At 44.1% G+C, this 60,550-nt stretch overlaps 2 protein-coding genes across 2 annotated transcripts; both read right to left on the bottom strand.

Annotated features, from left to right (window-relative positions):
- Window positions 1–23,853: 23,853 nt before the first annotated feature.
- Window positions 23,854–41,457, bottom strand: LOC132591803 (uncharacterized). Its single transcript, XM_088664277.1, has 8 exons — window positions 41,065–41,457; window positions 36,270–36,390; window positions 29,894–31,597; window positions 28,513–28,639; window positions 28,113–28,216; window positions 27,881–28,007; window positions 26,241–26,330; window positions 23,854–25,672 (listed from the first exon to the last, which is right to left on the bottom strand). Exons 3-8 carry the CDS (start codon window positions 31,556–31,558, stop codon window positions 25,074–25,076), a joined length of 2,712 nt encoding a protein of 903 aa, XP_088520403.1. The 5' UTR covers window positions 31,559–31,597; window positions 36,270–36,390; window positions 41,065–41,457; the 3' UTR covers window positions 23,854–25,073.
- Window positions 41,458–42,312: 855 nt separating this feature from the next.
- On the bottom strand, window positions 42,313–55,708 carry LOC148687183 (uncharacterized). Its single transcript, XM_088664274.1, has 7 exons — window positions 54,803–55,708; window positions 54,050–54,772; window positions 53,089–53,215; window positions 52,691–52,794; window positions 52,459–52,585; window positions 50,808–50,897; window positions 42,313–49,812 (listed from the first exon to the last, which is right to left on the bottom strand). The coding sequence occupies exons 1-7, from the start codon at window positions 55,706–55,708 to the stop codon at window positions 49,214–49,216; spliced, it is 2,676 nt and encodes an 891-aa protein (XP_088520400.1). The 3' UTR covers window positions 42,313–49,213.
- Between the last annotated feature and the right edge of the window lie 4,842 nt (window positions 55,709–60,550).

The following is a 60,550-nucleotide window of genomic DNA, read 5'->3' as shown; positions in this document are numbered from 1 at the left end:
CAGGACTCCCCACCCCCCACCCCACAGCAGACATCTTTATCTCATTGTGCATTCATGACGATTTGTGCTTGTGATGGTGTCAGAGCAGTTATACGCGATACGGTTTCTGTAGTCATCATCACTAATATTTATAAACTATTATTATTTATTAAATTTATTACCTGCTTTTTCTTGCTCAACTCATGGTGACGTACAAGCAAGCAAGGAAGGAAGCAAACCAACAAACCAACAAAAACCCCACATAGATAGAGTAAAACAATATAGATTATGGCACTGTGGGTAATTTTGGTTTAAAATAGTAAGGGCTGCCTTTAGGGGTTTTCTAAATGTCAGGTAGTTGTTTATCTCCTTGGCCTCTGATGGAAGGGCGTTCCACAGGGCGGGCGCCACTACCGAGAAGCTTATGACTTCAGAAGGGGCTTTCTGGATTAAAACAAGCAGTTAGAGCAGGCTTGGCCCTCCAGATGTTTTGGGACTACAACTCCCATGATCCCTAGCTAACAGAACCAGTGGTCAAGGATGATGGGAATTGTAGTCCCAAAAGATCTGGAGGGCAGAGTTTGCCCATGCCTGAGTTAGAGCATGGAGTGGAAAGCTACACAACCTGCTCACACAACTGGGGTACACACAAAATCATGCAGACAAGTCCTTGCACACCAAGTGCAAGAACCGAACCATTTTCTTATGTTTTGGCATTTGCAGATGATTTGATTGTTGCACCTGAAAATGACCAAGGCTACACAGAGGTTGTGGAATGCCTAAGCAAAGCAGTAGGGGTAAAGCAACAGTCCAGTTCTTCTCAGCAAGAAAGCTAACTTTCCTGTTTAGGATTCACATGGTGGAAGAGGGAATAAAGAGCTTTGGCAGCCCTTCCTTTCAAGGTGAGGGGGCATGACCTAGTTAAGCCTGCAAAGCTGTGGGCTTAAACCCTTCATTCAATAACTAGAGCTAAGCAAAATAAAAAAATTCCTTCAGTAGCACCTTAAAGACCAACTAAGTTTATATTTTGGTATGAGCTTTCGTGTGCATGCACACTTCTTCAGATACACTAGAAACAGAAGTGTCAGACCCTATATATATACAGAGGGTGGTGGGGGTGGTTGGAATGGGAGATGGGCTGATGGGAGTGGTAAACCTGTAGATGGGTGTTAATGGCTGCTGATGGCTGCAATTAGTCCTGGGCTGAGGTGCTAAAGAAAGCTTGATCATGCATAATGAGATAAGAATCCGATATCTCTATTCATCCCAGGTGCTTTCATGGTTTTAAGCTTGGTAATGATTTCCAATTCAGCAACTTCCCTTTCCAGTCTGTTCCTGAAATTTCTCTGTAATAAAACAGCTGCTTTGAGATCTTGTATAGAATGTCCTGGGAGATTGAAGTGTTCTCCTACTGGTTTTTCAGTCTTATGGTTCCTGATGTCTAAGCATTTTGGATACAGGAGGCCAATATTTACCCTGTAGGCACCAGGTGAACCTTCCTGAAGAAAGCACTTCACAACAGGCGAGCCACTACAGAAAAGGCTCATTCTCAAGCTGCCACCCTCTGGACCTCCCATGCATATTAAAGGTAAAGGTAAAGGGACCCCTGACCATTAGGTCCAGTCATGACCGACTCTGGGGTTGCGCGCTCATCTCGCATTATTGGCCGAGGGAGCCGGCGTATAGCTTCCAGGTCATGTGGTCAGCATGACAAAGCCGCTTCTGGCAAACCAGAGCAGCGCACGGAAACGCCGTTTACCTTCCCACTGTAGTGGTACCTATTTATCTACTTAACATGCTTTCAAACTGCTAGGTTGGCAGGAGCTGGGACCAAGCAACGGGAGCTCACCCCGGTTGTGGGGATTCGAACCGCTCACCTTCTGATCGGCAAGCCCTAGGCTCTGTGGTTTAACCACAGCGCCACCTGGGTCCCGTCCCATGCATATTATTTACCTCTTAATATGAAAAACCCCAAAATGGTTTGCCGAAATCGCAGCAAGCTACTTGGGAAAACAAAATGCAACACTCAAATCCAAAAAAATACAAAGGAATACATAAGTAAAAACTTAGAGGCCAATAAAACATTTAATAAATATCAATAAATAATGAAACGGAGCAATGTGATGAATATTGTGAGCTTGGAGACACCTGCCTAAATAGATTGGTCTTTAAGGAGGTGTTTACATCACTTGGGAAGACAGATGAACTAATGCCAGTGTACTGGAAGAAGAAAAGATCACCAGTGTTGAAGTGATGATTCTTCAACATCAACTTCGTTGGACTGGTCATGTTGTGCGGATGCCTGATGATCGTCTTCCAAAGCAATTACTCTATTCCGAACTTGAAAGTGGAAAGTGTAATGCAACAAAAGAGGTGTAAAGACTCTTTCTCAGCAAATCTAAAAAAATGTAGTATAAACACTGACAACTGGGAAGCACTGGCCTTTGAGCGCTCCAATTGGAGAACAGCCTTTACCTGGACTTTGAAGATGCTCAAATTCAGGACAAAAGGGAGAAATGTGCTAAGAGGAAGGTACACTTGGTAAACCCTCAGCATGATCAACTCCCGCCCAGAAACCTATGTCCCCACTGTGGAAGGACGTGTAGATCCAGAATTGGCCTCCACAGTCACTTACAGACCCACTGTTAAAACTGTGTTTATGGAAAACAATCCAACTTGGCTATGAGTGATCACCAAAGAAGAAGAAGACAGCTTCTGCCGGAGTGGAGGGAACGGGGGGAGGGGGGACTCAGCTGGAAAAAGACCATCCCCTGCTTGTCTTTTGCACCCTGGAAGCTCTCAGTGGCAGGGAGAGTTCTGAGGTGCGGGGGGAAGGAGGGAATGGAAGGAGATATATAAATATAAAAAGTAAACAATAGATGATTTAAGTAAATAGCTAAATAGATAAGTATAAGTTTAAATGAGATTATATGGTTTGCAAAAAATGAAAACTGTAAAAGTTGATTTGGCAAATGAAAAATCAATAAAGGGGGGGGGGGTCTGGGGAAGCCCAAAGGAGAATGGTTAGGAAAAAAGATAAGGTATAAAAAAAAGTTTTTTTGTTTTTTTGATGTGTGTTTTGTTTTTATTTTTATTTTTATTGTTCTTTTTTTATGTATAATTGGATAGATAGGGGGGGGGACACCCGCCTCCCTCTCTCCTTGTCATCCTGGAGCTTCTTGGTGGCAGGGGGAGGCTCTGGGGGAGGGGAGGGAGGGGGGAGGGAAACCCAACTATAAAATGGACCACCCTTGATTGCCCACTCATCAGGGGATTCTCTTGTGGGAGGAGGGGGCTCTTGGAGGGGGGTGGGAGAGGGTGGAAAATATGCTTTGTATGTTTATGTTTTTTGTTTGTTTCATTATTATGCAAAACCAATAAAAAATTATTTTTTTTAAAAAAAAGAAGAAGACAGCTTGTCGCTGTTTTTGCCTCATTGCAGCTTACAGAAGGCGGTTCGACCATTGGCCATGTTGCCTGGGGCAAAGGTGAGTCCAATAATAGCTGGAGTGCCATAGCAACCAGTTTTTTGGGGGAAGGGGACTCTCAAATAAGGGGACTCTGTGCAACCCCTCAGCCTAGATGAAGGGTGCATGTGATTCTCTCCCACTGTCTGAGTTCTCTATGCAAAGTAATTCAAAGTGTTGGTGCTGACCTGTAAAGCCCTAAACGGCCTCGGTCCAGTATACCTGAAGGAGCGTCTCCACCCGCATCATTTTGCCTGGACACTGAGGTCCAGCGCCGAGGGCCTTCTGGTGGTTCCCTCACTACGAGAAGCCAAGTTGCAGGGAACCAGGCAGAGGGCCTTCTCGGTAGTGGCACCTGCCCTGTGGAACGCCCTCCCACCAGATGTCAAAGAGAAAAACAACTATCAGACTTTTAGAATACATCCGAAGGCAGCCCTGTTTAGGGAAGCTTTTAATGCTTAATGGATTTTTGTGCACAGAGTCTAGGGCTTGCTAATCAGAAGGTTGGTGGTTCGAATCCCTGCAACGAGGTGAGCTCCCGTTGCTCGGTCAAAACTCCTGCCAACCTAGCAGTTCAAAAGCACATCAAAGTGCCAAGTTCCAAAATGGCTGCAGTGCGACTTCTGGCGCGGTGGCCATTTTGAAACTGGGCAAAGCAGCATCAAAAGTCACTTCTGAGCATGCTCCGCCCAGTTCCAAAATGGCGGCAGCGCTATTTCCGGTCTGCTACTTCCACCCGGTCCATTATTTCTCCAACAGCAACTTGGCAGGTATGACTTTCATGTGCATGCACACTTCCTCAGATACCCTGAAACGCAAGTCACCAGATGCTTATATATAGTGAGAGGGTGGGGAGGGGTATTATAAATATAATATAAATCAATGACCCCTCCCCACCCTCTCACTATATATAAGGGTCTGGTGACTTCCGTTTCAGTGTATCTGAAGAAGTGTGCATGCACACAAAAGCTCATACCAATAACAAACTTAGTTGGTCTCTAAGGTGCTGCTGGAAGGAATTTTTTTATAAGGAGGTTCAAGGTGTTTCTAAATAAGTTGTTAAATGAACGAAACATCTTATCAAAGAAATCTGTCATCTGTCTTTCCTAGTGCACCTGAGAGAAGAATGCAAACATTTGAACATGTCCATCAAAAGAGAACATTTCCTCATTCCCGCAAAGGATGGACTGTTTGGGGGGGAAATGGCAAGTACCAGGTATTCTTCCAATTTGGATGCCTCTGCGGGGTTTGTCCAGGTGCTGTTTGCCAAACAAAGCATCAGGCTGTGTAGCTTTAACACACCCTTTGGAGCTTAAGGGACTTTCATTTGCATTGTGATCCATTTGTGAAGTACATCTCATGAAGGTTCAGCAAACATCTCAGCACCCGAAGGGACATTGATCTGTGTGCAGTGAGGTGGCCAGGTTTGCGGATGAGGGCCATTAAAACAAAACAAGATTGTGAAGGACCTCTCCAAGCTGCAGTAAAATGGCCAGTGCAATTGAGTATAAGCAAGTGTAAAGAGATGCATGCCAGTGCAAAAATAATAATTTAATTTCACATATACATTCATGGGGCTTGAACTGGCTGTGACTGACCAGGAACAAGAGCTTGGAGTCGTAGTTGATACATCAATGAAGATGTCGACCCGGTGTGTGGCAGCTGTGAAAAAGGCAAATCCCATGCTAGGGACCTTTAATGAATTAAAACTGCTGATATCATAATGCCGCTATGCAAATCTATGGCACATTCTGACAGCCACCAGCATCCATGCCAAGAAAATGGCCAAAAACTGGATGTGCGTCTTCCATGATGCGGTCCCAGGTGAGTTGAGAGCGCAGAGCCCCAAAACGGGACATCCCCATTTAATCGGGACAGTCGAGGGATATGAAACAAGATATTTTCGGTTTCGGGTTATTTCTTGGCAAACCGGTGTCCAGAATTTAAATACCTATGGTCGGTCCCACCATATGTGGGGAAAGGAGCAATTTTCATCTGACAAATCCTGGAGGGGAAATGAATGAGGCAATAAAAAGTAGCTGAACGTGCTACAGAGCCCTCCCTTGCAACAGAGCCAAATCCAAAATGACTGGACTTTGTGACCATCTTGTGCTTCCAAAACTGTGAAAGTTGCGAAATTGTCTTAGCAAACTTGTGTGGGCTGGTATTTACTGTACATCCACTGGACATTCTGTAGCCTTGAACCCTGGCAGTCCTTGAGAGTGATAAAGGAAAAAACATACAAATGGATCAATGGGAACAATTGTGGGCTAAAACATGGAAATTTTCAGCCTCAGAGGGAGTTAGGGAGAATATGATTAAAATGTTCTTTAGGTGGCACTTAACCCCGGTTAAGATTCATAAGATGTATAAAACAAAAGATAATTTGTGTTGGAGATGTAGGGGGGAAGTGGGGACATATATACACGCGTAGTGGCATTGTGGGGGAATAAAAACTTTTTGGAATCAAGTCTTTGAAGAGATTTAAAAAATACTCAAGTATAATATAAAGAAAACCCCTGAATCCTTTTTCCTGGGAATAATAGATAATACAATAAAAAAACAGGATGCGACACTGTTCCTATACGCGACAACAGCGGCAAGAACCTTAATCGCATCCTACTGGAAAAAGAACGAAGTACCCAGCATTAGGGAATGGCAGGAGAAACTATTTAGTTATTTAGACCTGGACAAACTGACGAATTCAATCAGAGGACGTACTAACAAAAAATTCATCAAAATTGGGAAAAATTCGGGGAGTACATGAAGGGACAATGCCCCATGGTAAAGTCTTGGGTTTATTTCTAGCACCTCGTATTGAGTTATAATGAATTAAGATATACGGAGACAACGGAAAAATGGTAATTTACTATATTATTTTAGGATATCTTATTTTGCAATGTGGATGTTATATGTGTTTATTTTGTTGGATGACACTGGAGAGGTCTAGTTAACTATACAGAACTGGGAATGCAGTATTTAGAGAACAATATTTAAAGAAATCTGAGGTAGAGGTAAGTGGAAGTCTTTAGTGGGAGGATTATAGATATGGGACCGGGATAATTGATTAATTAATAGGATATTGATATTAGATTTTGGGGTATGAACGATGGAACGAATGTACGTTTTTCTTGTTTTTCTTTTTTCCTTCTTTTCTCCTTCTCTTATTTTCCTTTCTTTTCTGTTTCCTTTTTCCTTTTTATTGCGTATGTACTTTTGAGAAGATTTATGGTTTTGTTTATTATTATTTATATTACCAGATGATTGTTCCTATGATTAGATTATTTCATTATTATTTTTACATATGATTTTGTATATTATTATTTATACATTAGTGTTTGTTTGGTATGTTTGTGTTCTTTTGAGTATGTGCTGAATGTATTTTAAACTAAATCTAAATAAAGCTTATTATTTTAAAAGACAAAGAGAGAGGGGGGGGGAGAGAGAGAGATAAAGGGACTTGGAGTACTGGTCTGTCCCTCTGAATTTCTTTCTCATTCTCTCTCTATCTCTCCCCACCCCATCCCACACCCACAACCTGTCTCACACACACCCGTGCTCTTTCTGGGCCTGCATCAAACTTTATCATGGCCTCTCAACCCGTATCAGCCAGTTGGTTGAAGTTCTAAGCCCAACCCTCCGTTCAAGGTGAAGGGCTCGGTGGCAGGGTATCTGCTTGTGGTTCGAGGACCCCCCCCCCCGGTGAGAAATAAATAAATAAATAATAATAATAATAATAATAATAATAATAATAATAATAATAATATATTTATACTTCGCCCATCTGGCTGGGTTTCCCCAGCCACTCTGGGCGGCTTCCAACAGAAATATTAGAATACACTAATTTCTTAAAGATTAAAAGCTTCCCTAAACAGGGCTGCCTTCAGATGTCCTCTAAAAGTCTGGTAGTTATTTTTCTTTTTGACATCTGGTGGGAGGGCGTTCCACAGGGCGGGTGCCACCACCAAGAAGGTCCTCTGCCTGGTTCCCTGTAACTTGGCTTCTCGCAGCGAGGGAACCACCAGAAGGCCCTCGACGCTGGACCTCAGTGTCCGGGCAGAACGATGGAGGTGGAGACGCTCCTTCAGGTATTCTTGACCGAGGCCGTTTAGGGCTTTAAAGGTCAGCACCAACACTTTGAATTGTGCTCGGACACGTACTGGGAGCCAATGCAGGTCTTTCAATACCGGTGTTATGTGGTCTTGGCGGCCGCTCCCAGTCACCAGTCTAGTTGCCGCATTCTGGATTAGTTGTAGTTTCCAGGTCACCTTCAAAGGTAGCCCCATGTAAAGCGTATTGCAGTAGTCCAAGCGAGAGTTAACCACAGCATGCACCACTCCTGTGACACAGTGACACATGAATTTAAGTTAATGGGTAAAATAAGGCCACAACTTTATTGGTTAGAACAAGTGAGAGGTATTGGCTTAGGCATTGGACACACAAGCAAGCATGACTCCACCCCACTCAGCGGGGAGTCCTATAAGGTTAACAGCCAGTGGGAGGGGCCTGTTGAGGTAAATACAACTGGAAGCTTCCCCTGATGTCACCGGGGGTCGTGCCATGGCCCTAGCCACCAGCAGGGCATCGGACGGGATCCACAACCGCCAGATCCCTTTAACAGGATACCCCTAAAAGAGGAGGGTTGGATGATGGCCACAACCAGTCCTCAAACACACCAGACAACTCCATATTCCAATACCTAACCGCCTATACCAAACGAAGTTGTGACGAATTGCTATGAGGTAGGCGACAGCAGTCACGAAATTAAAAGACGCCTGCTTCTTGGGAAAAAGCAATGACAAACCTAGACAGCATCTTAAAAAGCACAGATTGTGAAGCTGAGGCTCCAATACTTTGGCCACCTCATGAGAAGAGAAGAATCCTTGGAAAAGACCCTGATGTTGGGAAAGATTGAGGGCACTAGGAGAAGGGGACGACAGAGGACGAGATGGTTGGACAGTGTTCTCGAAGCTACGAACATGAGTTTGACCAAACTGCGGGAGGCAGTGCAAGACAGGAGTGCCCTGCGTGCTCTGGTCCATGGGGTCACGAAGAGTCGGACACGACTAAACAACAACAAAGGCGAAAAAAACCAAGAGGCCGGTGCCAATTAGCCAAATGGATTAAAAAAATCTCCTACCAGGCCCCTTGGGCAACCAAGGCAACCAACCAAAGTCCATAGCAAGGTCAAAGCAAACACACAAAGGAAGACCTAAAGGGAGGGTGGGCGGGAGATCCGACGGGATGCAGCAGCAGAAAGAGGATTTGAATGCTTGCCGCGCCGCCTTAAATGATGGTAAACCCCGCCCCACAGCCGGCCCTATTGTCCAGCCAGAGGCTGGGCGCTGCAGCAGGGATAGGTTGTAGCAGGGGGCCGAAACACGCCCCCCCCCCCTGCTTAGCGCGGGAAGCGGATCCCGTCTGCAAAGTCTCCCCTCTCGCAAAGAGGAGAGATCTTTCCACACAGAAGGTCCCAGGTTCAATTGTGAGGGGGACCTGGGAATAGAGCACAGCCACGTCTTACAGGGGGTTTGGTTTCCATGGGTTCTGTGTATCATGTACTGTATAAATGAAAATTCCATATACCCAAATTTTTGGAATTGGTCCATGTCTAAGCGGGAATGCGTTGGGAGCATAACACCACCCCAGAGCCTGCGCACTGGGTCTTACCCAGTAACTAAGGCAGAGAATAGCTGTATTTATTATTATTATTATTATTATTATTATTATTATTATTATTATTATAATATTTATATGCCACCCACCTGACTGGATTGCCACAGCCCCTCTGGGTGACTTCCAACAAATTAAAACATCAAACACAATAAAACATTAAAAACTTCCTTGTACTGGGATCCCTTCAGATGTCTTCTAAAAGTAAATTAAAAAAAAATCCTTCCAGTAGCACCTTAGAGAACTATTGTCATTTTTATTTTGTTTTGACTTTTTTGGGGGGGGGGGGAAGCATGCATGCGACTTTTAGGGGGGGAAGCATGCACATGAAAGCTCATACCAATGACAAACTTAGTTGGTCTCTAAGGTGCTACTAGAAAGAATTTTTTTATTTTGTTTTGACTACGGCAGACCAACACGGCTACCTACCTGTTCTAAAAGTCAGATAGCTTTTTGTTTCCTTGACATCTGACAGGAGGATGTTCCACCGGGCAGGAACCTGCTTTCCTGTAACCTGGCTTCTCGCAGCGAGGGAACCAGCAGAAGACCCTCAGAGCTGGATCTCAGTGTCCGGGCTGAACAATGGGAGGAGAGGTGCTTCTTCAGGTATACAGGACCAAGGCCATTTAGGGCTTTAAAGGTCAGTACCAACATTTCAAATTGTGCTTGGAAATGTACAGGGAACCGCAGTAGATCTTTAGGGACCTGTGCTATACAATATAGTTGTGCCTATTTTCATCCGAGAAATGTTGGAGGGTATGAGATTGCCCCACGATGTCTCACGAAAGCATTTCAGAGTTAGTGTGCTGAGTGGACCTTGCCCGCCTAGGAAAGTGGAGAGCCTAAAAGCTCTTTACATACCTGACGGATCTGGTGCAGAAAGCGCTTTTTAGCTGTCCATCTTGCTTGCTTGCATTTAACTTGTGCAATTCCAGCTAGCTAAACCTACAATTGCAAAACCACGCCTTTGTTTCCATGGGAGAAAAAATCCATTCGCAAATAATGTGGAGGTGAACATGCACATTTAATTTGTTTCCCATGGAAACAAAGAACATAGATTTGAGCACTGAACTTGTGCTATATTCCACTGTATTTCCAGAAGCGGTTTTTTTACTTCATGAGGAGGTTCAGATATAGTATGGAAATTAACTGTGAGCAAAACTTTGAGAAAACAGAATTAGCTGCTGTGTGAATGCAAGCCTGAGTGCTGAAACCAACGAGCTTGAGATCGTGGAACTTCACTTTGCCAGAGAAATATCCCTGTTTATCAGCTCCATCTGGTACGCAGGCTGAGACCCTACCTGCCTGCAGACTGTCTCGCCAGAGTAGTGCATGCTCTAGTTATCTCCCACTTGGACTACTGCAATGCGCTCTATGTGGGGCTACCTTTGAAGGTGACCCAGAAACTACAACTAATCCAGAATGCGGCAGCTAGACTGGTGACTGGGAGCGGCCACCGAGACCACATAACACCAGTCTTGAAAGACCTGCATTGGCTCCCAGTACGTTTCCGAGCACAGTTCAAAGTGTTGGTGCTGACCTTTAAAGCCCTAAATGGTATACCTGAAGGAGCGTCTCCACCCCCATCGTTCTGCCCGGACACTGAGATCCAGCTACAAGGGTCTTCTGGTGGTTCCCTCATTGCGAGAAGCCAAGTTGCAGGGAACCAGGCAGAGGGCCTTCTCGGTGGTGGCGCCCGCCCTGTGGAATGCCCTCCCACCAGATGTCAAAGAGAAAAACAACTACCAGATTTTTAGAGGACATATGAAGGCAGCCCTGTTTAGGGAGGCTTTTTAATGTTTAATAGATTGTTTTATTTCATTTTTCTGTTGGAAGCCGCCCAGAGTGGCTGGGGAAACCCAGCCAGATGGGCGGGGTATAAATAATAAATTATTTATTTATTTATTTATTTATTATTATTATTATTCCTTTGACCACAAGGTTTTGCAAATGCTCTGAATGGACACCCCCACCATTATTTCCTGGCAATGGCCACCTCTTGTTGCGGATGCTTGTGTGAGCAATATACTAAATTTGACGAGGCTAAATAATTTCCGCAGCATTAATTCAATAGAAGTAGCCATTGTATGTGCCCCTGCTTTGTTCAATTAATTACCCAATTAATCAATCAAATCTATATCCTGCCCTTACGTTTTATAAAAACAATCAAGCACCAGAAATGAAATTTAAGAGCAGCCGTTGTTGGATAAATTAAAAGGGGGCTCCTAGACTGGGGGTATCCTTCCCAGAAACCCAAAAGAAAAGTATGCAGGCTCCAAGTGAAAAGTTAGGCCTTTATTGAAATACAAATGCGCATAGGGACAGCCTCAAAAATAAGGAGGAGGTTGTAAAGAATCCCATCCAAAGCAATGTTTTTATACACTTCCAGATTACACATGTGATTACTATTCACCAAAGGATCACAGGATTCTTAATAGATGCAACCCAATCTCATCACCTTGAACCAACAAAAATCATTTGGCTCTTTAGATCAGCCCTTATCACAATATCATGTGATGACATATACCAGTAACCATTTATTCTTTCTTTCTTTAGACTTTGACTAATTTTCCTATTCATTAAATGCCTCCCAATACATATCCTCTTTCATCTGTCTACAAAACAATTCAAGATGAATCGCAATTGCCATGCCTAGCCGATTCTCCTTCCATGCTTACAGCGGTCACCATAGATCCCAACAGATTGGTTTTTTCAGTGTTCTGGAACGGACATTCACTATGCCCAGTACCCAAAAGCAGCCAGTTCTGAAAGCGGGGAGGAAAGCACTTTTCAGTTTAGCTTGGCCATAGACTAAAAAATAATAATGGTATAATCAAAATGGCACAGTTTGTGAAATTCTTATTTTCTCCATCAGGGTAACCAAATCAAGTGTCTGGACAGACCTGCCAAAGGGGAAATGCTTTCAGGAGACGTCTAAGTGACAGGGTGAGCTCCCGTTGCTCTGTCCCAGCTCCTGCCCGCCTAGCAGTTCGAAAGCATGTCAAAGTGCGCTGCTCTGGTTCGCCAAAAGCGGCTTTGTCATGCTGGCCACATGACTCAGAAGCTGTCTGCGGACAAACGCCGGCTCCCTCAGCCTATAGAGCGAGATGAGCACCGCAACCCCAGAATCGTTCGCGACTGGACCTAACGGTCAGGGGTACCTTTACCTTTACACTTAAAGGTATGGCTCCTTTCGTAGACTCATAGAATTGTAGAGTTGGAAGGGACCCCAAGGGTCCTCTAGTCCAACCCCCTTCAAACACATAATGGAGATAAGGCAGGCAATTATAGAGGTGAAAGTTCTGCAGACTGAAGTGATCTCTTAAGTAAATAAGTAAGTAAGTAAATAAACTCCAGCCGGATTGTAGCCTGATGAAGCTTGCATACTCTTTAGTAACACTTTGGTCGTTCTGAAAAAGTGTATATATATATATATATATATATATATATATATATATATATATATATCAAAGTATTCATTTAAACAACCTTAAATCAATGACTTCCCTTCTTCTCTTTCCGTGGTTCATTTTGCATACCAATACACCCCTGCATATTTTACATGAACTAAATAAACCATTCGGTAGTCCATTCTTACAGCCATCAAAACTTATTTACACTGTTGAATTTATCTTAATGCTACCAGTGTTTTTAAATAAACACAATTTTTCAACCATATCTTCAGTAAACATTTTCCAGTCTTCTTTTTGTTACGAGTTCTTTTTGTTAGGGATAATTCAGAGGGAAATTCCCATGTGTCAAAAGAGACTATTTATGTATGCGACTACTGTGGCCCATGTTCTGTTAGCCCAAAAATGGGAAACGAGTGAGGTCGCATCTAAAGAAGAATGGTAACTTAAACTGATGGGATACATGCAGCTCAAAGATTTTATAGCTTCATGATCTGTCCTTCCAGTGAGCACTCAGGGATTGTATTATTAATTACATCTTAAACTGGTTTATGTGTTCTTAAATAGAAAAATATATATAAATTATATTTGTTGGCCTTTCCTATTGGCGTTTCTACACTACATCTTCTCCATTATTATTTGTCTCTCCCCCCCTTCCTTTCTGTGTGTTTATAGTTGGCACAGATCGTGAAGCTGAGGCTCCAATACTTTGGCCACCTCATGAGAAGAGAATAATCATTGGAAAAGACCCTGATGTTGGGAAAGATTGAGGGCACTAGGAGAAGGGGACGACAGAGGACGAGATGGTTGGACAGTGTTCTCGAAGCTACGAACATGAGTTTGACCAAACAGCGGGAGGCAGTGCAAGACAGTAGTGCCTGGCGTGCTATGGTCCATGGGGTCACGAAGAGTCGGACATGACTAAACGACTAAACAACAACATAGTTGGCACTGGGGTTAAGTTTATGGTCAGGTTTCGTTATCTGTGTCTTGTTTGTTATCATGTATTCTTTTGTTTATGTGAAAATTTCAATTAAATTTAAAAAAATAAAAAATAAAGTGGAAACACTAGAGCAGGCATCCTCAAACTGCGGCCCTCCAGATGTTTTGGCCTACAACTCCCATAATTCCCAGCTAACAGGACCAGTGGTTGGGGAAGATGGGAATTGTAGTCCAAAACATCTGGAGGGCCGAAGTTTGGGGATGCCTGCACTAGACGTTCACTATTCCTCAATGCTGAGGTTTTAGAACTTTGGATAGATAATTAGAATCTGCTGTGGCGGGATGGATCTGTTGTGGCTGGTGAAGAATGACGCAATGAGACAGGATGATTTTCCACGGGAAGGCGACCTCGAGCCTTTTCGAGCGCTCCCTTTTATTGACAGTTCTACTTGACAGCTAACGATGAACCCATTAGCGCAACATTTAACCAATGGTGGTAGCGCGACTCCATACAAGGTGGTGTTCCTGTGCATGTCACTTCCCTGTTCCTCCCCAAAATGTCTCCATTGCCTATGACTACGTGAGGTTTCTCATGCACTCTGTCCATGCTCCTGGCACATGTCACTCAGTGCACACCCCCTCCCTGTATCCCATTGTTTTCCCTGACTTGTCTTGACCCATCTGGTTCATCCCATTCTATCCAGTTCTGTCCAGATCCAACATCTCCGTCCTTGTTTCTCCTAGTACTGTCATGACCTGTTGTCCTTTTGACCCATGCCTCCTAATCTGTCCTTCTACACGTGTTTTCCTTTCTGACATTAGCCGGTATGCTATTCCTTCTACTTTAGAGGATCGGCGTGGTGTGCCAGCGCCGATCCAATTACAATTCCTACATGGACCCAGCAGTCAGTCGCATCAGACACCCCACCCTGTTCTGCTGTTTCCTCGCAACTTCCCAGAGCTCATTTAGGCAGGGCTACATGGAGAATGGAGTAGGGAAACGACAAAAGTCCAATTGTGTGAGCAAAATTAGCCTACAAACAGCAGCTTGGGGGATTTCTGTCCTTCAGATGCCGTTGGGGTTATCTTTATACCATTCTACCTGGAGGCATTCCAAATTTCAGAGGCCTGACATAACATCGCTGGGAACAATACGAATTCCTCGTACCATTGCCAGTGTTGTGATGCTCAAAATGTTCTACCCTGTGTGCACTTTGCTACAACTCTGCTCCATGAGGCAGAGAAGCAAATTAGCTCATAGCACTGGAAGTGTACAGGATGTGCATGAGTCAGAGAAGATTGGGATCAGCTAAGGGTCCCTGCTGTGCTCCAAGGTGGAGGGGGGAATGGAGGACACATAAACTCTACTTCTCTCTCTGTTCCATGGTGAGAAAATGCAAACTTAAACCCGTGGAGAGACCTGGCCTGAATAGAGACATTGGATTCTTATCTCATTATACATGATAAAGCTATTTTTGGCATCTTACCCCTTGCTTTTACCTGTAAGACCAATTGCAGTTGTTAACAGAGTGTGCATGCACACGAAAGCTCATACCAAAATATAAACTTAGTTGGTCTTTAAGGTGCTACTGAAGGAATTTTTTTTATTTTGCTTCGACTCAGACCAACACGGCTACCTACCTGTAACTAGTCGTCAACAGGTTCACCACACCTACCAGCCAATCACCCATGCCCACCACCCTTCTGAGTAATACCCCTCCCCACCCTCTCACTATATATGAGGGTCTGGTGACCCTTCTGAAGAAGTGTGCATGCACACGAAAGCTCATACCAATGACAAACTTAGTTGGTCTCTAAGATGCTACAGGGATGCGGGTGGCGCTGTGAGTTAAACCACTGAGCCTAGGGCTTGCCGATCAGAAGGTTGGCGGATCGAATCCCCGCGACGGGGTGAGCTCCCGTTGCTCGGTCCCAGCTCCTGCCAACCTAGCAGTTCGAAAGCACATCAAAGTGCAAGTAGATAAATACAGCGGGAAGGTAAACGGCGTTTCCGTGTGGTGCTCTGGTTTGCCAGAAGTGGCTTTGTCATGCTGGCCACATGACCTGGAAGCTGTACACCAGCTCCCTCGGCCAATAACACGAGATGAGCGCTGCAACCCCAGAGTCGGTCACGACTGGACCCTAATGGTCAGGGGTCCCTTTACCTTTACCTTTAAGATGCTACTGGACATTTTTTTAATTTTTTAAATATATTTCTAATAAATTACGGTATTATTATTATTATTATTATTATTATTATTATTATTATTATTATTAGCTGACCCGGTCACGCATTGCTGTGGTTCTTTCGTGTGATCCCCCCCATCCTGTCACGATCCATGACGTATCCAGCCCCTCCTCCCTCCACCCCAGCTCATCCCTGTGTTTCCGTAGGATACCCTTCCCTCTGTTGTCCCTGGGGAGTGTTGGCCCCCCTGTATCTCCATACCTTGGCCCCCACCCTCGAAAAGGAACTGTTAGGTTCTGGGTTCTATTTCCCAGCATGCACTTTTGTCTGAACCCTCTGTTGTTCCTGGGAAGTGTTGGCCCCTACCCCTGGTATCTTCCTACATTGGCCCCCACCCATAGCTGCCAAGTCTCCCGTATTCCCCGGGAAGCCCCCGTTTTTCCAGCTGTTCCCAGCCGAAAAAACGGAATTTTTCTGTTTTTCCCCGGTTTATTGTGGCGCGGTGGCCATTTTGGAACTGGGCAGAGCATGCTCAGAAGCAACTTTTGATGCTGCTTTGCCCAGTTCCAAAATGGCTGCAGCGCGACTTCTGGTGCGGCGGCCATTTTGGAATAGGGCAGAGCAGCATCAAAAGTAGCTTTTGAGCATGCTCCGCCCAGTTCCAAAATGGCAGCAGCGCTACTTCCGGTCCAGTCCCTTATTTCTCAGGCCCGAACTTGGCAGCTATGTTTGGAGAAGGAACTGTCAGTTTCTGGGTTCCAATTCCCAGTATTTACTTTTGTGTGAGCCCTCTGTTGTCCCCTCTCCCCTGTATCTCCATACATTGGCCCCTGTGCACGCATCGTGAACATTTCTATTTAGATTAAGGATCGGGGGTGATGATGCGCCCTGGGACCCAGAGAACTACTTTTAAAATCCTGACCAGGGCAGGGGGGGGGGTCAAATAGCAAAGCCCCACAGCCCTGTAGCAACAGACAGGCCCAGACAGAAGGAAGGGGATCATATGGGCCACTTGGTGCGGGCCTCCGAATCCAAAGGGGGCCTCGGTCAGCATATTCACAATCAGTAAAATGAAAAAAGTAACAAAAGGGTTAAAAACAGGGTCACATTATCTACCTGGCCCTGGCCTCTGTCTGGCCCTGCAAGGGCCTGACAACAGAAGGTGCGTTCTGAAGCAACCGAGTTGTTCAGTTCCATAAAAAAACCCAGGAAGTGGCAAGGGGAAGGTAGGGGATTGTAAATCGAGGGGGGGGGGGAATTGGGCACTGCAAATATCTGAGGACTTAAACTGGGGAGAGAAAGTTCATGGTTGTTTTTTTAAAAAAGAGACACAGAGGGTTGCATTCAGTCCTAGTATATGTGAAATGGAGGGTAATAGCCCCCCTTCAGATCCCCCTGAGCCTCAGAGTCCCCCTTAGTCGAGGTGAGATAGTGTGGAGAGGGCAGCTTTCATCCCTGTGCCCCCCCCCTGTTCTGACCCATTACGTATCCCTGCCCTCTATTCGCCCCCCCCTCTACTTGGCCTAGTCTGGAAAGCGGCCTAGTCTGCAAAGCCGAGGTGAGATATTGTGGAGAGGGCAGGCATAGCTGCCAAGTTATCCCTTTTTTAAAGGGATTTTCCCTTATGCTGAATAGGCTTCCTCGCGAGAAAAGGGAAAACTTGGCAGCTATGAGGGCAGGTTTCATCCCTGTGTCTCCCCCCCACCCTGTTCTGACCCATTACGTATCCCTGCCTTCTATTCATTGGACCTTGTTGCTGGAAAAGGCCTGTTTTCAGCTGAAACAAAATAAAAATATTCCTTCCAGCAGCACCTTAAAGACCAACTAAGGTGCTGCTGGAAGGAATTTTTTTATTTTGTTTTGACTACGTCAGACGTTGTGGCTAATCCCTTTGACTGGCCCCATGTGTCCCGATCTATGATCTATTCTGTTTGTGTGTCCCCCCTCTCCGTGACCGGCATATCTCATGACGTTTTGAAGGATGTTATTTATTTTCGTCTTGTGGTTATTTGGTGGGGGTTTTTTTGGGGGGGGTAGTGTTGCTAAATTGTAAAGTAAAAACCCTTTGCCGTGCAGGGGCCTACATAAATCAAAGGCTGTGCTGCGTCCTGTGCCACCCCCCCCCCAGGCAGGCCCCAACCTCCACTTGGTAATGTTGGTTTTTTGATGGGGTTTTTTTGGGGGGGGGTAGTGGTGCTAAATGGTAAAGTAAAAACCCCTTGCCGTGCAGGGACCTACATAAATCAAAGGCTGTGCTGCGGCCTGTGCCACCCCACCCCCCAGGCAGGCCCCAACCTCCACTTGGCAATGTTGGTTTTTTGGTGGGTTTTTTTGGGGGGGGGTAGTGGTGCTAAATGGTAAACTAAAAACCCCTTGTCGTGCCCCCAAGTGCGTTGTTGTGGGTTATCCCCCCCCCCGGGCCTAGCGGAGGCCTGGCAGCCTGACAGGGGCCTACATAAAAGAAAAGCCTAGTAGTGTGATAATGGCCGCTTTGGGGGTTTGATTTGCTTGGTTGATGATGATGTCATTTGGTTTGTGGGTGTGGCTTAGATTTCACAGGAAGGAAGGGGGTGGAGGAGGGTACTACGCCACTTGAGGGCGCTGTTTGACTTGGTGGAAAAGCAGGTCTGCACCTGAGCAGGTGTGCGATTTGCCCCCAACAACGCTCTAGGAGTGGCCTGGATCGTTGTGTCAAAATTTCAGGACGATCGGTCAAGTGGTTACGGAGAAAAGTGTCGAACGGAATTTCACGATTTTTACATTTATATATATATAGATTATTATTATAGCAGCAGTTTCAGCTGATAGGTGGTGGGAGGAATCCGACAATAGGGGACTCAATTTAAGCTCCTGGTTGTTTCTTTGAAGCCCTTCCCTTCCCTGCCCACATCAGATGTTTTGTGACTTGCCCAAAATGGACTCATGACCCACAGGAGAAGGCCTGGCAAACCAAGTCTGGCTCACAGGCCAGAGGCTTTCAACCCCTGGTCTATGCAGAAGCGGGGACCATGCCAAACCAGATGCCCAGACACTGAGCTATGGCCCTCTGCTTCAATAGGAACATAGCAAAGTGCCTTATACTATCGACCTGTCCAGCTCAGTATTTTCTGGACTGACTGGCAGTGGCTGTACAGGGCTGGAACTGCACTCACCTTTTAAACATTATTAGAACAATATTAGAAATATCTTTATAAACCGCCAAGTCAGCAAAAGTCCCCTTTGGTTTTGCTCTCTTTCCCTGCCGTCTCCCTGGCTTCTGGTTGCTCTGCAGGGCCCTCTAGTGTCACATTTTAATAATGCATTATGAACATTTTTAAAAAAGGTCATATGGTTATATGTTATCAGAGTAATTCCTTAACTCCTTTTTAGCGTTAAAAACCGTAAGTGTAGATCTACACCAGGATTTCTGTTCAAGAACATTAATAGCCCTACCATTTTCCTATGATTGTAAGTTGATTCGAACTTTTCTTTTTCTTTTTTTAAAGTAATTTTTATTCAAATTAAACAAAACAGAAAACACACATACACACAAACATACACAAAAATAAAACTTATTAATTACATCATATATTCCTCATCTAATCTCTATGATTCTATGATGTTGAAGAATCATTGCTTTGACAATGGCGATCTTTGTTTCTTCCAGTACACTGGCATTAATTCGCCTGTCTTCCCAAGTGATGTGTAAAAATTACTGGGGACACCACTGATGGAACCTTTCGAGGAGCTGGAGATGGTGTTTATAAGTGATCCATGTTTCGCAGGAATACAGTAACGCCGGTGGTACAATAGCTTTGTAAACAAGCATTTTGTTTTCCCTGTGAATGTCCCAATCCTCAAACACTCTACACTTCAATCGGGAGAAAGCCGCACTCATAGAGCTCAGGCAATGCTGGATTTTGCTCAAATTTTCCACCTTGGACAATGACCCCATTGTTCCACTCATAGAATCATAGAGAATCAAGAGACCACAAGGGCCATCCAGTCCAACCCCCTGCCAAGCAGGAAACACCATCCAAGCATTCCTGACAGATGGCTGTCAAGCCTCTGCTTAAAGACCTCCAAAGAAGGAGACTCCACCACACTCCTTGGTAGCAAATTCCACTGTCGAACAGCTCTTACTGTCAGGAAGTTCTTCCTAATGTTTAGGTGGAATCTTCTTTCTTGCAGTTTGAATCCATTGCTCCGTGTCCGCTTCTCTGGAGCAGCAGAAAACAACCTTTCACCCTCCTCTATATGACATCCTTTAATACATTTGAACATGGCTATCATATCACCCCTTAACCTTCTCTTCTCCAGGCTAAACATACCCAGCTCCCTAAACCGTTCCTCGTAAGGCATCGTTTCCAGGCCTTTGACCATTTTGGTTGCCCTCTTCTGGACACGTTCCAGCTTGTCAGTATCCTTCTTGAACTGTGGTGCCCAGAACTGGACACAGTACTCCAGGTGAGGTCTGACCAGAGTGGTACTATTACTTCCCTGGATCTAGATGCTATACTCCTATTGATGCAGCCCAGAATTGCATTGGCTTTTTTAGCTGCTGCATCACACTGTTGGCTCATGTCAAGTTTGTGGTCTACCAAGACTCCTAGATCCTTTTCACATGTACACTCATAAATACGCTTCTGCTGGTGAGTGTATGTTTGCAAATACACCTAGCAGTAGAAAGGCACTGGAAATGTATGCGACAATTGTCGGGTTTTGCAAGACTGGGTTACTGCAATGCACACTGTATGGGAGTGCCCTTGTACTCAGCCGTATTAGCCAAGCGGAGGATGTGTTTGCAATTGCAACAGGTTTGTTAATGGGTTGCTGGCAGGTTGGCTCAAAGTTAGCACTGCCAGCAGCCCAAAGGCATCCAACTGCATAGACAAGACAAGGAAGATCTTCTTTTTGGCTAGGACTCAAGGCCCAGAAATTCTAATCTCAAACAGTAGGAAAACCAGCTGTTGCCTGGAATGAACCACCTCAATAGCATGCTGTCTTTCAACAGTTAGTCTGCGAGCACTTAGAATAGGACACTGTGATTACTAAGACCCAGAATATGTTTCTCAAAAACAAAGCTGATCAATATTTCTTTTCTGATAATGATACAAGATAAAGATAAAACACAATGTTTAGAAAAGTTCGAATCTTTCAGATAGAATTGTTGGAAGGCAGAGTGAAATTGTTGTCAAAAACGTATAATTTTTTGTTAGAATGGTATACTAAAGATGAAATGACTAAGGAGGTGATGATAAAATGGGCAAAAGATTTTGGGCATAATATTGAATATGATGCGTGGTTGAAACTTTGGAATGAAATGATGAAATTTACTGCATGTACCGCCTTGAAAGAAAATGTCATGAAAATGATGTATACATGGTACTTAACACCAGTAAAATTAGCTAAGATGTATAGGACAAGTAGTAAGGTATGCTGGAAATGTAAAGAGAAAGATGGACAATTTTATCATATGTGGTGGACATGTGAGACAGTAAAAAGATTTTGTGAAAATTTATATAATGAGTTGAAAAAGATATTTAAGTATATTTTCACCAAAAAACCCGAAGCTTTCTTATTGGGACTAATGGGCGATGAGATTGCTAAGGGGGATCAGAGACTATTTATGTATGCCACAACCACATACAAGTTTAAAGACACTTGCAGGACTGAAATAAATCCTACGAAATTGGACTGAGTTTGCAAAAAAAAAACAACCTGCGAGATAAAGAGTGAAATAATAAAGCTGTATAAAGGGAGAGAGGGAAGTTACAGCTCGGCAGAGCAAAAGGAGAATCATAGAGTTGGAAGAGACCACAAGGGCCATCCAGTCCAACCTCCTGCCAAGCGTTCTTGAACTAGTCATGTTATACAGATGCCTGATGATCGTCTTCCAAAGCAACTACTCTATTCCGAACTTAAAAATGGAAAGCGTAAAGCTGGTGGTCAACAAAAGAGGTTTAAAGACTCTTTCAAGGCAAATCTTTAAAAATGTAGGATAAACACCAACAACTGGGAAACACTGGACTTTTAGCGCTCCATTGGAGAGCAGCCTTTACCAAAGGTGCCCTGGATGCTCAAACTCAGGACAAAAGGGAAAAATGTGCTAAGAGGAAGGCAGTTTGGCACACCAAACTGATCATCATGATCAACATGATCAACTCCCGCCCGGAAGCCTATGTCCCCACTGTGGAAGGACGTGTGGATCCAGAATTGGCCTCCACAGTCACTTACAGACCCACTGTTAAAACCATAACAAAATAAAAAATTTCCTTCCAGCAGCACCTTAGAGACCAACTAAGTTTGTCATTGGTATGAGCTTTCGTGTGCATGCACACTTCCTTAGATACACTGAAACAGAAGTCACCAGATGCTTATATATAGTGAGGGTGGGGAGGGGTTTTACTCCCTCCTTGTGGTGGGAGTGGGTGATTGACTGACTAATAGCTGTTGACGACTGTTGACGACTGCAATTGGTCTTGCAGGAAAAAGCAAGGGGTGAGATGGCTAAAAATAGCTTTATCATGTATAATGAGATAAGAATCCAATGTCTTTATTCAGACCTGGTTTCTCCATGGTTTTAAGATTAGTAATAAGTTGCAGTTCAGCCACTTCTCTTTCCAATCTATTTCTGAAATTCTTTTGTAATAAGACAGCTAATTTGAGATCTTGTACAGAATGTCCTGGGAGATAGAAATGTTGTCCTACTGTTTTCTCTGTCTTGTGATTCCTGATGTCAGATTTATGTCCATTTATCCTTTGGTGTTTATCCATTTATCCTTTTGCTTATTTAACTTATTTGCAGAATTCGTTATGCGAAAGGCTGGACTGGATGAATCAGATATGCTGATGACACAACCTTGATGGCAGAAAGTGAGGAGGAATTAAAGAACCTTTAAATGAGGGTGAAAGAGGAGAGCGCAAAATATGGTCTGAAGCTCAACATCAAAAAAACTAAGATCATGGCCACTGGTCCCATCACCTCCTGGCAAATAGAAGGGGAAGAAATGGAGGCAGTGAGAGATTTTACTTTCTTGGGCTCCTTGATCACTACAGATGGTGACAGCAGCCACAAAATTAAAAGACGCCTGCTTCTTGGGAGAAAAGCAATGACAAACCTAGACAGCACCTTAAAAAGCAGAGACATCACCTTGCCTACAAAGGTCCGTATAGTTAAAGCTATGGTTTTCCCAGTAGTGATGTATGGAAGTGAGAGCTGGATCATAAAGAAGGCTGATTGCCAAATTGATGCTTTTGAATTATGGTGCTGGAGGAGACTCCTGAGAATCTAATGGACTGCAAGAAGATCAAACCTATCCATTGTGAAGGAAATCAGCCCTGAGTGCTCCCTGGAAGGACAGATCGTGAAGCTGAGGCTCCAATACTTTGGCCACCTCATGAGAAGAGAAGACTCCCTGGAAAAGACCCTGATGTTGGGAAAGATTGAGGGCACTAGGAGAAGGGGAAGACAGAGGATGAGATGGTTAGACAGTGTTCTTGAAGCTACGAACATGAGTCTGACCAAACTGTGGGAGGCAGTGGAAGACAGGAGTGCCTGGCGTGCTATGGTCCATGGGGTCATGAAGAGTCAGACATGACTAAACAACTAAACAACAACATCCTTTGGTGTAGGGTTGGCCTGTTTGTCCAATATAGAGAGCTGAAGGGCACTGTTGGCCTTTGATGGCATACACAATGTTGTCCGGGTGTATGTGGCAGCAAAACCGTGTTTTTGAAGACAATCTTACTCGGCTACGAGTGATCAGCAAAGAAGAAAAAAAGAATAAGCAGCTTTCATTTTTAAAGTCCAATAGTAAGGTCCTATGTCCTCTAGGAGAAACAATATAAGCCTACATTGATTCCTTCCCATTTGTTTAAAGCAATTTGAAGTAAAGGAGTCTGAACTAAAGCGTTCTGTCATGGATGTTTTAGTTGAGATTCCTTGGGGTCCCTTCCAACTTTCTAATAGTGTTTTAAAAGTATGGTGTGAATGGGAGGTAAGGTATCCCTTTAATGGGAAGCTCAAACGCAGGACCTGGATGCAAGAACAACTCTCCCCAGCCATGAATCCCAGAAACTGGGATTCAGAACTACGGCTGCCTCCAGCTGCTGTGCTTTTCAAAGGCTTTAAGTTGTGGAGTTTCAATCACTAGCTAAAAGAAAAAGAAAGCCAGGCCTCTGGTCACACAATTTCCCCAAAATTTCGTTTCATTTTAAAAAAACCTTTATTTGCAGATTTAAAAGAGAAAAAATAACCTTATACAATGAATACAAATAGTAACAAAATAAGAATACACACAGCACATTTTATACATAGTGACCATCACATTAAGGATTTGGCCGGGCTGGTAAAGAAAAAGCATTTTATATGCAATACAACACTATGATGGTGCTGTGGAGTCCAGTCTTTCCCTCCCGGATTTCCCTGTTTAAATTTACAACACGTTTAAGTGAAACTCTTCTTTGATGTGCTCAGATCCAGTCCAAAAGGCATCCGCACAAAACTGGCATCTCTAAGACTTATTATCAAATGTAGCCAAGGCAATGCGAAAGGTCGTTATTTATCAAAATGTGTGTGCTGTGTACAAAACTAAGCAGAAATAGCTCATTGCATTGCATTTGTGGTTTAGCACGCTCGCCTTTCTGCACTGCTACACATGAGGCAGCCCAGGAGCCACAGAAATGATGGAAGACCTCACATCCTACTACCGGTACAATGCAATGCCAGTAAGTCATAATTGGGGGGGGGGGAATGTGACTCTAAAAAATAAACAAGTCAATCAAAGTGATGCCCAATAATTCCTTTCAAATACAATGGAACAGTGATAAATGATATTCAAAAACATCGAAGCCACGAGATGTTGCAGTACAACTCCCAATAGCCCCAGGCTGGTGCAAATCCTATGTGGTTGTTCTGTATTTTGGTGGGAAGGTGGGTTTTTGCTACAAAATACAGACCACCACCCAAGTTCTTTGGGGGAACTCAGTGGCTGTGATGCATGTGGCCGATGAGAATTGGAGTCCAAAATATTTGGAGGGCACCAGATTGTGAAGGTTGCTGTAATTATTCATGTGCTTTCTCCTGAAGGGATACAATCATAGCCACACTCTCCTGGCATTCTTTGCTACGACCTAAAGCAGTCTGCTCTGAAGGATGCTGATTCCAAACTCATTTCCTGTGGGGATTCTTGAATGTGATTCATGGCTCTTAGCCAGGCATAGACAAACTCGGCCCTCCAGATGTTTTGGGACTACAACTCCCATCATCCCTAGTTAACAGGACCAGTGGTCAGGGATGATGGGAACTGTAGTCCCAAAACAGATGGAGAGCCAAGCCAAGTTTGCCTATGCCTGCTCTTAGCCGTTGAGTTTCTCCAATGTGCAAATTTTGTAATGCGAATTAACGTGTGTATTCCACCCAAACCTCGATGTTTACAAAGTGCGTTCCTCTGCATGAATTCTCTGGTGAAGTTTAAGACTTGATCCATGGCGGAAACTCTTCTCACACTGGGAACATTGATACGGCTTCTCCCCTGTGTGGATTCTGTGGTGCCTGTTCAGGTTTCCACTCCAGCTGAAGCTCTTTCCGCACTCGAAGCATTTGTACGGCTTTTCCCCTCTGTGGATTCTTTCGTGCACTCTCAGGTACGTGCTCTGAACAAAGCTCTTTCCACATTCTGAGCATTTATAGCGCTTTTCGCCAACATGGACTCTCTGGTGTGCATTAAGGTCTGAACTGTGAGAGATTTGCTTCCTGTTCTCTGAATATTCATGTTGCTTTTCTCCCATGTGGATTCTCTGATGTTTAGTAAGGTTCATCCAGCCAATGAAACCCTTTCCACACTCTGAGCACATCAACAGTCTCTCTCCATTCTCAATATTCCTTTTCTTGCCTGCACGATGTTCTGCTAGTATTGGAACTTCACGGAAGCCAGCCCCCACAGAAGCCAAGCGTTTCTTCCTCCACTTCTGCTTTTGTTCAGTTCTCTTTCTTTGAGGAATGTTTTGTTCATCCCTTTCACCCCCATCACCTGAAAGAATCAAGGAGGAACAGATCCTCAAATCAGGAAGAAAACTCAATGAATCAAAGAAAGTAGAAAATATTAAGTGGGGAGGCAAATCCTTTCAAATACATTAAACAGCCTCTGATAGCATAAATTATTAGCATTAGTAAATCTATTACACACCCTCCACCAGGAAGTCCTGGGGAGGTTTACAACAATCTAAAATTCATTATTTTAAAAAGGATTTTAGAAAATATTATAGTCCCAGGAAAGGGGCGGGTTCTCAAAACATGTCTCAGGTCTCAAGGCCAGGGTAGAGAGCTACGTCTGCAGCATTCAGTTACAGGTAAGAGAAAACAGGTAAGTTTTTATAAAGATGTTTTTTACCTGAGGGGAGCCCCTGCTGTTTCTTTCAGAAGTGAATTCCAGAGTGCAGGAGACACCACTATAAAGGTCCTGCCTCCCTCTGGTGCCCACCAGCTTAATTAAGGAGGGCATGGGAGTCTATTCTCACAGAAATAAAAATGTCTGGCAGGTATCTGCATAGCTTGCTAGGCCAAAAATGCAGGGAGTCCCATCTCAATTAAGCACCTACCTGCTAATGTCTCTTGTTCTTCAGAGCCCTCAATGAATGCACTTTCCCATTCTTTCTGCAATGTGATGCCAGACCTGGAAATTGGTAGTCCTTTTTTTGAGAGAAATAAGGTATTGTTATTTATTCAATCTATATACTCCCCTTTATCAGGGTGGAGTACAACATTAAAACACATTGCACAGCCTCAGTGACAAAAAGAGCATACTGACAGACACCTAATTATGATGATGATGATGATGATGATGATGATAATAATAATAATAATAATAATAATAATAATAATTTATTTATACCCCGCCCATCTGGCCAGGTTCCCCCAGCCACTCTGGGCGGCTTCCAACAAAATATTAAATACAGAAATCCATCAAACATTAAAAGCTTCCCTAAACAGGGCTGCCTTAAGATGCCTTCTAAAGGTCTGGTAATTGTTGTTCTCTTTGACCTCTGGTGGGAGGGCATTCCACAGGGTGGGTGCCACTACTGAGAAGGCCCTTTGCCTGCTTCCCTGTAACTTGGCTTCTCGTAGTGAGAATAGTCCTGCTCCCCATACTTTTGCAGGTCATAGATTATTTAATAGGCATAGGGCCTGGGTAATGGTATAATGCTGCCTTAAAAGTATAGCATGGATGGGGCCAGAGCCTATTTATTTGAATCCTTTTGACCTGCACTTTCATAGCATATATCAAGGAGGCTTGTGGCATAAATTCAATTAAATCAGAATAAATATCTGTAAAATGGTAAGCCAGTAAGCTTACTGGGATATGATATATAATGAATTGAAAAGGATGTTCAAAATAACCTTTGTAAAAAAAAACCCAGAAGCTTTTTTTGGGAATTACAGGGACAGAACTACCTAAATTATATTGAAATTTATTTATGTATGCGACTACAACAGCAAGTATGTTACTCGCCCCAAAATGGAAAGAAGCAGAAGTCCCAGCAAAGGAAGAATGGATGCAAAAACTTATGGAATATGCAGAAATGGTGAAACGTACCAGAAGAATAAGAAATCAAGATAAACTTTTTCTAAAAGAATGGAAACGCCTTATTGAATATTTACAGATAAATTGCAAACAGATAAAAACACCGGCAGGGTTACTGTAATAACCTGCGGTTTCATACAAGTTTATATTTAAAGTAGGTAATTAAATGATCAAATTAAATGAATTTGGATATGCAGAAGATGTTAAAAAATAAATTTAAGGAACCACAGAAAGAGGGGGAAGGGAGTTAAACTTTGAAATGTTAAAATGATTGTGAAATTAAAGAAATGCATAAATTTGAAAAGTATAAATAAACTTTAATATAATAATAAATAAATAAATATCTGTAAAACATGTTTACAAACACCAGTAAAACAGCAACAGATACTAGCTGGCTGAAGGGGGGGGGGCGAATCCATATTGTAAGGATGTGACTAAAAAGTACAGTTTTTAAGAGACATCTGAAAGAAGGCAGGGGTGGCTCCTGCCAAACATCCACAGACAGGGAGTTCTGCAGGGTGGAGCCTGCCACACTAAAGACCCTTGTCAGCTACTGTCACACGCTCTGTCGTTTCCCACAATGCACTGCCGCATACAAAGAGCAGCAACTATTCCTCCTCTCAGGATCTATCAGGCAAAACCAAGGAGAAGCCTTACCTAAAGATACCAGATTCGCATAATTCTCCTCCATTACTTCTTTGTGCAGCACTCTCTGGCCCGGATCCAGCAAAGCCCATTCGTTCTCTTTGAAACGAACTGCCACCTCTTCAAGGGACACGGGAACCTGAAAGAGGGATGTCCCATCAAATCCCACACCTCTTGCGGGGTCTGAAAAAGGAACCCGGGTGGTCCCCTGCCCATTTCCCCAATGATTCCACCCACCCCGTACCTGTTCCAATTGGGCAGAAGCCATTTCCAGTCCGGCACAAAGAGGAGGAGGTCTAGAAGGAACCTCTGGGGTCATCTCGCTGTCTCCAAACATTGTTTGACATCCTATTGGGAAGACGAAGAAAACGGGGAGGCATTTTAGGCTCTGTGATTTAGCCCAAATGCTAATCTAGTAGGCATCCATGTTGGGTGTGGTGTCTCTTTGTTCTAAGCTGCTGAAGAGAATGGGTGTGTTATTCTCTATCTCCAGCAGTCTGATCTTTAAATAAGGTGGACTACAAAGAGAGGTGTCTCCACCCAACAAGGATTCCTGAGAGGAAACATTAACGCAACCCACAGGATCCAGGCATATTCAAGAGAAGGAGAGACCATGTTGAAACCTGCTCCTTTATGGTCCTTACCCAGAGAGGTGGTGCCCATGTCAGCCTCCTGCTTGATCTCCCTGAACAGTGGCCTCTCGGTGGCATCCTGCAGGATGTTCTCTGCCTTCATGAAACATGAGGTTGCTTTGGATGACATCTCCTGCACCTGAGATAGGAGCCCATGCAAGGAAGTGGGGGGGGGAGAGAGAGACAGGAAACAGGTCAGGCAAAGGCCAGGGGTGCCATTAAATAACAGAAGATGAATAAATGTTCAAGTATTAAGTTACTATTACTGTACAGTGGAACCTCGGTTTATGAACACCTCGGTTTATGAATTTTCGGTTTATGAACGCCGCGGACCCATCTGGAACAGATTAATTCACTTTCCATTACTTTTAATGGGAAAGTTCGCTTCAGTTTATGAACGCTTCAGTTTATGAACAGACTTCCGGAACCAATTACACCCATGTTTCAGTTTACGAACGCTTCAGTTTAAGTACTCTGCGGACCCGTCTGGAACGGATTAATCCACTTTCCATTACTTTCAATGGGAAAGTTCGCTTCAGTTTATGAACAGTTGCTCCGCGGACCGTCTGGAACGGATTAATCCACTTTCCATTACTTTCAATGGGAAAGTTCGCTTCAGTTTATGAACGCTTCAGTTTATGAACAGACTTCCGGAACCAATTGTGTTCATAAACCGAGGTACCACTGTATTGGCCCCTATATAAGCCACACTCCCCCCCCCCAATTGCGATCTTGAAAAGTTAAAGTGCAACTTATATTCGCCACCTTACAAAAAGTATTGGGTATGCAGCCAGGAGCGCGGCATTGCAGTGCTTGTCCCAAACGTAATCCCCCATCTTCTCCCCCAAGGCCAGGAAGGGAGAAAGTGAGGAAGGGAACGGCTTATATTTGGGTATTGTCTTCCCCCCGCCTTAACTTTTCAATGTACATCATATTTGGGCCAATACAGTATTATTATCATCATCATTAATAATAATTGTTATTTACCCTCCCTTTCACTCCAAGGTCCCAGGGTAGGTTGCGGCATTAATACACAATACTAAAAACAATTCAAAACTTGGATTCATAAAAGTAAGGTGAGTCCCAAAAGCATACACCTCAAAAGCCAGGGTAAAAAATGAGCATCACCAGCATTTGCTGGAAGCTGTATAATGCAGGTAACCAGATGTACCTCTATGGGGAAGGAGTGCCACAGCTTAGGGGCCACCACAGAGAAGGCCTTCTGCCTCCCACCAAACCTCTGAGGGTGGAGGAACTACCAAGAAGGCCCCCATCTGCTGACCCTAGCACCTGAGAGGATCTGGTAATTTATCAGCTAGAAGATTGATCAGTGAATCCAAATACAACTAAAGGATTGGGGCCTTGGAATTACCAGAGCAAAACAGTCTCTCACCTCAGCCTCCTTCTGGTCTTCCGCTTGGCTCATGAGAAAACCTTCGGCCAGGGCCACTGCCTGGGAAGTGGTCTCCACTCCACATTCCCTGACCCAGCTCTCCATCTCTGGGGGGAGGACAGCCAGGAACTGCTCCAGGATCACCAGGTCCAGCACCTGAGCCTTGGTGTGCCTCTTCGGCTCCAGCCACTGTTGGCAAAGGCGGTGGAGTTGGCTGCAAACCTCTCGGGGTCCCTCGGCCTCCTGGTAGCGGAAATGCCTGAAACGTTGGCGCCGAGCGTCTGAGCTGAGGACGTCCTCCTCACCCAGGATCTCCTGTGCGGTTCTGTTTGAGGATGTCACACTGCCCCTCACCTGGACGGTGTGAGGAGCTACCCTTGCTTTTTCCCCTGTGTCAGTTGCCACAGAGTCTTGCTCTTCCATCTTTCCTCCACAGGGACTGTCATTTGCCTTTCTTTTCTGCCTAGGAGGGAAGGAGTGTGTCGTATTGCTGCTTCTTTTGGCCTCGTCAGCCACATCTTTGTGGCATTTCATGAGGTGACTGTGCATTGCGGTGGTGGTTCCCACCTTCTGGCAACCGCTGGGCTTCCCAAGACTAACAGTTTGATGGCACAGATTGCGACGGACCACAGATTTGCTATTGGCATCCTTGGTGAAGAGCTTCCGCACAAAGGACGTTTTCCCACGATGGGCTGGTGGCTCCATGTTGGTGGCAACCTTTGGCTCAAAGGATCCAGAGCAGGTGGAGGAGTTGACGACCAGGGAGTGGGGCCTTTTGAAGCCAGAGGCTCCTCTTTCCTTGAGTACTCGTAGTGCCCTTTCCTCTGCACGGTCCTCCTTTACCAGCACGGTGTTGCCATCCCTTGACTCAAAATCTTGACTGCTGGTGCTCTCTAGCAAAGTGAATTCCCTCAGCTGGCATGCTACACAAGCCAGAGAAGTGGATTGCAATCTAGAAGTGCCTGACATGGACCGAGTGCGAGGCCGGCAGGGTGTCCTCTTGCCACTTCCTGCTGCCTTGTTAAGAGCAGGCGTCAATCCCAAAGTGCCCGAGACAGACCGGGTGCGAGGCCTGGAAGATGCAGTCTTGCCACTTCCTGACGCCTTGTCAAGGACATCTCTGTGCTTTCTCATCATGTGACTGTGCATTGCAGTGGTTCCCACCAGCTGGCAACCATCAGGCCTCCCGAGGCTAACCGCCCCATGGCAGAGACGGCACTGGACCACAAACTTGCTTATTGTCGCGAAGTATCTCCACACGGAAGAGATCCTCTGCCTTTTGGCTGGTGGCTCCATAGCGGTGGCGTCCTCTGGCTCAAGGGATGTGGAGGAGGACTGTCTTAGGGGGCGTCTGCTTCTATGCAGCTCTGGGACCACGCTTGGGGTGCTGCTCAGGGGAACTTGGCCATGATGGGCTTCGGCTTGTGCTGGAAGTGGCAAGTTCAGCGTGTCGGAACCGGAAGGTTCCTTCTCTTCCTCCACACTGCTCTCCAGTGCCAGAATGAAATTCTCATCCTCCGACTCAGAAAGATCCTCTTGGGAAGACTCCAGTGGAGATTCTTCAGTAGGGTTTTGGGAACCGCTCCATGCCTCTTGTATGCTGAGCTGTGGTCCCAAGCAGTTCCTTTCGATTGTCCTCTCCATCTTATTCTGCAGGTTGCCCATTGCGTAAGAGGCAGTCACTGTGAATCAATCCAGCCGAGTCTAATTTTTTTTGGGGGGGGCGGGGAGAAAGAGAAGAAGAATAAATCAATCACTGCTTTTCAATAGAAGCACCCATTAAAATTTAAGGGAAGGGAATTTGTATGAGCTTTAATGTGCACTGTTCATCCAAGGATAAAATTGTCGGAGGCTCCTTATTTCCCAAGTCAGAATCTGTTTATAAATGTCAGTTGCGAAATCAGCTTTTCAAACTATAATGTATTTATATATTCCCACAAAGACATATAAATATGAAGCAGGCACTGGCTCATAAAGGTTTATGACATAAAAAACCCTGTTTTTTTAAACCGCCAAAGTCTCTTTTTTGCTGCTTATTCATGATGACTGTGAGAGACAACCCCACCCCTATAGCTTTCACCAAGTGCTTATTGTCCCTGTGGAATATTCAAAAGTTTTTATTTATATTTATACTTCATTTAGAATAAGCATCCCAAAGGATACGGGCCTCTCAGCAGTACTGCCTCTCAGTAATTTGTATGGATAACCTTGTATGCATTGAACATTTTGTTATGCGTTTGGCTCCCATGAATTCCTGTGCCCAGCGTTTGTTGGAACAGAAGTTTAATCAATGCTTGGAGTTCCAGACATGGGTTGAAGCAAGTGCAAAAATATAAGACAGGCACGTTCCCCATGTCCAGGAGATCACCTGAAAGGCCATTGACACATAAAACATGGGTCACAGAGGGGACTATGTCATTCTGGCAAATGTGTGAAGCCCCTCCCAGATGCCTGTGTTAGTTAGATGACAGAAGGCTTTTATCTCTAAGAAAAATATCAATGGAAAGGACTTTCGAAATACAGTACAGCAACTCCATACTTGAAACTATTCAATTGCAAATTCTAGGGCAGGCAGAGGCAAACTCGGTCCTCCAGATTTTTTTGGTCTACAACTCCCGTGATCCCTAGCTAGCAGAACCAGTGGTCAGGGATGATGGGAATTGGAGTCCCAAAACATCTGGAGGGCTGAGTTTGCCTATGCCTGTTCTAGGGATCCCAGTTTGATGTATTACTATGACCGAGGGACAAGTCAGGATTGCAAAACTTTGGCACCAGTTTGGAGGGGGCCCCAAATTTCAGGGTTTGTAGTTAATGAAGCTCCAGAGCATGTTTTGCATTTCCCTCAGTGATGATCATTGCAAAGCTGCCTGAAGCTGCGTAGAAGCACCTAATGTATTTAGCTATTAAGAAGGCAAATAGCACCAGCATTTTGCAGTGGTGAGGCAGAAGTCACTTTTGGGGTGCTGGGGTTCCTAGGATGCTGTCTTAGGGACCCTGCTACCACCCACTCACCCCCTGCAACCCCAGACAACTGCACCCCTGGGTGAGACTGACCAATGGCCCCTCCCAAAAATATACATAGAACAATTTAAATGGGGTGATCAAAAAGAGAGGCTAAATTGATGCAGTGTGTGGCAACCTCTAAACTTTGGAACTGCCTGCCTATTGACATCAAGCAGGCATCTTTACTGCACTCTTTTAAGCACCTACTTAAAACATTTTTATTTAGGCAAGCCTATCCAGACATGTAGAAATGTTTCCTCTCTTACTTAACTGCCCTGGATTTTTAATCTTCTGAATGTTTTCAAATATTTGCTTTTAACTATTTTTTAAGCAGTCATGTTTACGTTTTATTTTATAAATTTTATAAGACACTTAGAGGTTTGTTTGTTTTACACAATCAAGTTGTGTATATAGGTATGTTGTGTGTGTGTGCGCGTCCACACACACACATATATAAATACACACACATATACATACATACATATGTACACATACACACACATATATAACCTTCAATTACACAATGAAAAACTCTGCTAAAGCAATTTACAACTAGCGTAAAAAATATGGTGTGTCCAATGCTACTCCTACTCAGAGTAGGCCCTACAGAAGTTCATAGGTTTCTTAATTTCAGCAGGTTTACTAGGGGTAGACCTGCTGAAATTAAGTAACCTATTAACCAGTTGGATACAAACTGGAGTAATAAAAATGGACACTAGCATGTTTAAAAGTCAGGATAGCAACACAATATGAGAAGGACCCATGCCTTTGATCAACTGTGAGGGGGAGTTGACTATAAAATAGCTCTAAAGCCAGCGGTGGGGAGAGGGAGAGAGAGCTTCCCTTCGCTCCCAACGGTATGCAAATGAGGCATCTTAACGTTCAAGGGCAGAACATCTTAAGATTTCAAAGAGCGCGAAACAGAGCCTACCAGTAGGTGGCGCGCACGAGCGAGAGAGACCGAAGGACTGTAGTTACATCGAGGTTTCCCTAAGCATTTACTTTTCAACCCCCGATGTGCTGCTATTCCATGCATGGGCGCAGCGGGGGAGGACAGCTGCCCGCTCCAATCAATAAAAATAAATAAAAATGTGTAGCAAAGTGAGGATCTCCCCACCCCACCCCACCCGCAACAAAAATCCTGGCTACGCCCATGATTCCGTGCAATATTTTTTCCAGGGCTTTCGCATCACGCAAACGCAAAACCTCCCCGCTTTCCAAACACACATTTTTACAGCTTTTTTTGGATACACCCAGAGGTGCCTTCTTGCAATGCAGTCCGACCCTGACCCCCCAACCTGCAAAATATCCGTTTTTGGCGGGGGTGGGGAGAGATTGAAGAGTTTCTGGTTGCCGGCAAAAGTTTTCAGAAAACTCCCCTCTCTGTCCAGCCACACTCTGGACCCCCCAATTCCCTCTAACCCCCCCCCCATATCTCTATTTGATTTTTATTGGTCGGATCGATCCATCTAAACATCAATTGGAACAGAGCCAACCCCCCCCCCGCGCTTTTCCCGGGAGGAAATCCCTCCTCACACGGGAGCGCACACCAAGTTGCTAGACCTCTGGAGGTTTCGATTACGAAACGTAGTTCAAAACATCCAGAGAGCAAGCCGATGCAGTTATTTGCAATTATGTTTCTCCTTCACATTTATATAATATTTTACAAGGTTTTATACAAATGTAACAAGAATGAAAACACACAGTAACGGAAAAAAAAACCCTAAAACATAATTTTTTCCCCTACCGAATAGAATTATTACTCCAAACTTATTTTTCCTTCAGTTTTTCTATAGTGCCCATAAAATTACAAGTCTTCTTAAAATCCTGCCAGTTTGTTAACCTGTTTAGAATACGAAATTGTGTTTCTCAAATCGCCATCGCAGCCAAGTTTAGCTTAAACCCAGCACAACCGAAGGGTTTCAGCTAAATTTGCCTGCGCGGGCGCTTTGAAAAAGGCTGCGCGGCTGCGCGGCTGCGCGGCTGCGCGGCTGCGCGGCTGCGCGGGCGATTTGAAAAAGACTTCTATTTTATAAATTTTGTATGATACAGGTTTGTTTCTTTGTTTTACACAATCAAGCTGTATATATATGTTGTGTGAAAACATATATATATAATATTTTACTAGGTTTTATACCAATGTAACAAGAATGAAAACACACAGTAACAAAAAATCAAAAAATACAAAAATAATCTAAAACAATATAAATCAACCCCCCACCCAAAAGATTCCCTGAATCCCGTGACCTCCCTCCACCCCGCTCTCCTGGTTCCTTAGCCATAATTCCCCCCCCTACTGAATATAATTATTACTCCAAACTTATTTTTCCTTCAATTTTTCTAGAGTGCCCCTAGAATTACAAGTCTTCTTAAAATCCTGCCAGTTTGTTAACCTGTTCACTATACGAAATTGTGTTTCTCAAATCGCCATCGCAGCCAAGTTTAGCTTCAACCCAGCACAACCGAAGGGTTTAAGCTAAATTTGCCTGCGCGGGCGATTTGAAAAAGGCTGCGCGGCCGATTTGAAAACATAGCAGCTTAAAAAAAGAACCAACCTCAGGGACTTAGGCAGTAACAAAAATGGAAAAATAAATAAATAAATAAATTCAAAAATAACCTAAAACAGTATTTATCAACCCCCCCCCCAAAAAAAGGATTCCCTGAATCCCGTGACTTCCCTCCCCCCCTTCCTGGTTCCTTAGCCATTATTTTTTTCCCTACCGAATATAATTATTACTCCAAACTTATTTTTCCTTCAGTTTTTCTATAGTGCCCCTAAAATTACAAGTCTTCTTAAAATCCTGCCAGTTTGTTAACCTGTTTACAATACGAAATTGTGTTTCTCAAATCGCCATCGCAGCCAAGTTTAGCTTAAACCCAGCACAACCGACGGGTTTCAGCTAAATTTGCCTGCGCGGGCGATTTGAAAAAGGCTGCGCGGGCGATCTGAAAGAATAGCAGCTTAAAAAAAGAACCAACCTCAGGGACTTAGGCAGTAACAAAAATGGAAAATAAATAAATACAAAAATAACCTTAAACAGTATTTATAAACCCCCCCCCAAAAAAGGATTCCCTGAATCCCGTGACTTCCCTCCACCCCCCTCTCCTGGTTCCTTAGCCATAATCTTTTCCCCTACCGATTATAATTATTACTCCAAACTTATTTTTCCTTCAGTTTTTCTAGAGTGCCCCTAAAATTACAAGTCGTCTTAAAATCCTGCCAATGTGTTAACCTGTTTACAATACCCAATCGTGTTTCTCAAATCGCCATCGCAGCCAAGTTTAGCTTCAACTCAGCACGACGGAAGGGTTTAAGCTAAATTTGCCTGCGCGGGCGATTTGAAAAAATAGCAACTTAAAAAACAGAACCAACCTCAGGGACTTAGGCAGACGATGCTACTCTCTGTAGCCAAGGGGTCGCTGGCTGCTTGAAGCTGGTCGAAGACGATTTCCAGTAATGCACACGAAGCGAAGACGGCGACCTCTCCTGAACCCTGCAAATTCAAGTGCAAAAGCTTTGTAAACGGAGGGTATAAATAGTCGTGGCTGCCGAATGGAAAGTGGGGTAGGGTCAGGCAGGGGGCGTGGCAACATCTCAAACCGTCGTCCCTTCTCCTACCCCCACCCAACCAGAACGCAGAGCGTTGACCTTGTCTGGACAAAAGCGGGATAATTCAAATTGCGCAGAGACCAAAGCTGGTTTTCAGATATACAGTATTGAAAAAAAAGTGTACTTTTTCTCTATTGCATTTATCTAAGCTCACCTTTTAGCTTCCAATGAGCTTCTTGTCCCTGCTTTGCGGGGGGGGGGGGTTGAATGAGATGAGCCTTTGGGTCCAACCTTGCAATTCAATGATTCTGTGAATATCAGTTACTTGGAATTGCAGTTGTGGAGAGGGTTGTTGGGCTCAGGTACCATTTGTAGACTTCCCCTTTTTTTGCGGGGGGGGGGAGTATTTATTTATTTATTTCCTGCCTTTTCCTCCAAGAAGCAAAAGGTGTCATGTAGGGCTTATCTCACCCTCCTCATTTAATCCCCAACAACAACCCTGTGAGGGAGGTAAGGCTGAAAGGCAGTGGCTGCCCCAGGGACACCCAGTGAGCTTCATCATGACCGAGTGAGGATTTGAACCCAGGTCCTGCACCACACCCTGGCTCTTTCAATCATAGAATCATAAAGTTGGAAGGGACCATGAGTGTCATCTAGTCCAACCCCCTGCAAGGCAGGAATCTTTTGCCCAACATGGGTCTTGAACCCCAAACCCTGAGATTAAAAGTCTAGCACTCTACCAACTAAACTGATGTTTAGTCAGAAGCTTCAGGCACAGTGACTTTGTCACTAAGCATAAAATAACTCATAAAGTCTCCTTTTTTCTCCCCTTTAGCTATCATTTTTACCGTTTAAAATTTTTCTTCCCACATTTTTCTTACCTTTATTATTAATATTATTATATTTAATTTTACTTTTTAACTTCATTTTTTAAAAATCCCCCTTTTTCCCCCTTCCCCAATATCAACACTTCTACATCATTACTATCACCCCCATCTCCCACTTTTAATACATAGACACCACCCCTTCATTTTATACACCAAATCCCCCCCTTTACTCATCTCATCATCCTCATCTACCCCACTTCTCAACCCCCCTCCCACTTTTGTCACTGTTGTTTGACTGCTGGTTGGCCTGCCTTTAAATTGAACATCATTGATAAAGATGTTGAATAAGACTGGGTCTGTCTTGGGCCCAGTCTAATTCAACATTTTTATCAATGACTTGGATGTTGGGCTTGAGGCCATCCTGAGCAAGTTTGCAGACGACACAAAATTGGGAGGGGTGGCTAATACCCCAGAGGACAGGATCACACTTCAAAATGACCTTAACAGAATAGACAACTGGGCCAAAGCAAACAAGATGAATTTTAACAGGGAGAAATGTAAAGTACTACACCTGGGCAAAAAAAAATAAAAAATGAAAGGCACAAATACAGGATGGGAGACACCTGGCTTCAGAGCGGTACATGTGAAAAGGATCTAGGAGTCTTGGTAGACCACAAACTTGACATGAGTCAGCAGTGTGATGCAGCAGCTAAAAAGGCCAATGCAATTCTGGGCTGCATCAATAGGAGTATAGCGTCTAGATCAAGGGAAGTAATAGTACCACTGTATTCTGCTGTGGTCAGACCTCACCTGGCGTACTGTGTCCGGTTCTGGGCACCACAGTTCAAGAAGGATACTGACAAGCTGGAACCTGTCCAGAAGAGGGCAACCAAAATGGTCAAAGGCCTGGAAACAATGCCATATGAGGAACAGCTTAGGGAGCTGGGTATGTTTAGCCTGGAGAAGAGAAGGTTAAGGGGTGATATGATAGCCATGTTCAAATATATAAAAGGATGTCATCTAGAGGAGGGTGAAAGGTTGTTTCCTGCTGCTCCAGAGAAACGGACACCGAGCAATTGATTCAAACTACAAGAAAGAAGATTCCACCTAAACATTAGGAAGAACTTCCTGACAGTAAGAGCTGTTTGGCAGTGGAATTTGCTACCGAGGAGTGTGATGGAGTCTCCTTCTTTGGAGGTCTTTAAGCTTTGGTGGTGTTTCCTGCTCGGCAAGGGGTTGGACTGGATGGCCCTTGTGGTCTCTTCCAACTCTATGATTCTACGATTCTATGAAATCGTCTTGTCTGACTGTTTTTGAGAGGGGACTGTTTTTGAGAGGGGAGCCCTTTCCCTCCCCCTTCCCCACCCCCCTTTGTCTCTAAAATAATAATAAAAATAAATATACTGTGGTAGAAGGCTGGGTGGAACAAAGCCGGGAAGCTGTTAAAAATCTGGGAGACTGAAGCAAGAGACCACGATGGGCGCTTAAAAAAAAAAATACAACAACAACAACAACAACAACAACAAAACACAAGGGGAAGAGGGGGTCAACCCCAATGCATTTTAAACCTCCTCCTTGAGAGTGGGAGTGAGGGGAGAGGTGGGCTGAAGAGGGCCACAAGGAGGCACAGACTGAACCCGAGTCCACCTCCCCAGTGGCAGACCCGTTGGAGGAAGGCCTGAGCCCAGAGTCCCACTGGGAAAGACCTCTGGGTTTTGCCTCTCCCCCCCCCCTTTTAATTTTTTTTTAAAAAATGATTTAAATAATTAGTTTTTGGTTCATTAAATACATTTATATATTACAATTATACATTTTTGTTATTTGAACTATAAATATTGTGAAATTATGGTGTGTTTTTTTCTTGAAGTGGCACACCACCTGAGTTATGCTCAGTTTTTTGGCGAATTTGGACACACGAAGCTCAAAAGGTTGCCCATCACTGTTCTACATTGATGTATGAAAGGCAGTCTATAAGCTCCAGATATGGCAAAATGATTCATTTCTCAAAATTTATATGCCGCTTGTTGGACACAAAGCATGACAAAGTGGTTTACAAGAAGAATAAAATAATGTTCTTATGACCTGTATCCCAATAACACCTGGAGGGTTGAAACTTCAAACAAACCATGCCTTGCAGAGGGTGGAAAGAATCTCAGTTATTACCAGTATTTATCATCCCAGATACACTCCTGACTAAACTTAAAAAGACATCCCGGTTTGCATAAGCTATGAGGGTGTAACTGTGAAAGTTAAATAATCCAATTAATTTGAAAGGACATTGCCCTCCAGAACCACCACTATCTTGACCCCTGGGGGTCTGGATGCCAACAAGTCTTGAGGTCACCAGCCTCACCTTTATCTCCTTAACAATGGGGAATGCCCTGGGCAATTGCCTGACTTAATGGGCTTTCTTTGCAAATGTAAAAGGGGTTGGGTGGGGAGTGGAAAGAAGCCAAGTCTGGCAAAACCTATACAACCTATATGTATGTACAGTATATACAGTTGAAATTGAAATTATTCAACCCCCATTGCAAATCATGTTGATTAACAATATTTACAGACTTTCAGCCATTTGCAATGAGCAAATAAAAGCAATGGAAATGGCTCAACAAAACGATGCTTCAAGTGGTACCCCCCAAATTCAGCTAAAATTGCAATTTATACTGAAATTGCAACTTTTATTTTTGCTTTTTGATAATCTGCGTCAGTGTCAAACTCTGTACTAACACCAGCATCCTTAACAATAACAGGATCTGCATCTTTCTTACTTGTTTCTGCATCTCCATCACCAAATGGGATGGCATTGAAAAATGCCAACTTTGTCCCATTTTGGGTTGCAATCCATGCTTCTGGTCAACCTTATCACTTTTGTGTCTGTCATTAACACATATAAACAGTAAATTGCCAGAACTCGGGCCAGGAGGAAGATGAATTTCAAATAAGTTTTCAAAAGGTTTTATTTATGTAATGATAAGATGAATTCAAATAGGAATCAATTCCAGTATGATAGTGAGGCAAATAAAAATAAATGCCAGTGAAAAAATCCCAGGACAAGGCCCTGTTTCACCAATTCTTCATCAGCAATGTTTTAATGGTCAGAGTGTAACAAGTATTTTTGCCTTCATACATACAAACAAGAACTCCAATTTCTACTGCCATTAACACATAGCCTAGAAAAATGCCATGTTGACCACATTTACTTAACTTGCAGAGTGTGCACTCATACCTCTGAACCAATTTTTTTTATATGTTTCACATATGGTTTTTTTCTTGTAAAGTATTTCATATGGGGTGCAACCAATGGCTGACTGGTATCTGTGATTGTACACATAAGAAAAGAAAAACAGCTTAGGGCATCACCCCAAAAGGGATTGGGAAGGCCAGAATCATGCAACAGAGTTGCAGTGAAAAGCAGACACGAGAAGCGGACACGGAGCAATGGATTCCAACTTCAAGAAAGAAGATTCCACCTAAACATTAGGAAGAACATGGACACTGGTACCAGAGCCTGCAATAAACCCAGATGCCAACTTTGCTGCCACATACACCTGGACAACATCATTACTGGCCCCAACAACATCCAACATACCATCTCAGGACTATTCAAGTTGTCCCTGCGTCCAGTCCCTGTGTCCCGTTTTCGCGCTAATGCGCATGTGTCCCGGGGACACAGGGATTGGACGCAGAGACTGGACCGTTTCCCTAACTGTTTCCCTGCGGCCGCCAACCGCCTTTTTTTTTTTTTGCCTCACGCGCGCGGTGGGTCGCGTTCCTCTTCCCGCCGAACTCACATGGACGTAGAGCACGGCGGCCGCCTCCACTTCCTGAGCGGGAGGCTGAGGGCGGAGGCGCCTCCGAAGAGCCTCTCTGGCGGCTGAACTGCCCGCAGGCCAGCCAGGAGCGCCGCCCTGAGCTTGCCAAGGGCGCCCATGCCGCTCCGCGCTGCTCTCAGGTCCCGGAGATCTCTTCCAGTGCCTGATGGGCGGAGGCGACGAGGAGTCCGCCCATAGCGACGGGGAGGGCAGGGGGCGGGAGAGGCTGGGCTCGACTGGAGCTTCTCTGGCCCACGTTGCTTTTCACACGAGCGCGGTGGTCTGAGGGCGGGAGGGGGAAACAGGCTGCTTGCCTCCCTCGGCCCCCGGACAGCTCGGAAACCTTCCTCAGGCCTCATTCTGCCCCCTTCGGAGGCCAGCTGGGGAAATGCCTTGATGACGAGCGGGGCTCACGGCTTCCCCTCATCCCCCCCTCTTCCCTTTGTCTCACCTCCCTACCCCCTTTTCCCAGCGGCGTGAGTGGTGCTCGCTCCGGAACTCATTGTCGGGCAGCAACACCTCTGAGCGTGTGCAGAATGCCCACACTTTTCTGAATGACACTAGTCTTCTAATATTGTGTATGCCATCAAATGCCAACAGTGCCCTTCAGGGCACTTTTGGCATTTGATGGCATACACAATGTGAGAAGCTGAGCAATTAAATGGTATGTTGGATGTCGTTGGGGCAGTAATGGTGTTGTCCGGGGTTATGTGGCAGCAAAACCGTGTTTTTGAAGACAATCTTACTCGGTTACGAGTGATCAGCAAAGAAGAAAAAAGAAAAAGCAGCTTTCATTTTTAAAGTAGTAAGGTCCTATGTCCTCTAGGAGAAACAATATGAGCCTACATTGATTCCTGCCCATTTGTTTAAAGCAATTTGAAGTAAAGGAGTCTGAACTAAAGCGTTCTGTCATGGATGTTTTAGTTGAGATTCCTTGGGGTCCCTTCCAACTTTCACATAGTGTTTTAAAAGTATGGTGTGAATGGGCGGTATCCCTTTAATGGGAAGCCCAAACGCAGGATCTGGATGCAAGAACAACTCTCTCCACCCATGAATCCCAGAAACTGGGATTCAGAACTACGGCTGCCTCCAGCTGCTGTGCTTTTCAAAGGCTTTAAGTTGTGGGTGGAGATTCAAAGGCTTTAAATTGTGGAGTTTCAATCACTAGCTAAAGAAAAAGAAAGCCAGGCCTCTGGTCACACAATTTCCCCAAAATTTTGTTCCATTTAAAAAAACCTTTATTTGCAGATTTAAAAGAGAAAAAATAACCTTATACAACGAATACAAATAGTAACAAAAATACAAATAGTAACAAAATAAGAATACACACAGCACATTATATACATAGTGACCATCACATTAAGGATTTGGCCGGGCTGGTAAAGAAAAAGCATTTTATATGCAATACAACACTATGATGGCGCTGTGGAGTCCAGTCTTTCCCTCCCGGATTTCCCTGTTTAAATTTACAACACGTTTAAGTGAAACTCTTCTTTGATGTGCTCAGATCCAGTCCAAAAGGCATCCGCACAAAACTGGCATCTCTAAGACATATTATCAAATGTAGCCAAGGCAATGCGAAAGGTCGTTATTTATCAAAATGTGTGTGCTGTGTACAAAACTAAGCAGAAATAGCTCATTGCATTGCATTTGTGGTTTAGCACGCTTGCCTTTCTGCACTGTTACACATGAGGCAGCCCAGGAGCCACAGAGATGACCTCACATCCTACTACAATGCAATGCCAGTAAGTCATATTGGGGGGGGGATGTGACTCTAAAAATAAACAAGTCAATCAAAGTGATGCCCAATAATTCCTTTCAAATACAATGGAACAGTGATAAATGATATTCAAAAACATCGAAGCCACGAGATGTTGCAGTACAACTCCCAATAGCTCCAGGCTGGTGCAAATCTGTAGCAATGGTTAGATCCAACAATGAGATTAAGACAAGGCTGAGTTCCAAAAGAACAACCCCAGGCAAAGCTCGGGAGTCTGTATTTATTAGCAGCAGCTTTGACAGGTAAACATTAACTCACGATGTAACTTCCAGCCAATCACAGAGCAAACCTCATGCATAAACATGTACAGGTACAGGTCACTTCCTGCCAACACCCTAACTTCTCCGCCATAGAGGAAGTGGTGGACTGCACATCCCACACATCAAGTACCTGTCACATGTCCCTCTCATCAAACATCCCCCTCCTCTCAGTCTTGTGATCCTCAGTAACTTTCCAAACTCCCCATAAGGATTCATTGTGCTCTTCTCACCTCAGCATGACCCATCCCGGCCTTTCCCTGTTAGGCTAGATCCAACCAGTTCGAACCAAACCTTTCCAGGTGCATCCAGCCTCCCCCAGCACAGTTGACCCATACCTCACCTTCCTATCTCTCACACTGCACTGGTTTGCCAGTATTACTCTAGCTAAACCTAAGGATTAGCGGGTTTGCCACGCTACTATCATACACCAACCCCACATGTCCCCTTTCTTTTGTTTAAAAATGAACCTAGGCTGACAGGGAGAGAAACAATGTAACGGTACTGAGTGCTTGTGTAGAAACTTTGTTGCTGCTTTTACGAGCACAGGCTGTCAAAGCTTTTAAACATATATAAACTTTGTAACCTTTCAAACCACTTAGCATCAGGTACCAATAGAACAATGTATCAAAACATAAATAAGCATTATAGAAAACAATGCAACAGTCTCTTCAGGTAGACTTTGTATCAGCGCCATAAGATTACTGAGTCTCTCAAGAAGTGAGGGTCCAAGAGCTTTAACGTATGTTCCAAACTTTAACTAAATAACCCATTTCCTCAACGGAGAAGAGGTGTCCTTTAAACAGGTAAGCAGTGTCCTTCAGTCCTCTTTTACTGTAGCCGATGGTAGTCATGGTCACGCGGCCTCGCAGAGTTGGATGCCAAACAAGAAAAAGAAGCAAGGAGATGATTTTCAGGTGTCATCGCAACGCCATGAACTCTCAGTATTTCAGTAACCTGCATGGATAAGGCTTTCACTTGGCCCCAGGTGACTCGATGATGCTGTAGTGGCACACGGTCCCGATTCCTCTGTGGATCCCCCTGCGGCAGTGGATCCTGTATTCGCAGATTCGCCAACTCCTGTAGCAGGCTCGACTCCTGCTGTAACCCTTGATGCCATCGATCCACGGTTTCACCCATCTTGCTATATCTGGATTGGTTTACCTGAGGAAAAAGCACAATTGGAAAACCCCTCCCCCGTATATTTCTAAATATTCAAATGATTTAATTTAGTAAATTTGATTTAATTTTAATGTGTTCAATATAAATAATACTGAAGACCCAAATAATAACGAAGACCCATAGGTATATAGGTATTCCTCCTTTTTTTGTTTATGTTTGGCAAGAGACTTACTCTAAGGGGCAAAGACTCTGAGACCTTGAATAGTAACAATGGCATTTGATCATATGTTCACATTTGAGATGCCAGGCACATCTTCCTATAACGGTCCTGCATTTTTAGCTCCCACAGAATCTTACGCTAATATGTTGAGATAGAATTTGGATTAATATCGTAGCGAACCTCAGTGCTACCTGTTAGAAGTTAAATCTACTATTCTAATTCACACTGGATACAAAACTTATAATGCAAATATACCAGAAAACCTTCAGTCCTGGCGTTCAGCAAGCAAACTAAGATTTAACAAGAATAATTAAAAATAATAGAATCATATGGAAAAGACAAATTCTTCACATTAATCATGTGGAAAGAAGCTATGAAAAATATAAGCATTCTAAAATGCGGAAAAGACTCCAATTACAGGTTCCTGGCTATAGAATATCAAACTTCCTGTTGGGCACCTTCTTAAAAACAGAGCCAAAGAAATAGGCAGTAAAATACAAAATGTATTTAAATAGAGAGCATCCATGGTTTTGAATGGACCAATATAGGTCAGAGAAATAAGAAAACCATTGCTGGAATGGCACATGCACTCTTTGTAGAAGAATTAAACAATACTGTTTAATCTTCAATAGAATTTGAGATCTGAGAGAATCCCACAGCAAGCTTTTTGGTGACAGAGGGCAAAGAATGGACCATCTTTTAATTATGATCACAAGAGCAAAATACACCATAAACTACTTGTGTAGCCAAGAAAGCCAACTTCAAGAAGTGTTAGAGGAAAGAAAATGCAAACTGAAGAAAGAAATAGCAGCAATAGGACTTAACAATAAGAAAATAGATTGACATACTATATCCAGGAGAGCCAAATACAAAAAGACTAAAATCTTCATAGGAAATAACAGCAATATGAATAAGCATGAGAAATAAAGAATAAGATATAAAGAATTGCAGCCACAACACATTAAATCTAAGGCTAGTAATAGATATAGGATTGTATTCTCTGACAAAGAGACCCAGAAGATCACAGGAAAATCCAAGAATCTAACATTTAAGAGAAAGATAAAACCTAAGCACTACTGCAGAAATAATCCCAAGAAATTACACAAAAGAGAAATCAAAGAAGAGATCTCATGCCTTCCAAAATGTTGAGAAAATAAAGTATGCAAATAAGGCTTGTAAAAAATGCTAAAATGAAGAAAAATACTAATAGACTGCTATGCATTCACATACCCCACAGAAATGAACTAAAAAATACTCTGCAAACTGTTTGGTTAAGCTGCATCTATATACTTCAGCAAATAAGGAAAAAATGAATACTGCCAAGATGGTGTAGCAGCCAACATAGAAAATCCAACTATTTGCACCAAATTTAGTCCCAAACTACAACCGAATTAAGATTGTTCATGTAAAAACCTAGAACCTGCTGTAGCTAAGAAAAATCCACTCATCTTAGAAAGAAGACAACATACAATAGCTAAGTGTTTGAACTTTACCCTATAGCTGATAAAAGAAGAATCATACAATCAAAAAGAAATAAACACTTTAAATCAAGAGACAATGACTCCTGTAGGTAAGGAATATTATTAATCAAACAAGCTTGTTCCTGGAAGTTCCTTCAGAGAAAAAAATCACAGTTAATTATTAGTCGCTTGAGCATGTGCAGAGGACAAATCTGTGAAAGGAAAACAATGAGCCAACTCTCACACACAAAGAAGTAGGATTTAAACACCTTTCCAATGCTAAAAGAAAGAATTAAGTCTTGGAGGGAAAAACATTAATCTAAGAAATACTGGAACTCCTTCTGAAAATGAATTCTAGTCATCGAGTCTGAAAAGGAAAAATTCTATAAAGAGTAATCAGAAGTAAATTTCTTACACAAAGATTGAAATCAGATTTAACCAGACTATATAGAGAAGAGGTAAGACTCCCATGCTCACACCTGTAAATGGGAAATAAAATACACAAAGCAAAAATCAATTGCCAATTCTACAATTGGAGACTCATTTTAATGCAAACAGTGAAATCCTTTGGAGTTGGGCTACTGGCGATGAACTGGGTAGCTCTTGAAAACAAATGTAAACAGTGAGTTTTCTAGCATTCCCCATTCTTTAACCAAATCTAATCCTGTTAATACCTAAGTGGATATAGGACAACCCTGCATTTGAAAAGAAGGGGAAAGAATTTGTAATACAGACAATAAGCAAGCAGAATATTTTCACTGAACCCTTAAGAAAAGACAATAAAAGCTGACATGGGGAGAGAAAACATAAGCCTTCATTTACATTAGTGAGGAGAAAAAGGTACTTTCTTCAGAAACAATCAGTTGCAGATATTTTAAGTTTTCAGTCTGAACTGGCTACTTTAAGCAGACTGAAAAACTGCCAAATGACAATAGGAAGGTTCCTCTTTTTTTTAAGGAAAGCCTTGAGCAACTTGAACAGCCAAAAATCTGTTAACCATTTAACTATCTCAAGGAAAGGAAATGCAGATCAAAGCTTCTCACCTTCCTGGATCAAAAGGAAACATTTACTCAGGCCCTTTAAGCTTAACGCAGTGCTTCTGTGAAGCCTTCGCAAAGCTGAAAAGGAGTCAAACTTCAGAGACAGAAAATGCAAAGCACTAGCACTGTTTAAGCTAGGTTTCTGCCCAATGGAAATCTTTTTGTCACTTAAAACAGACCTTTCGAGATTTGACTGCCTGTCCTTCTGCAATACGCACTATCCCATAACAAATAATCATAAGCGTCAACAGTGTTTGCAGGACTGTATCTATTGGCAAGGTGTCATTTTCCTCTTCACAATGCTGTGCAGCAGAGAAAGCCACAAGCACCAGGGCAAAAAGTCCAACACCAACCAGCCCTTTCCACAGAGAGGCAGCCACTGCTGTTCGCCTCGTTCCCTCACCTATCAACATTCCTCTCTGTTTTCCTTCTTCCTGCTCCTTCCTAAACCTCATCTGAACCACTCCCCTTGCCTGAAGAGAGTCAGATAGGCTAGGAAATCCCTGGGCATTCAAGCCCTGTGTGACCGGAAAGGAAGCAAGCCCTTCTTCCAGTTCTTCTCTAGTCAACGTTCCTGACCCCAGCTCTCTCTTAAACCCGAGCCGAACAGCACCCCCCACCGTCTTTTTCTGGGACAATGGAGAGGTGGCCAGTAAACTAGAGGATTCCAAAGGCAATGGTAAAGCCAGAACCTCTGGAACTGAGATTGGGAGGTCTGTGGCAGCAGCCTCCACTGAGCAATGAGATACAGAAAGGGGGGTTGCCTTTTCACTTATATAGACCCCTACCAACTCAATTGCATTCCTGCACTTCCGCCAAAGCCTTAACAATCTGGCAGGAGCCCGTGGGGAGGAAAGCAACTGCTTCCCTATCCTGTCCCATACTTTTAAATCCAGGGAACCCTCTTGAGAGTACCACGGGCACTGAAACAATATCTCTTCAACCAACTCTTCTAGCTCTGCCAAACTAGCACCTGTCTGACTGAAATTCCTCAGAATTTCTCTCAGTTCCTGCGGGTGTGCACTCCCTTCCTGAACTGACTCAAGAGAACCCATACTCACGAAAAGAGGGCCGTGGCCGGTGGTACCTAGACTGCTTCGAGTCTTCATATGAGTAGGGCTGGATCACGTCGGGAAGTCACCATTATGTAGCAATGGTTAGATCCAACAATGAGATTAAGACAAGGCTGAGTTCCAAAAGAACAACCCCAGGCAAAGCTCGGGGGTCTGTATTTATTAGCAGCAGCTTTGACAGGTAAACATTAACTCACGATGTAACTTCCAGCCAATCACAGAGCAAACCTCATGCATAAACATGTACAGGTACAGGTCACTTCCTGCCAACACCCTAACTTCTCCGCCATAGAGGAAGTGGTGGACTGCACATCCCACACATCAAGTACCTGTCACATGTCCCTCTCATCAAACATCCCCCTCCTCTCAGTCTTGTGATCCTCAGTAACTTTCCAAACTCCCCATAAGGATTCATTGTGCTCTTCTCACCTCAGCATGACCCATCCCGGTCTTTCCCTGTCAGGCTAGATCCAACCAGTTCGAACCAAACCTTTCCAGGTGCATCCAGCCTCCCCCAGCACAGTTGACCCATACCTCACCTTCCTATCTCTCACACTGTACTGGTTTGCCAGTATTACTCTAGCTAAACCTAAGGATTAGCGGGTTTGCCACGCTACTATCATACACCAACCGCACACAAATCCTATGTGGTTGTTCTGTATTTTGGTGGGAAGGTGGGTTTTTGCTACAAAATACAGACCACCATCCAAGTTCTTTGGGGGGGAACCCAGTGGCTGTGATGCATGTGGCCGATGAGAATTGGAGTCCAAAATATTTGGAGGGCACCAGATTGTGAAGGTTGCTGTAATTATTCATGTGCTTTCTCCTGAAGGGATACAATCATAGCCACACTCTCCTGGCATTCTTTGCTACGACCTAAAGCAGTCTGCTCTGAAGGATGCTGATTCCAAACTCATTTCCTGTGGGGATTCTTGAATGTGATTCATGGCTCTTAGCCAGGCATAGGCAAACTCGGCCCTCCAGATGTTTTGGGACTACAACTCCCATCATCCCTAGTTAACAGGACCAGTGGTCAGGGATGATGGGAACTATAGTCCCAAAACAGCTGGAGAGCCAAGCCAAGTTTGCCTATCCCTGCTCTTAGCCGTTGAGTTTCTCCCATGTGCAAATTTTGTAATGTGAATTAACATGTGTATTCCACCAAAACCTCGATGTCTATAAAGTGCGTTCCTCTGCGTGAATTCTCTGGTGAAGTTTAAGACTTGATCCATGGCGGAAACTCTTCTCACACTGGGAACATTGATACGGCTTCTCCCCTGTGTGGATTCTGTGGTGCCTGTTCAGGTTTCCACTCCAGCTGAAGCTCTTTCCGCACTCGAAGCATTTGTACGGCTTTTCCCCTCTGTGGATTCTTTCATGCACTCTCAGGTACGTGCTCTGAACAAAGCTCTTTCCACACTCTGAGCATTTATAGCGCTTTTCGCCAACATGGACTCTCTGGTGTGCATTAAGGTCTGAACTGTGAGGGAACTGCTTCCTGTTCTCTGAATACTCATGTGGCTTTTCTCCCATGTGGATTCTCTGATGCTTAGTAAGGTTCATCCAGCCAATGAAACCCTTTCCACACTCTGAGCACATCAACAGTCTCTCTCCATTCTCAATATTCCTTTTCTTGCCTGCACGATGTTCTGCTAGTATTGGAACTTCACGGAAGCCAGCCCCCACAGAAGCCAAGCGTTTCTTCCTCCACTTCTGCTTTTGTTCAGTTCTCTTTCTTTGAGGAATGTTTTCTTCATCCCTTTCACCCCCATCACCTGAAAGAATCAAGGAGGAACAGATCCTCAAATCAAGAAGGAAACTCAATGAATCAACGAAAGTAGAAAATATTAAGTGGGGAGGCAAATCCTTTCAAATACATTAAACAGCCTCTGATGGTGAAAAGGAAATAGTAACAGATACTGTTACACAAAGAGTCGGACACGACTAAACAACAATAACAACTGCTACACACGCCACATTATATATGGTCCGCATTTGTAGGAAATTGATATTTTAGTATGGCAGTCTCTATACTTTGGAATTCCCTGCATATTGATATGAGACAAGTGCCTTCACCCTTTTTGGCACCTGCTTAAAACATTTTTGCTCAGACAAGTCTACCCAGGTATCTAGAATACTGATGTGCTTGTAGTTTATTACTATTTTTAATCTTTTGAATTTACCCTTGATTTCTGTTTTAACTGGGCGAAGCACAACCCAAATCCTGCAGGGGAATAGCTGTAGTTTGATGATACAACATGTGCCTTGCTTTGAGGTTTTTCTATAACCAAGCACTAAATATTTTTGTGTGTGAAACAAGTAGCATAAATTATTAGCAGTAGTAAACCTACTACGCACCCTCCGTCAGCAGGTCCTGGGGTGGTTTACAACAATCTAAAATTCGTAATTTAAAAAAGGATTTTAGAAAATTTTACAGTCCCGGGAAAGGGGTGGGCTGTCAAAACACGTCTCAGGTCTCAAGGCCAGGGTAGAGAGCTACGTCTTCAGCATTCAGTTACAGGTAAGAGAAAACAGGTAAGTTTTTATAAAGATTTTTTTAAACTGAGGGGAGCCCCTGCTGTTTCTTTCAGAAGTGAATTCCGGAGTGCAGGAGACACCACTAAAAAGGTCCTGCTTCCCTCTGGTGCCCACCAGCTTAATTAAGGAGGGCGTGGGAGTCTGGTCTCACAGAAATAAAAATGTCTGCCAGGTATCTGCATGGCTTGCTAGGCCAAAAATACAGGGAGTCCCATCTCAGTTAAGCACCTACCTGCTAATGTCTCTTGTTCTTCAGAGCCCTCAATGAATGCATTTTCCCGTTCTTTCTGCAATGTGATGCCAGACCTGGAAATTGGTAGTCCTTTTTTTGAGAGAAATAAGGTATTATTATTTATTCAATTTATATACTCCCCTTTATCAGGGTGGAGTACAACATTAAAACACATTGCACAGCATCAATGACAAAAAGAGCATACTGACAGACACCTAATTATGATCATAATGATAATGATAATGATAATGATAATGATAATGATAATAATAATAATAATAATAATAATTTATTTATACCCCGCCCATCTGGCCAGGTTCCCCCAGCCACTCTGGGCGGCTTCCAACAAAATATTAAAATACAGAAATCAATCAAACATTAAAAGCTTCCCTAAATAGGGCTGCCTTAAGATGCCTTCTAAAGGTCTGGTAATTGTTATTCTCTTTGACCTCTGGTGGGAGGGCATTCCACAGGGTGGGTGCCACTACTGAGAAGGCCCTTTGCCTGCTTCCCTGTAACTTGGCTTCTCGTAGCGAGAATAGTCCTGCTCCCCATACTTTTGCAGGTCATAGATTATTTAATAGGCATAGGGCCTGGGTAATGGTATAATGCTGCCTTAAAAGTATAGCATGGATGGGGCCAGAGCTTATTTATTTGAATCCTTTTGACCTGCACTTTCATAGCATATATCAAGGAGGGTTGTGGCATAAATTCAATTAAATCAGAATAAATATCTGTAAAATGGTAAGCCAGTAAGCTTACTGCGAAATGATATATAATGAATTGAAAAGGGTGTTCAAAATAACCTTTGTAAAAAAACAAAACCAGAAGCTTTTCTTTGGGGAATTATAGGGACAGAACCACCTAAATTGTATTGAAATTTATTTATGTATGCGACTACAACAGCAAGGATGTTACTCGCCCCAAAATGGAAAGAAGCAGAAGTCCCAGCAAAGGAAGAAAGCTGCAAAAGCTTATGGAATGTGCAGAAATGGTGGAACGTACCAGAAGAATAAGAAATCAAGATAAACTTTTTATAAAAGAATGGAAACGCCTTATTGAATATTTACAGATAAATTGCAAACAGATAAAAACATTGGCAGGGTTACTGTAATAACCCGCAGTTTCATACAAGTTTATATTTAAAGTAGATAATTAAATGAGCAAATTAAATGAATTTGGATATGCAGAAGATATTAAAAAATAAATTTAAGGAACCACAGAAAGAGGGGGAAAGGGAGTCAAACTTTGAAATGTTAAAATGATTGTGAAATTAAAGAAATGCATAAATTTGAAAAGTATAAATAAACTTTAATATAATAATAAATAAATAAATATCTGTAAAACATGTTTACAAACACCAGTAAAACAGCAACAGATACTAGCTGGCTGAAGGGGGGGGGGCGAATCCATATTGTAAGGATGTGACTAAAAAGTACAGTTTTTAAGACACATCTGAAAGAAGGCAGGGGTGGCTCCTGCCAAACATCCACAGACAGGGAGTTCTGCAGGGTGGAGCCTGCCACACTAAAGGCCCTTGTCAGCTACTGTCACACGCTGTGACGTTTCCCACAATGCACTGCCGCATACAAAGAGCAGCAACTATTCCTCCTCTCAGGATCTATCAGGCAAAACCAAGGAGAAGCCTTACCTAAAGATACCAGATTCTCATAATTCTCCTCCATGACTTCTTTGTGCAGCACTCTCTGGCCGGGATCCAGCAAAGCCCATTCGTACTCTTTGAAATGAATTGCCACCTCCTCAAGGGACACGGGAACCTGAAAGAGGGATGTCCCATCAAATCCCACACCTCTTGCGGGGTCTGAAAAAGGAACCTGGGTGGTCCCCTGCCCATTTCCCCAATGATTCCACCCACCCCGTACCTGTTCCAATTGGGCAGAAGCCATTTCCAGTCTGGCACAAAGAGGAGGAGCTCTAGAAGGAACCTCTGGGGTCATCTCGCTGTCTCCAAACGTTGTTTGACATCCTATTGGGAAGACGAAGAAAACGGGGAGGCATTTTAGGCTCTGTGATTTAGCCCAAATGCTAATCTAGTAGGCATCCATGTTGGGTGTGGTGTCTCTTTGTTCTAAGCTGCTGAAGAGAATGGGTGTTATTCTCTATCTCCAGCAGTGTGATCTTTAAATAAGGTGGACTACAAAGAGAGGTGTCTCCACCCAACAAGGATTCCTGAGAGAAATCATTAACACAACCCACAGGATCCAGGCATATTCAAGAGAAGGAGAGACCATGTTGAAACCTGCTCCTTTATGGACCTTACCCAGAGAGGTGGTGTCCATGTCAGCCTCCTGCTTGATCTCCCTGAACAGTGGCCTCTCGGTGGCATCCTGCAGGATGTTCTCTGCCTTCATGAAACATGAGGTTGCTTTGGATGACATCTCCTGCACCTGAGATAGGAGCCCATGCAAGGAAGTGGGGGGGGGGGAGAGAGACAGGAAACAGGTCAGGCAAAGGCCAGGGGTGCCATTAAATAACAGAAGATGAATAAATGTTCAAGTATTAAGTTACTATTACTGTATTGGCCCCTATATAAGCCACACTCCCCCCCATTGCGATCTTGAAAAGTTAAAGTGCAACTTATATTCGCCACCTTACAAAAAGTATTGGGTATGCAGCCAGGAGCGCGGCATTGCAGTGCTTGTCCCAAACGTAATGCCCCATCTTCTCCCCCAAGGCCAGGAAGGGAGAAAGCGAGGAAGGGAACGGCTTATATTCGGGTATTGTCTCCCCCCCCCGCCTTAACTTTTCAATGTACATCATATTTGGGCCAATACAGTATTATTATCATCATCATTAATAATAATTGTTATTTACCCTCCCTTTCACTCCAAGGTCCCAGGGTAGGTTGCGGCATTAATACACAATACTAAAAACAATTCAAAACTTGGATTCATAAAAGTAAGGTGAGTCCCAAAAGCATACACCTCAAAAGCCAGGGAAAAAAATGAGCATCACCAGCATTTGCTGGAAGCTGTATAATGCAGGTAACCAGATGTACCTCTATGGGGAAGGAGTGCCACAGCTTAGGGGCCACCACAGAGAAGGCCTTCTGCCTCCCACCAAACCTCTGAGGGTGGAGGAACTACCAAGAGGGCCCCCCATCTGCTGATCCTAGCACCTGAGAGGATCTGGTAATTTATCAGCTAGAAGATTGATCAGTGAATCCCAATACAACTAAAGGATTGGGGCCTTGGAATTACCAGAGCAAAACAGTCTCTCACCACAGCCTCCTTCTGGTCTTCCGCTTGGCTCATGAGAAAACCTTCGGCCAGGGCCACTGCCTGGGAAGTGGTCTCCACTCCACATTCCCTGACCCAGCTCTCCATCTCTGGGGGGAGGACAGCCAGGAACTGCTCCAGGATCACCAGGTCCAGCATCTGAGCCTTGGTGTGCCTCTTCGGCTCCAGCCACTGTTGGCAAAGGCGGTGGAGTTGGCTGCAAACCTCTCGGGGTCCCTCGGCCTCCTGGTAGCGGAAATGCCTGAAACGTTGGCGCCGAGCGTCTGAGCTGAGGACGTCCTCCTCACCCAGGATCTCCTGTGTGGTTTTGTTTGAGGATGTCACACTGCCCCTCACCTGGATGGTGTGAGGAGCTACCCTTGCTTTCCCCCCTGTGTCAGTTGCCACAGAGTCTTGCTCTTCCATCTTTCCTCCACAGGAACTGTCATTTGCCTTTCTTTTCTGCCTAGGAGGGAAGGAGCATGTCGTATTGCTGCTTCTTTTGGTCTCGTCAGCCACATCTCTGTGCCATTTCATGAGGTGACTGTGCATCGCGGTGGTGGTTCCCACCTTCTGGCAACCACTGGGCTTCCCAAGACTAACAGTTTGATGGCACAGATTGCGATGGACCACAGATTTGCTATTGGCATCCTTGGTGAAGAGCTTCCGCACAAAGGACGTTTTCCCATGATGGGCTGGTGGCTCCATGTTGGTGGCAACCTTGGGCTCAAAGGATCCAGAGCAGGTGGAGTTGACTAGGGAGTGCGGCCTTTTGAAGCCAGAGGCTCCTCTTTCCTTGAGTACTCGTAGTGCCCTTTCCTCTGCACGGTCCTCCTTTACCAGCACAGTGTTGCCATCCCTTGACTCAAAATCTTGACTGCTGGTGCTCTCTAGCAAAGTGAATTCCCTCGGCTGGCATGCTACACAAGCCAGAGAAGTGGATTGCAATCTAGAAGTGCCTGACATGGACCGAGTGCGAGGCCGGCAGGGTGTCCTCTTGCCACTTCCTGCTGCCTTGTTAAGAGCGGGCGTCAATCCCAAAGTGCCTGAGACAGACCGGGTGCGAGGCCTGGAAGATGCAGTCTTGCCACTTCCTGACGCCTTGTCAAGGACATCTCTGTGCTTTCTCATCATGTGACTGTGCATTGCAGTGGTTCCCACCAGCTGGCAACCGTCAGGCCTCCCGAGGCGAACCGCCCCATGGCAGAGATGGCACTGGACCACAAATTTGCTTATTGTCGCGAAGTATCTCCACATGGAAGAGATCCTCTGCCTTTTGGCTGGTGGCTCCATAGCGGTGGCGTCCTCTGGCTCAAGGGATGTGGAGGAGGACTGTCTTAGGGGGCGTCTGCTTCTATGCAGCTCTGGGACCACGCCTGGGGTGCTGCTCAGGGGAATTTGGCCACGATGGGCTTCTGCTTGTGCTGGAAGCGGCAAGTTCAGCGTGTTGGAACCGGGAAGTTCCTTCTCTTCCTCCACACTGCTCTCCAGTGCCAGAATGAAATCCTCATCCTCCGACTCAAAAAGATCCTCTTGGGAAGACTCCAGTGGAGATTCTTCAGTAGGGTTTTGGGAACCGCTCCATGCCTCTTGTATGCTGAGCTGTGGTCCCAAGCAGTTCCTTTCTATTGTCCTCTCCATCTTATTCTGCAGGTTGCCCATTGCGTAAGAGGCAGTCACTGTGAATCAATCCAGCCGAGTCTAATTTTTTTTGGGGGGGGGGCGGGGAGAAAGAGAAAAAGAATAAATCAATCACTGCTTTTCAATAGAAGCACCCATTAAAATCTAAGGGAAGGGAATTTGTATGAGCTTTAATGTGCACTGTTCATCCAAGGGCAAAATTGTTGGAGCTCTCCTTATTTCCCAAGTCAGAATCTGTTTATAAATGTCAGTTGCGAAATCAGCTTTTCAAACTATAATGTATTTATATATTCCCACAGAGACATATAAATATGAAGCAGGCACTGGCTGATAAAGGTTTATGACATAAAAAAACCTGTTTTTTAAACCCCCAAAGACTCTTTTTTGCTGCTTATTCATAATGACTGTGAGTGACAACCCCACCCCTATAGCTTTCACCAAGTGCTTATTGTCCCTGTAAAATATTCAAAAGTTTTTTTTTACATTTATACTTAATTTATATATTTAAAATATATTTAATATTATGGAGGCTCTCAACACACCGGTTTGAGACTTCCTTACAGCTTGGCAGCCTAGCGCTTCCAGGAAAGCGGGTGGTGCAAGAGTTAATGAATAAGCACCCCAAAGGATACGGGCCTCTCAGCGATACTGCCTCTCAGTAATTTGTATGGATAACCTTGTATGCATTGAACATTTTGTTATGCGTTTGGCTCCCATGAATTCCTGTGCCCAGCGTTTGTTGGAACAGAAGTTTAATCAATGCTTGGAGTTCCAGACATGGGTTTAAGCAAGTACAAAAATATAAGACAGGCACGTTCCCCATGTCCAGGAGATCACCTGAAAGGCCATTGACACATAAAACATGGGTCACACAGGGGACTATGTCATTCTGGCAAATGTGTGAAGCCCCTCCCAGATGCCTGTGTTAGTTAGATGACAGAAGGCTTTCATCTGTTCGAAAAATATCAATGAAAAGGACTTTCGAAATACAGCAACTCCTTACTTGAAACTATTGAATTGCAAATTCTAGGGCAGGCATAGGCAAACTCGGCCCTCCAGATGTTTTTGGTCTACAACTCCTGTGATCCCTAGCTAGCAGAACCAGTGGTCAGGGATGATGGGAATTGGAGTCCCAAAACATCTGGAGGGCTGAGTTTGCCTATGCCTGTTCTAGGGATCCCAGTTTGATGTATTACTATGACCCAGGGGCAAGTCAGTTAAGCGGTTCAGGGGCAGTGCAACAGGATTGCAAAACTTTGGCACCAGTTTGGAGGGGGCCCCAAATTTCAGGGTTTGTAGTTAATGAAGCTCCAGAGCATGTTTTGCATTTCCCTCAGTGATGATCATTGCAAAGCTTCCTGAAGCTGCGTAGAAGTACCTAATGTATTTAGCTATTAAGAAGGCAAATAGCACCAGCATTTTGCAGTGGTGAGGCAGAAGTCAATTTGGGGTGCTGGGGTTCCTAGGATGCTGTCTTAGGGACCCTGCTACCACCCACTCACCCCTTGCAACCCCAGACAACTGCACCCCTGGGTGAGACTGACCAATGGCCCCTCCCAAAAATATACATAGAACAATTTAAATGGGGTGATCAAAAAGAGAGGCTAAATTGATGCAGTGTGTGGCAACCTCTAAACTTTGGAACTGCCTGCCTATTGACATCAAGCAGGCATCTTTACTGCACTCTTTTCAGCACCCACTTAAAACATTTTTGTTTAGGCAAGCGTATCCAGACATGTAGAAATGTTTCCTCTCTTACTTAACTGCCCTGGATTTTTAATCTTCTGAATGTTTTCAAATATTTGCTTTTAACTATTTTTAAGCAGCATCGAAATCAGATTGATTATATTCTCTGCAGCCAAGGATGGAGAAGCTCTATACAGTCAGCAAAAACAAGACCTGGAGCTGACTGTAACTCAGATCATCAGCTTCTTATAGCAAAATTCCAGCTTAAACTGAAGAAAGTAGGAAAAACCACTGGGCCAGTAAGATACAATCTAAATCAAATCCCTTATGAATACACAGTGGAAGTGAGGAACAGGTTTAAGGATTTAGATTTGGTGGACAGAGTGCCTGAAGAACTATGGATGGAGGCTCGTAACATTATACAGGAGGCAGCAACGAAAACCATCCCAAGGAAAAGGAAATGCAAGAAAGCAAAATGGCTGTCCAACGAGGCCTTACAAATAGCGGAGGAGAGGAGGCAAGCAAAATGCAAGGGAGATAGGGAAAGATACAGGAAACTGAATGCAGATTTCCAAAAAATAGCAAGGAGAGACAAGAGGGTCTTCCTAAATGAGCAATGCAAAGAAATAGAGGAAAACAATAGAATGGGGAAAACCAGAGATCTGTTCAAGAAAATTGGAGATATGAAAGGAACATTTCGTACAAAGATTACCATAATAAAGGACAAAGGTGGTAAGGACCTAACAGAAGTAGAAGACATCAAGAAGAGGTGTCAAGAATACACAGAGGAATTATACCAGAAAGATATGGAGGTCTCGTACACCTCAGGTAGTGTGGTTGCTGACCTTGAGCCAGACATCTTGGAGAGTGAAGTCAAATGGGCCTTAGAAAGCATTGCTAATAACAAGGCCAGCGGAAGTGATGATATTCCAGCTGAACTATTTAAAATTTTAAAATATGATGCTGTTAAGGTGCTACACCCAATATGCCAGCAAGTATGGAAAACTGAGCAATGGCCAGAGGATTGGAGAAGATCAGTCTACATCCCAATTCCAAAGAAGGGCAGTGCCAAAGAATGCTCCAACTACCGCACAATTGCGCTCATTTCACACGCTAGCAAGGTTATGCTTAAAATTCTACAAGGCAGGCTTAGGCAGTATGTGGACCGAGAACTCCCAGAAGTGCAAGCTGGATTTCAAAGGGGCAGAGGAACCAGAGACCAAATTGCAAACATGCGCTGGATTATGGAGAAAGCTAGAGAGTTCCAGAAAAACGTCTACTTCTGCTTCATTGACTATGCAAAAGCCTTTGACTGTGTCGACCACAGCAAACTATGGCAAGTTCTTAAAGAAATGGGAGTGCCTGATCACCTCATCTGTCTCCTGAGAAATCTCTATGTGGGACAAGAAGCTACAGTTAGAACTGGATATGGAACAACTGATTGGTTCAAAATTGGGAAAGGAGTACGACAAGGCTGTATATTGTCTCCCTGCTTATTTAACTTATATGCAGAATTCATCATGCGAAAGGCTGGACTAGATGAATCCCAAGCCGTTTCAGGAATTAAGATTGCCGGAAGAAATATCAACAACCTCAGATATGCAGATGACACAACCTTGATGGCAGAAAGTGAGGAGGAATTAAAGAACCTTTTAATGAGGGTGAAAGAGGAGAGCGCAAAATATGGTCTGAAGCTCAACATCAAAAAAACCAAGATCATGGCCACTGGTCCCATCACCTCCTGGCAAATAGAAGGGGAAGAAATGGAGGCAGTGAAAGATTTTACTTTCTTGGGCTCCTTGATCACTGCAGATGGTGACAGCAGTCATGAAATTAAAAGACGCCTGCTTCTTGGGAGAAAAGCAATGACAAACCTAGACAGCATCTTAAAAAGCAGAGACATCACCTTGCCTACAAAGGTCCGTATAGTTAAAGCTATGGCTTTCCCATTAATGATGTATGGAAGTGAGAGCTGGACCATAAAGAAGGCTGATCGCCGAAGAATTGATGCTTTTGAATTGTGGTGCTGGAGGAGACTCTTGAGAGTCCCATGGACTGCAAGAAGATCAAACCTATCCATTCTTAAGGAAATCAGCCCTGAGTGCTCCCTGGAAGGACAGATCGTGAAGCTGAGGCTCCAATACTTTGGCCACCTCATGAGAAGAGAAGAATCCTTGGAAAAGACCCTGATGTTGGGAAAGATGGAGGGCACTAGGAGAAGGGGATGACAGAGGACGAGATGGTTGGACAGTGTTCTCGAAGCTACGAACAAGAGTTTGACCAAACTGCAGGAGGCGGTGGAAGACAGGAGTGCCTGGCGTGCTATGGTCCATGGGGTCACGAAGAGTCGGACATGACTAAACGACTAAACAACAACAATTTTTAAGCAGTCATGTTTACGTTTTATTTTATAAATTTTATAAGACACTTAGAGGTTTGTTTGTTTTACACAATCAAGTTGTGTATATAGGTATGTTGTGTGTGTGTGTGCGTGCACACACACACACACATATAAATACACACACATATACATACATACATATGTACACATACACACACATATATAACCTTCAATTACACAATGAAAAACTCTGCCAAAGCAATTTACAACTAGCGTAAAAAATATGGTGTGTCCAATGCTACTCCTACTCAGAGTAGGCCCTACAGAAGTTCATAGGTTTCTTAATTAGAGCAGGTTTACTCGGGGTAGACCTGCTGAAATTAAGTAACCTATTAACCAGTTGGATACAAACTGGAGTAATAAAAATGGACACTAGCATGTTTAAAAGTCAGGATAGCAACACAATATGAGAAGGACCCATGCCTTTGATCAACTGTGAGGGGGAGTTGACTATAAAATAGCTCTAAAGCCAGCGGTGGGGAGAGGGAGAGAGAGCTTCCCTTCGCTCCCAACGGTATGCAAATGGGGCATCTTAACGTTCAAGGGCAGAACATCTTAAGATTTCAAAGAGCGCGAAACAGAGCCTACCGGTAGGTGGCGCGCATGAGCGAGAGAGACCGAAGGACTGTAGTTACATAGAGGTTTCCCTAAGCATTTACTTTTCAACCCCCGATGTGCTGCTATTCCATGCATGGGCGCAGCGGGGGAGGACAGCTGCCCGCTCCAATCAATAAAAATAAATAAAAATGTGTAGCAAAGTGAGGATCTCCCCACGC

Source organism: Zootoca vivipara, chromosome 2 (genome assembly GCF_965207765.1).
Source record: "Zootoca vivipara chromosome 2, rZooViv2.hap1.1, whole genome shotgun sequence".
Classification (NCBI taxonomy): Eukaryota; Metazoa; Chordata; class Lepidosauria; order Squamata; family Lacertidae; genus Zootoca; species Zootoca vivipara.
The sequence above is the reverse complement of the archived record's forward strand: the minus strand, read 5'-3'. Positions and strand labels throughout refer to the sequence as shown.

Excerpts from the sequence above, each read along its gene's own strand:
- LOC148687183 (XM_088664274.1), bottom strand. The coding sequence starts at position 55,708 with ATGGGCAACCTGCAGAATAAGATGGAGAGGACAATAGAAAGGAACTGC. Across the intron at positions 54,773-54,802 it reads TCAAAAGGCCGCACTCCCTA|CCCAAGGTTGCCACCAACAT; the intron begins GTCAACTCCACC and ends GGATCCTTTGAG. Across the intron at positions 52,795-53,088 it reads CATGGACACCACCTCTCTGG|GATGTCAAACAACGTTTGGA; the intron begins GTAAGGTCCATA and ends TCTTCCCAATAG.
- LOC132591803 (XM_088664277.1), bottom strand. The coding sequence starts at position 31,558 with ATGGGCAACCTGCAGAATAAGATGGAGAGGACAATCGAAAGGAACTGC. Across the intron at positions 28,217-28,512 it reads CATGGGCACCACCTCTCTGG|GATGTCAAACAATGTTTGGA; the intron begins GTAAGGACCATA and ends TCTTCCCAATAG. Across the intron at positions 28,008-28,112 it reads CTTCTGCCCAATTGGAACAG|GTTCCCGTGTCCCTTGAAGA; the intron begins GTACGGGGTGGG and ends TCCCTCTTTCAG.